A 62,985-nucleotide genomic window follows, 5' to 3' on the forward strand; every position below is an offset into this window, starting at 1 on the left:
AACTTTCATTGTGTGGTGAGATCCTGAAATTAGAAGATACAATATTTAAGATTATTAATGATCTAGGGCACATTATAAAGAGATGCAAATTGTCAACAATTTATATATCAATCCACCATATTCCAATTATCATTGTTATTGTTACATAAATAGTCATATTGAGAAACCAGCCTATGTACAATTATTTATAGATATATTGATTTTAGCAGGAGTACCCTGAGACCTGAAATGTATTTATTTATTAATAAAAGGTTGAGAAACTTTACATTAAACTATGTTTTTGAAAATGTAGTTAGCCTTTTATATCTTGTAGTTTCATGAATGTACTCAACTTTTTTGGAAACAGTCTAAATCTAGAATCAATTCCTATGCACAACTATTCAACTTTTTTACAACTGAAAACTACTGTGGGTCATTTACAGTAAATGCAATTTGTCACATATACAAGGGCATTTCAAAATTCACAGCAGACAATGTGACTGCTATGGAACTGATTAGCAAAATGGCCTAGAAATATCTGGTTACATCGTGATTTATGCAATGTGATTTTCAGATAGCATTTTTGTAAATGTATTGGATAAAATAAATGTTTAGAGAGTATGACTGTTGATTAAAGTGATTGGTATTGGGTATCAGTAAATGAATGAAATTAAGATGGAGATTAAAGAGATGGTGTGATCTTTTCAATTATTTGCTATAGGGTGGTGTCTAAATGTCACTAATGACCAGGTCATTGTTTACATTTTTCTTATATTTTACATTCTACAGTTCTACAAGTTCATGTTCTGCCATTTAAGTCAATATATGTTTACATACCATGACTGCCTCCTAGAAAACTTTGATTTGAAGTGCTGAAAATTAAAACACAGTAACAATTAATGAAGAAATATATGGTATTCTGACAATTCTGTATGGCTTGGTTTAACTAATATATTGATAAACAAAATAGGATAATAACATTTGATGGACCGTTTGGTCTTAAGTTATTATATTGTTCTGTTGTGATTGCTGATTGAATATTATAGCAAATAAATTCAGATAGCAACATTATTTTTTCATTTTTTAAGTTTTAATGTGAAAAGGTGTTGCTTTAACTTGACCTGCATATTGTTTTTGTTTTTTTTATAATTAACTATTTTCAATAGAAAATCAAAGTTTAAGGATAAACCTTAAGGCAATAAGCAGTACATAGTATATCAGTTGGAAGGACCTCGTAGAGAAAGGTAAGGACATCATAGTTGCATAGACCTTTATATATATCTTTTACTGGTAAATAGCAATGGGTCCAGCTAAAGAACCAAATTAACTTTTCAGCTCTAATTGAAAGTAGAGCATATCATGAGTCAATATAATGTTATCTCAAGAGGCAAAACACAACTGTAACACTTTATACTGCCAAACAATCCCAAAATGGTATGGATATTCAAACAAGTCGTGAAATTAAATGAAAAACAAGGTATAATATTCACTAGAGTTATAGAATCAAGCAGAACACAGTAAAAGGCAGAAAGGGAAAAAACAAGAAAGAGAAAGAGATACACAGCCCTCATCCAGCATAACTAGGACCTAGCAGTTGTCCAACTAATTATAAAAGCTAAAAAAAAGTGCAGAGTCATGAAGATGCCACACTTCCCAGATAGCATTATGTCCACAAGGCCTACATATTTTAAAGAATATTAGTTCAGTTACTTGCCCTGTGTGAAATACTTACTGGATATCATGACCCTCCAATAGGCGCTTATAGGTGGCGATCTCCATCTCCAGGTGAGTCTTTTGGTCCATCAGAATCTTATATTCCTGCTTCTGACGTTCAAGATCAGATCGGATTTGGGTCAGCTGGGACTCAACATTGTTGATCAAACATTGTAATTGGGCCAGTTGAGCCCCAAATGTGGCTTCTGTCTCTGCCAAAGTGTTTTCCAGAGCAGATTTCTGGGAAAGGATAAAGAAAGATTGTATATAAAAATAGCAAAATATGACAGTACATAGAGTTAGTATTTTCAGAATGAACTGAAGATGCACACAGACAAACTGTGAGCAACTGACCCTTGATACAAACCTTATTGATTGACTGGTAATAAAACTTACCAAGCTGAGCTGGCTTTGCAGTTCAATTTCCAAAGTTTGGATGGTACGTCTCAAGTCAATGACTTCAGTTTGTACAGACTGGAGTTGTTCAGAACCAGAAGCAACTTCACGATTCAGTTCTTCAGTCTATATGAATAGAACATTTGTTAGAGTCATGTACTCTTTAATATATGGAGGCTGATTTCCATATATTTTTACATATAAAGCCAAAGAAGGTTTATTTCTCATCTTCTGTGAAGAAACATAGTACTCATTTTAATATAGCAAGGCTTAAGTTTATTTGTACTTTTCTATTAGTTTTATTATCTTTTTAGTTATGCCACTGAATTTTTCCTTTGTGTCCCTAGACAACAGCCTTAAAGCCTAGTTGTGCTGTACACCAATAAACATTGAAATTCCTGATCAGGAAGCATGAGCATGGCCACTTGGCCAGAGTAGTTGTGATTGTGCAAGGGATGTGGTAGACCACAGAAGATCTCATTATTAGAGCAGTAGTCCTGATCTTCAGTGTAATGGGAAGACTGGGATGGCACGGTACATCTGAGCATTAAAGCCAATCATGTTCTTATCAATATTAATTGTTTTTTGAATATAACCATGAAATAATAGTGCTTAATTATCAAAATTGAATAGATAACTATCACGCTATTTTTCTAACAGGTTTAATAAACTTTTTCAGTCTACAAATAGACTTACCCTTTGACGGAAAATGTTCTCCACCTCTCTCAGATTTCGCTCCATCAGATTCTCATACTGCTCTCTGATCTCAGACAATGCTCTATTCATATCAGCAGATGGTGCAGCATCCACTTCCACATTGACCCTGGCACCCAACTGAGCTTGCAAAGAGTTGACTTCCTGTAAGTAAAAATGTGAGAAACAAGTAGTATGATGGGTGCATTTCTGGAGATCTTCAAAATGTGTGCTTTAGGATCTGTTTTGACTTGGTATTTAGGATTATGTCAATGTGCAAATGCAATGGGCTTTTAGGTACATTTGAGAATAGTTTGAGACATTTCTGAGAACATTTAAGGTAATTGACAACTAAAAAAGATTAAAAGATTAAAAAAGGTGTCAAAGTTGCCAATTTTCCACATGAGGCCCAGGATGGCTGCCTACGACTAAAGCAAAAGTGATTTCAAAGTTATTTTTCTTCATATTAATGTCTGGTTTAGCTTGAAAAATGGGTAGCAAGCATTCTACCTCCCCATGATTCCTCTTCATTAGCTGCAGTTCCTCCTGAAGGTTTTCTACTTGTGCCTGTAGCTGACATATTTCCCTGTTCAACTCTTCCAGTAGTATACGAAGTCCATTCACATCAGCCTCAACACTGCTTGCCAGTTGGCGTTCCATTTCATACCTGGTGACAAAAGGAAAACAAAAGCAATTAATGCTGATAATGATAATAAGAATGAAGGACATTAAATATAGAAAAGCTTACTTGTTTCTGAAGTCATCTGCTGCCAGACGAGCATTGTCTATCTGTAATACAATCCTGGCATTTTCCACAGATGTTGAGGAAATCTAAAAATATTGTAGGTAATTATTTATTACAAAGGGTAAATTCATACAATGTAATAAACTGAACTTTGCACTGTATCAGTTAAGCTGGTTTATCTAGTATGTAAATTAAGCTGCATATCTAGTATTGCTTGCACTGTAACACGACTTAAGGGTTCATTTACACTAGCCATTTGCTAAAACATTCCCATTTAGCATGCAACTGGTATCTGTTGTGTGACAAGGGTGTTTACCAGTGCCTTGCATTTTACAGCGCAAGGCACTGTTTACCTTCTTTTTTTTCTTTACTTTATTGAAAGTGTAAACTCCATTTAGGTCTTTGCAGTGTCCTCCAGTGCTATCCAGTGTGCTGGTTTACCTCTCCATTACTGACCAAACACTAAAACACAAGCACTGTCTAGACTAACCTTCTAATTAATGCTGTACTGTGCAAAATCCAATAATCATGTTGAGGGAAACTAATTTTGAATATTTTTTAGCATCTTTTAAGGCTAAAATGGCTTCTATTTTAAAGCATATCTGAACCTAAAAACGAAATATAATATATTACGGTTTACCAACCCTTAGACATATGGTTAGTTCTCTTTTTTCAATCTAACAGCTTGTTGATCTTGCAAATTCAATAAATACCTTTTAAAAAGCTGAAGAGTGCAAAATCAGCTTCCTTCTGCACAGAAACCAGTTAGCTTCCAACCTCAGCTTGTTCAATTAAGCTTTGACAATATAACCTGGAAGCTGATTGTTCTCTATGCAGAAGTGAGCCTGTTTTTTCACTCTCCAGCTTTGGTAAATAACCCCCATGCTGTCCTAAAATCATGTTTTTTTTTTCAGTACATGTCTACATCAAAGTGCCAGATAGCATCAACAAAATGCACTGAGACCTATTTCTGGTGCTGTATAACATGTGTCATCTGGTATCACTTTAGATATATGTCATATTATATGCCTAATATGTCAAATCTATTTTTATAATTTAAATATGTAGGTGTCAGTGTGAGTTAAAAAAATATATAAATACTTAATTACTACAATATTTGTGTAGATTTAGTGTTCATCAAAAACAAAATATGTATCAAAATCATTTCTTAATTATTATACCACTTATGTAGACCAATTCCTTTATTTACCTGGCCTTGAAGCTCTTGAATGATTCTGAAAAAGCAGCTGTAGTCAGGTAAAGAGCTGGGCTGATTCCTCTCATACCACTCCCGGATATTCCTCTCAAGCTGGGCATTCTGTTGCTCTAGGGAGTGTACTTTGTCTAGGTAGGAAGCCAAGCGATCGTTCAAATGCTGCATGGTTTCCTTCTCATTGACATTGAACAAACCATGATGGCTAATAATGCTTTTATGGCTGCTGCTGTGAGCACCTCCATGAACGTGCTTGGATATGGAGATTCCTTTGCCTCCTGATCCTCCATGTACACTGGGGGCTCTATAGTGATCATTAAGGTGGACTTTATGGGAACTTCCATGGTGGATGACATGGGATCCTCTATGATGAGAACTAAGAGAACCTGTAGAATGGAATCTGTTGGAGCCTCCATGATGAGAAGTATGGGAACCTCCATGATGTAAATTATGGGCTCCTCCATGATGAGAAGCATGAGATCCCCCATGGTGGTGAGAAGAGTGGGATCCTCCATGATGAGAAGCATGAGACCCCCCATGGTGGTGAGAAGAGTGTGATCCTCCATGATGGCTAATTGAAGATCCTCCATGATGAACACCATATGTGTGGCTTGGGATGTTAGACAGATGACCACCAACATGGCAGCTTCCATGGTGTGATCCAGCAGAAGAGTGACCACCGTAACTCATGATGATGGATGTGAGTGGCACAGATGACTTAAAAGTGTGCTTTTCTAAGTGGATGTCCTTCACAATATGTTCTCCATTCATTCTGCTCCTTTATATATGGAAAACTGGGAGTGTGATGAAACATTAATTGCTAATGTTAATGTTTATAAGTATGTGACTGCTCATCTATCCACTATTTTATATGCTTGACATGAGGATTTAACATTAAACATTTGGTAATCTGCTTGGAAAACATTAGACAATTGTAAAACAACTTCAAAATAATGAATTTATTGCTGTCCAGCTCATTAGAAACGTTTGCTCACTCCACCCTAAAGAAATAACAATAAAGGAAAAACTGACTGACTTGGCTGAACACACCTCAAATAAAACACTCAAAAATGCAATATTGTAATCATAAATTAATGAAATGTTTAATCACAGTATGCAGATGGTTTAAAGCTGGACACAAAGCATCAGATTTATTTTTAATTTGATCAAGCAGGACTGAAAAATCGAAATTAAGAAGGTGGTAGCAACTAAATTTGCAGAAGCCAATACTCAAACATGGTAGGAGTTTGAAAAGGCAATTTTTCAAAAACTTGTGACTCAGGGGAAGTTATGGCAAATTGTTCAGCAATTAAGTAGAAGAAAGTGGATCCACTTTCAGGCTGTGTTGAGCAAGAATGAGGAGTTTCTGACCATTGGTAAACAACCGAGCAGTGAAAGAAGCATGGTTAGGATTTTTCTAAATGTGTTTAGTATTCGTGTGCTGCCTTTGCTTGTGTGCTGAATATCAAAGTTAATAAGCAGAATAGATCAGCACTTACAGTTTTCAATTAATGGCAGAAAAGCAAAAGTTTACCATTTAATGCCCCTGTCCCAATGGTCATAATAATCTAACTTTAAAGGAGAAGAGGACTAAGGCTCTTTTGGCCCTACTCCTGTGAGTCATTGGCGTTTGTTTCATTCTGCACTCATCTTTGGTGATGGATCTTTTGTTGCTGGGGGGTACTCTTGAGGGAGGGGTCTATTGATGGTGGTTGCTGGCTGATCTATTGTTGCTGGTGCAGGGTCTATTGTTGCTGGGGTGGGACTATTGTTTCTCAGGGGTCTATTGTTGTTGGCTGCAGGGATCTATTGGGATTACTATTTTTCTAGTTATTATTAACCACTTAAGGACCAGCCTCGTTTTGAGATTTTGGTGTTTACATGTTTAAAACAAGAGTGCTTTTTGTGGAAAAAATTAACTTTTTTGAGTAAAAAAATAAGACAGCAGTAAAATTACCCCAATTTTTTTAAACTGTGAAAGATAATGTTATGCCGAATAAATTGTTACCCAACATGTTATGCTTCAAAATTGCGCCCCCTCGTGGAATGGCGACACACGTTTACCCTTAAAAATCTCCATAGGCAACATTTAAAAAATTCTACAGGTTGCATGTTTTGTGTTACAGAGAGGAAGTCTAGGGCTAGAATTATTGCTCTCACTCTACTGATATCTCACATGTGTATTTTGAACACCGTTTTCATATGCGGGCGCTACTCACGTATGCGTTCGCTTCTGCAGGCGAGTTCGGCGGGACGGGGTGTGTTTACATTTTTTTTATTATTATTATTTATTTTACCTTTACAAAGTTTAAAAAAAATTGCACTTTTATTCCTATTACAAGGAATGTTTACATCCCTTGTAATAGAAAAAAAAACATGGCAGGGCCTCTTAAATATGAGTCAAAAAGTCCTCAGATTTAATATTGCGACTAAAATGCAATAAAAAAAATTGTATTTAAAAAAAAATATTTTAAAAAATTGGCCCTTTAAGAGCTATGGGTGGAAATTAAATTTTGACATTGCTTCCGCCCAGCAATTGCATGGAGACGGGTGGGGGCCATCTTACCCTCACTCGTCTCCATACTGAGCCATCGACAGGACTCGATAGCCTCTGCTGCTGCCGACAGCTCCAGTAAGCGGCGGAAGGCACTGGATCGTGGCGGGAGGGGGGCCCCTCTTCCTCCATGATAAAAGTGATCTTGCGGCGTATCCGCCACAGAGACCACTTTTATCTCGTAGCGGACCACCTGCTGAAGAAGGGGATACCGGGGTTATGGCAGCTAGCTGCTGCCATAAAAATGATATCCTCCTAACCTCCTTCATACCCTAATACTACAACGGGCGGTCCGTAAGTGGTTAATACATTCCATATAAATCACTTAACACCACAAAATTATACTTGGGTCTGTATTCTCTAAAAGGGGTGGTACTGCGAGGTGGGTAGGGGCAAAGACAAAGGAGTGTCTTTGAAGGAAGACGTACCTTTATCTATCCTCTGAAAAAAAAATCTGTGACTATACATGTCCAACTGACACCAGACACTGTGGCAGGCCCACAACATGTTGCCAGTAGGGATGGGCTTTATCTTTGGGTCGAACATGAGTTCGACTTGAACATTGGTTGTTCACCTGTTCGCCAAATAACGAACAATTTTGGGTGTTCGCGGCAAATTCGAAAGCCTATAAGCCTTTAAAAGTCTATGGGAGAATTCAAAAATGCTAATTTTAAAGGCTTATATGTATGGTATTGTCATAAAAAGTGTTTGGGGTCCTGGGTCCTGCCCCAGAGACATGTATCAATGCAAAAAAAGTTTTAAAAACTGTATTTTTTTCGGGAGCAGTGATTTTAATAATGCTTAAAGTGAAACAATAAAAGTGTAATATTCCTTTAAATTTGGTACCTGGAGGGTGTCTATAGTATAGTAAATGGGGTGAGGTCCCCCCAAAAATCCATACCAGACCCTTATCCGAGCACACAATCTGGCAGGCTGCAGGAAAAGATGGGGGGCAAGAGAGCGCCTCCTGAACTGTACCAGGCCACATACCCTCAACATAGGGAGGGTGCTTTGGGGTAGCTCCCCCAAAGCACCTTGTCCCCTTGTTAATGGGGGGAAGGGCCTCATCCCCACAACCCTTGCCCGGTGGTAGTGGGGGTCTGTGGGCAGGGGGCTTATCAGAATCTGGAAGCCCCCTTTAACAAGGGGCCCCACAGATCCCTCCCCCCTGAGTGAATTGATACCATTTCACAAAAAAAGTGTCAAAAATGTTAAAAAAGACAATAGCCGGTTTTTGACAATTCCTTTATTAATGTCTTCTTCTTTCCCTGCTTCTTCTTCTATCTTCTTCTGTTCTTCCTTCGGTTTTCGTCTTCTTCCTTCATTTTGTTCTTCCTCCGCTTCTTCCTCTATCTTCCTCTGCTTCTCCCTCCAGTCTTCTCGTTCGGCATCTTCCTCCGGGTTCTTCTTCCCCGCTTTGTCCTCCGGACAAGCCGCCTCAATGGTAGTCTTCTGCTGCGTGATGCTTCTGTTCAGGTGATAGCTCTTATATAACGGAGGGCGGGGCCACCCAGTGACCCCGCCCCCCTCTGACGAATGGAGACTTCCCTGTGGCTTTCCCCTGGTATCAGAGGGGGGAAGAGTCGTCCATTTACATAAACGGGTGACCCCACCCCCCCTGACACCACAGTAATTTTAGAACTTTCATTTTGCTCTCAGACTATTCTAAACACGGGAAACATGCGCCACTTTACAGGCTTACTATAAACACCGCCCAGGTACGAAATTTAAAGGAATCTTACACTTTTATTGTTTCACATTAAGCATTATTAAAATCACTGCTCCCGAAAAAACAACTGTTTTTAAAAATTTGATTGATACATGTCCCCTGGGGCGGGACCCAGGTCCCCAAACACTTTTTATGAAAGAAAAATTTAAATTAGCACTTTTGATTATTTATGTTCGTGTCCCATAGACTTTAATAGTGTTTGCGTGTTCAAACAAATTTTTTGCCTGTTCACATGTTCTGGATGCAAACCAAACTGGGGGGTGTTTGGCTCATCCCTAGTTGCCAGTATTGCATCTCCCAACTGACTTAGAAATGTGTTTGGCTTAACCTAGGAAACACTGGAGTCCAAGGCAAGCAAAGTGGAAACTGACTTACTACTTGCCCAGCCTGTTCTCCCTGTGATCCCCACAAGACTCAGAAACATAAAAATGTATAAACAAGTAACTGCATTATTTAAACGGAGTCCTGCTCCTCCATCAAAAAAATTAAAAGTCAGCAGCTACACATACTGTAGCTGCTGACTTTAATATAAGACACATACCTGTCCTGGAAACCAGCAATGTCGGCACCCCAGCCGATGTTTCTCTTGGGTACTGCCACTGCCATTCGGGGTAAGGCAAACCAGCAGTGAAGCCTTTCGATTTCACAGCTGGGTCCCCACTGTGCATTCGTGAAGCGTGCTACACTTTCTGAATGGCCTGGCGGCGGGGGAAGGAGGAGGGGGGCTGAACTTTTGTCCCCACTCCACTCTCTGAAGTGGGGATGGCTACCTGATCATTCAGAACGTGGTGACATAGAACACGTATGATGGGACTATAAAGAGGGCAGTAGCCAATAGCTTTTGTCTCGTAATTTATTCTGAGCATGCGTGGCACTTTGTCCGTCGGAATTGTCTACACACAATCGGAATTTAAACAATCAGATTTTGCTGTCGGAAAATTTTAGATCCTGCTCTCAAACTTCTGACGGAAAAAGTCTGATGGAGCCCACACATGATCGGATTTTCTGACAACAAGATCCGATCGCACATTTTCCGTCAGAAAGTCCAGTGTACAGGGCATTACTGCTAATTACTAATAATAATAATTTCATCTAAACCTATATGTTAGTTGGGTGGACCATTTCAAAACTATAGAAAATAAAAATAAAAATGTAAAGATGGGCTCAGGTGCGTTCGGGGATCCTAGTCCCAACCCACCTGCCTGATCCCACCAGAACACTGAATACCACTAATCACAGGCAGTGTCTCCATTCCTGGTCCGCAACTGCACAGAACAGGAAATGTCTCACTGCCTGTGATTAGCGGTGTGCAGTGTCGGCTTCCTGGCAAGGTTGGCAAGTGGGTTGGGACTAGGATCCCAATCACGCCTGAGCCCATCTCTATTGTATAGTATTGTAATTAACCTCTGTCTCCTTTTGCTTCACAGCCAACGATCATGCAAAATGTTCAAGGGTTCAACATATCACAGGCAGAGGATACAGAAATGATCACCATGGGTCTTTGGACTGATGAAATAAGTCAATAAAGGTGCATCATGTTAATGAACTAAAGTTTTTGAAATTGACCACTTTATCAACTAGGACTTACAGTATCTCACAAAAGTGAGTACATCCCTCACATTTTTGTAAATATTTTATTATATCTTTTCATGTGACAACACTGAAGAAATGACACTTTGCTGTAAAGAAGTGAGTGTACAGCTTGTATAACAGTGTAAATTCGATGTCCCCTCAAAATAATTCAACACACAGCTATTAATGTCTAAACCGCTGGCAACAAAAGTGAGTACACCTCTAAATGAAAATGTCCAAATTGGGCCCAAAGTGTCTATATTTTGTGTGGCCACCATTATTTTCCAGCACTGCCTTAACCCTCTTGGGCATGGAGTTTACCAGAGCTTCACAGGTTGCCACTGGAGTGCTCTTCCACTTCTCCATGACGCCATCATGGGGCTGGTCATGGGTGTCCGCAGAACTATTTTCAGGGGGGGGGGGGGAATTATTTTAAGGTCTGGTCGTGTGATCTTACCTGTGTCAGTCAACAGTGGCTGCAGGGGAGAAAGTGCTTAGCGATGGCTGATAAAGCCTGATGAGGTGATGTCACCCATAGGTTCCCAAGTCACAGTTGTTATTGGTGCTCCCTCCTCTCCCCTGCATATGCTGTTGGATCACACAGGTGAAATAACATGACCAGATTGGAACAGTCTGAAAATAGATTAGTCCACCTAGGTGTTAGGGGGTAAGGTGACGGGGGCAGTTTTTAAGGCTAGCACAAGCTGGAATTCTACTTTCAATCTACCCTCCCTATTGGTGGCTTGTGGCAGTGTTAAAGTAGAGCTCCACCCAAAAGGGGAAGCTTCACTTGTTTTCACCATGCCACTGCCACATTTGGCACTTTTTGGGTGTGTTCTGATTTTTTCCGCAAGGGGTTCAATAAGTAAATTAAAGATGGAAGGAGAGAGGGGGCACCCCTGCCTCGTGCCATTCGTAATTTTAAAAATCTGAGATAATGTACTTGACGTGTAAACCTGCGCGGATGGAGAAGAGTAGAGGGCAAGAATAGCAGATAGTATGGGCCCAGTGAACCCAAACTTTTTAAGAACCTGAACCATATACCCCCAGTGTATCCTGTCGAACGCCTTCTCCGCATCCAAAGAAAGGAGCAGAGAAGGCGTCCGACAGGACTTCGCGTGATGGAGCAGGTCGACAACCCTTCGGGTTGCATCCGAGGGCTGTCTCCCAGTCGTGAATCCAGACTGGTCAGGGTTGATCAGGGAAGGCAGGGTGTCTAAAAGTCTTAAGGCTAGTATTTTTGCGTACAGTTTGACATAAGTATTTAGGAGAGATATAGGGTGGAAATTCGACGGGGCATCAGGAGTTTTACCAGGCTTGGGAATAGTAACTACATAGGCTCTAAGCATTTCTGGGGGGAAAGAGGCGTTTAAAATTGCTTTAGAAAAGACGTCTTGTAATGCCGGGGATAACACCGTTTTAAATACTTTGTAGTAATCATTTGGAAGGCCGTCAGGACCGGGAGATTTGCCTAGGGGTAAGGTATGTATGGCTTTTTGTATTTCTTTCACAGATATAGGGGCGTTGAGGGAGGTTAACTGTGAGTGAGACAAGGTTGGGAGATTAAGAGACTGCAAGAAAGACTGGATATCATCTTCTAAGGGTTGGACTGTGTCAGGGTCCTTATCTATGTTATAAAGAGAGGAGTAGTAGTCGGCGAAAGCGTCTGCTATGCCCCTAGGATCTGAGATTTTAGCACCATCAGAAGCTCGCCTAATAAAGGGGATTCTGTTACGGGTTTTGTGGTCTTTTAATTTGTTAGCGAGAAGTTTCCCAGCCCTATTACCATGAGCATAGTGGTTAACTTGCAAAGCCTTAATATATTTATCATGAGAGTCCAAAAGCAAACCCCTCAGCTCGTAACGAAGGGCTGTCAACTTGTCTGCCAAGGGAACCCCAGCCTCAATGGTTTTAATTTCTTGAAGCAGAGAATCTAATTTGCTCGATCTCTGTTTCTTAAGCCTGGAGCTGAGTTGTAGCAAAATACCCCTCATATACGCCTTGTGGGCGCACCATAGGGTCATAGGGTCGGAGACAGAGTTTTTGTTGATATCAAAAAATTCTTGTAGTGTTTTTGTTAAAGAGGTCACATAACCGGGTATCCGAAGCAGACTCGAGTCAGCCCTCCATACAAAATCTCCCGAAGGGACATCCCTCTCCGCCACCACCACCGATACTGGCGCATGATCTGACCAAGTTATGTCATGGATAGCGGAGGAGGATGTTGCCCGCAATATACCTCTATCCCCAACAATCATATCTATACGGGAATAAGTGTTATGCCTGGCTGAATGAAATGAAAAATCCTTTTCACCAGGATGCCTACATCTCCAGATGTCATACAGTTCTGCGGAATGCAAAGTGGATTGGAGTGTGGATAAAAGCCTCTTGGACTTAGACGTAGTGTCAATATTGTAGTCCATAGTGATGTTGAAATTGTCACCAATAAGTAAAGCACCCTGTTTAACTTCATCAATTTTTTTCAGTAGCCTTTTCAGAAATCTCAGCTGATGAGAGTTCGGAGCGTAGAGGCTAACTACCGTATATAGTTTGTTGTTGATTTCTCCAATAACAATGACATATCGACCTCCAGGGTCGGTAGTAAAAGACTTAAGAGTGAAGGTTACAGAAGCACTGATGAGAATAGCAACTCCTTTATGTTTACTTGACACTGAGGCTTGGAAAATATACATTTGGCACTTTTTGGAGGAGAGAGTATATCTGGTTTTGCCGTGGCGATCTGAGCCACATGTAAAACCATGCAAAATATGCTGCAAGCGACCACAGCAAGTGAAGGTATAAATAAACATATAATTAGGCAATCAATTACAAAAAAAAATGACACCCGCATGGTGCAGCATTGGCTTAAGCCAGTGGAGACTTTATAATCTATATGGACACAATAGCATCTTTATTTTGTTGTGCCCATATAGCTACTTTTGTGCCCATATAGAAGCTGGTGTGCCTCTATATGGGTGCAACAGCATCTATATAGGCACAATAGCAGTTATATGGGCACAATAGCATAAAGATGATATTCTGTCCATACTGTATAACTCCTATTGTGGGCATACAAATGCTACTGTCTCCTATTGTGCCCAGTGACACTGACCTTGTAGCGCTGTAATAAGAAGAGTCGGCAAAACTGTAGTCCTTGAATTGTCATTTATTGGTACATCAGAGTGTACTTACGTGTTTCAGCAATAGCCTTAGTCGTAGCTGCCAGTGCCCGGACAAGGTTATCTACATACAGAATGCCCAAAATGATTTATACTGAATGAGAGAGATTTTTAGACATTTGTAACTGACTTTAAAGAATATGTAACTGATCACATACTTGGTCAGAAATTAATTCTTGCAGACACTCACCTCCTTTGCAATCAAAACATGTAGCCTTAAAAATGTCCATTAGAGATTGGTAATGGGCCTGGGAAGTAGTATAATTGTCTTGGTCTGGGGTCTTATCAGAGTTGCTGGATACTGATAATTAAACAGTAATCTGCAAGCACTGGTGATTACAGACAGACCATGACACAGAACAAGCTGACACTAACCCAGCTTGTTCTAAAAATATAATTTAGCACTTTTCTCTGGACAGTGGCTGTTGAGTGAACGTTATCTTCCTGTTCCACCCACCCTCACTGCTGCTCTGACTTTGATCACTCTGACTCGGACAGCAGCCAAACCTGGGAGGATCGTCCTTCTCCTGTCTGGTATGGCTGGAGCTACAGAGAAGTACAGCCTCAGTTCAGTGTGCGGCTGTATCAGAGTTCAGAGCATGGGGTAGTGTGACAGCTGGGCAAGTTGCTGAAGAGCTTCTCCTGAGTGTTATGAGCATAGTGTAGCTAGCAATCTGGCGCCCCCTCTCCCCCCTGCTGCGCCTGCAAGAGATGCTCATGGACACTAGTGTCTGTGTGCAGACACCTTGCCGATTCCGGGGGGGCGGCACTTGACCCCCCTTGCCCCTACCTGTGGACGCCCATGGAGCTGGTGGATGTTAGAGAACTTGCGCTCCTCTTCCTTCTGTTTGAGGATGCCCCACAGATGCCAATAGGGTTTAGGTCTGGAGACATGCTTGGCCAGTCCATCACCTTTACCTTCAGCTTCTTTAGCAAGGCAGCGGTCATCTTGGAGGTGTGTTTGTGGTCATTATCATATTGAATACTGCCCTGCAGCCCAGTCTCCGAAGGGCGGGGATCATGCTCCGTTTCAGTATGTCAAAGTACATGTTGGCATTCATGGTTCCCTCAATGAACTGTAGCTCCCCAGTGCCGGCAGCACCCATGCAGCCCAAGACCATGACACTCTCACCTCCATGCTTCACTGTAGACAAGACACACTTGTACTCCTCACCTGGTTGCCGCCACACACGATTGACACCATCTGAACAAAATAAGTTTATCTTGGTCTCATCAGACCACAGGACATGGTTCCAATAATCCATGTACTTAGTCTGCTTGTCTTCAGCAGACTGTTTGCAGCCTTTCTTGTGCATCATCTTTAGTAGAGGGTTCCTTCTGGGATGATAGTGTAGCACTGACTCCTGAAGGAGCAGCTGAATTCATTAGGCTTATTGTTACCTTCTTCACCTTGTATGCGTCTAGGGGTTTTCTGAGGTAGATGGCCCAAGAATTATAGAGACCGATGACAGATCCGCTTGAAGGGATTTTTATTTGCAAAAAGGTAGTTAACAAACAGTCTCTCAGCATAGGATCAGAGGGTTTAGGTGAAAGGCCCATGTACTCAATGTCAAAGTCAGTTTGAAAAGAGAAATCTCTTACTTTGAATAAATCCAGAGAATGGCCATTCACAGCTGGATCCTCACCCTAGTTGGATAGTCCTTCTCTCACCAGGCCTAGCAGCCAACTGGGTGCTCGAGTTAGGAATAAGTCTCTGCCACAGACTTCGTGAAGGAAACTTGAAAAACTTGTAGAACACTCGTGTGATACCAGTATCTTGCAGCCGGTCCGGCGATACCACACGAGATTGGATTCGCTTAGGTCCTTCAGCTTTTCCAGGCTCTTATTGAGGAGCCAACCCTTGCGTGGCCTTCTCCCAAAGAGTCCTCCCCTGGATAACTTCACGGTTGCTGGACCTCTCCATTAACCGAGATGGCCCCAGGCCACCTCCGAATCCTTCTTTCAGTTTCCCTCGCCTCGGGCTAGCTAGCCCCGAGACGTAAAGTTGGGTGGATCCGCACCCCAGACCATGGAAGTCCTGGGGGCTGGTCAGGAGGACCAGGACCATGCAGTCAGAACATACTTCTGGACCGGAACCCCGAAACACGTGACATCCGCACCTTAAGTACCCTCTACCAGAAGGCACAGCAAGAGTGACACTCCCACTGGGCTGGTTCCGAGAGAAAGTAACCTTAATGCACCCAACTAGACTGTGTTTCCATGCCTGCCTCAAGTAACAGTGCCACCTATGGCTAGGCAGAACACCCTGCAGTCCAGTCAGACTGGTGCTGAGGTCAAAATTTTGAGTAATCAAACCCAAACCAAACTGCGGTTTAAGGGTAACATTAAATTTCAAAAACATATAGCGCGTGCTCTTCAGGAGCCTGTGCTACAATAGCTATGCAGACCAATTTGAGGCAGTGTGCGGTGTATAGTCTGAACACTGGCAGACTGACCCCCCATCCCTTCAACCTCTGCAGAAATGCTGGTAGCACTCATATGTCTATTTCCCAAAGACAACCTCTGGATATGACGCTGAGCATGTGCACTCAACTTTGGTTGACCATGGCGAGGCTTGTTCTGAGCGGAACCTGTCCTGTTATACCTCTGTATGGTCTTGGCTTCCATGCTACAGCTCAGTTTCAGGGTCTTGGCAATCTTCTTATAGCCTAGGCCATCTTTATGTAGAGCAACAATTATTTTTTTCAGATCCTCAGAGAGTTCTTTGCCAAATCCAAATCCAAATTTGAAGATTGTGACCTTACAGTTCCACTGTAAAAAAATGAAATAGTATTAAGGAAGCTGGTATTTACGTACATGTATTATGACAGAGTATGTATCTCAATCTCTTCGTTAAAGTGGTTGTAAACCCTTACAAACCACTTTGACCTACAGGTAAGCCTAGATTAAGGCTTACCTGTAGGTCCAAGAAATATCTCCTAAACCTATACAGTTTAGGAGATATTTGGCCGAAGACAGGCACCGCTGTCTACGGCGCATGCGCCGTAGACAGCGGCGCGCAGGCGCACTGAGCGCGGCATTTCCAACAACGGAGCTGCCGCGCGCGTCGGCTCCCGTGCGCATGCACGGGAGTGACGTCATCGCGGCTCCGCCGAATGACAGCGGCGGAGCTGCGAGACCCCACCGAAAAGATGGACGCGCCGTACTACAGGGGACAGCGGTGACATCGCTGGCTCCTGTGTCAGGTAAGTGACACATAACGGGCTACTATGCGATGCATAGTAGTCCATTATGCTTTGCCTTTGCAGGGAATGAAAGAGGAAGTAAACCCTGATGGGTTTACTTCCTCTTTAAGCCCCTCTGGCAAAAGAGTATTTAAAGGGTATATCCAGAAGGTCTCCTGCTGGCACAGCCATTTAAAACACTCCACAGCAGGAAGATCTCTGGAGATGGCCTCAATCACCCAGACTTGTAGACTCCCAGTGGATTTTTTGTGATCCTTCAGAAAGTGTCTGGGGACATTATGTTTCTTGAATCCTGCTCAATGAATCGTCTATGTTTACCAAATCATTGGCGTAAGTGACGGATGGTACTTCCTACATACAGGAGACCACAAGTACATGTCAGGCAATATATGACATACTCACTGGAACAATTATGGAATTCTTTGATGTTATATGTCTTTCCTTTTGTGGTGAAAGTTTTTTGCCCATGATGAACAAATTTGCACATAAGGCATAGTTTTTTCCATCATTGAAACATGCCTGTCAGTGGAATGAGTGGGATATGGGTGTTCTGTCTCTAGGGCAGATAGATAAACCTTCTTATCCCAATAACTTCAGATACCATATTTCTTTGATCTCAGTTTTATTAGAACAAGCCAGGTGAAACTACAAAATAACATAAATAGACCTCAATAAGTGCAATATTTCATACATTACAGCTAGGGATGAGCCGAACACCCCCCGGTTCGGTTCGCACCAGAACTTGCGAACGACCCCCGCGTTCGGTACGAACGTTAGAACCCCATTGAAGTCTATGGGACTCGAACGTTCGAATTGGAAAGTGCTCATTTTAACGGCTAATATGCAAGATAGTGTCCTAAAAAGGGTTTGGCGACCTGCCTCCTGCCTCAGGGGACATGGGTCACTGCAAAAAAAAGTTTTAAAAACTACCGTTTTGGTGGGAGTACTGATTTTAATGACGATTAAAGTGAAAAAAAAAAAGTGAAATATTCCTTTAAATATGGTGCCTGGTGGGTGTCTGTAGTATGCCTGTGAAGTGCCACGTGTTTCCCGTGTTTAGAACAGTCCCTGCACAAAATGACATTAAGCGGAAATAACACCATTTAAAACTGCTTGCGGTTTTAATGTTATATCTGGTTCCTGCAATATGGTTGAAAATCATTCAGAAAAATGGCATGGGTAGCCCTCCCTGCCCATTACCAGCCTATTTGGGTCTTGTACGCATATTAAGGGGAACCCTGTACCCATATTAAAAAAAGGAAATGCGTGTGGCCCCCAGGCCCTATATACTCAGAACAGCAGTATACAGGCGGTGCAAACAAGACTGGGACTGTGTAGGTTTGTTGTGTTAAGTTGAATCTGTTTGTAATTTTCAACTGGTACATTTTTAAAGTGTAGCTCCAGTCAAAAAAAATATTTTTAAGCTTTTTGGAAAACATAGGGAAGGGTTATCACCCCTGTATAATTTGTTTTGTCGTCCATCTTTTTTCATCTCACTTGCTGTTGTCTCCTTCCGTTTGCAAGTAGGAGATGTTTGTAAGTTGGATGTTTGAAAGTAGGGGCCTGCCCTATATGCTCTGCAGAAATGGCGGAACAAGGTGTTGGTTTTGCAACAACATTGTAAGCCCTCAAAGTGACTCTTGGTGGGCGCTGGAGCGCCCTGCTGTGAACGATTATATCAAGAATTGTAATTACATGCCATTGTTGAACAGTGGTAGAAAAATTGACCTTTGGTGGTTGTGGTGCTGGTGCCACAACACTATAAGTCCTCACAGTTACTCTGGGTGGGCACAGGAAGGGGCCCTCCTGTGAAATATTATATCAAGAATTGTAATTACATGTCCCTGTTAAACAGGGGCAGAAAAATTGGGCCTTAGGCACTGGTGCCATCACACTGCAACCTCTGCCATACACTATAGTTTTATTGCAGGAATTAGCCCTGCTGCAAAGCATTGCATCAAAAATTGTACTTAAACGCCCCTGTTAAACAGGGGCAGAAAAATTGGGCCTTAGGCACTGGTGCCATCACACTGCAACCTCTGCCATACACTCTAGTTTTTTTGCAGGAATTAGCCCTGCTGCAAAGCATTGCATCAAAAATTGTACTTAAACGCCCCTGTTAAACAGGGGCAGAAAAATTGGGCCTTAGGCACTGGTGCCATCACACTGCAACCTCTGCCATACACTCTAGTTTTTTTGCAGGAATTAGCCCTGCTGCAAAGCATTGCATCAAAAATTGTACTTAAACGCCCCTGTTAAACAGGGGCAGAAAAATTGGGCCTTAGGCACTGGTGCCATCACACTGCAACCTCTGCCATACACTCTAGTTTTTTTGCAGGAATTAGCCCTGCTGCAAAGCATTGCATCAAAAATTGTACTTAAACGCCCCTGTTAAACAGGGGCAGAAAAATTGGGCCTTAGGCACTGGTGCCATCACACTGCAACCTCTGCCATACACTCTAGTTTTTTTGCAGGAATTAGCCCTGCTGCAAAGCATTGCATCAAAAATTGTACTTAAACGCCCCTGTTAAACAGGGGCAGAAAAATTGGGCTGCTGGCATCACCCAGAACCAAAAATGTTCTTCCAACATATCAGCGGAGGAGGAAGAGGATAGACAATCAACATAACAGGACAGTCACTCAGCATCAGCATAGGCAGTCTTGAAGGGATGTGGTATTTCAAAAAAAATTATTCGGTTACATCAGCTTCAGGTGCTTGGTAGCTGTGGGTGATCCAAGACTGATTCATCTTGATGAAGGTCAGTCGATCAACTGATTCGGTGGACAGGCGCACCCTGTGATCGGTAACAAAGCCACCAGCAGCACTGAAGGTGCGTTCCGAAAGAACGCTGGATGCAGGACAGGCCAGTAGCTCAATTGCATACTGTGCAAGCTCTGGCCAGTGATCCATCCTCAAGACCCAGTAAGCCAGAGGATTTTCAGTGGGAAAGGTGTCCAAGTCTGACCTTGCCCCTAGGTATTCCTGCACCATGTAAATTAGACGCTGGCGATGGGTGCTGGAACCAATCATACCTTGGGGCTGCGGACTAAAAAATTGTCTGAAAGCATCAGTCAGACGGCCACCTTCTCCACCGCTCCTTCTGACTGATGCCTCAGCAACACGTTGTCCAGGACCAGGAGTTTGTGACCTCCCAGTCACTGGGAACGCGTTGCACAGAGCTTTCTGCAAGGCCTCCCGGAGATGTCTCATCCTCTGCTCCCTCTGCGATGGCAAGATAAGGTCGGCAACCTTACCCTTGTACCGTGGATCAAGGAGAGTGGCCAGCCAGTAATGGTCCCTCTCCTTGATCCGAAGAATACGAGGATCCTTCCGCAGGCTTTGCAGGATCAGGGAGGCCATGCAGCGTAGGTTAGCTGAGGCATTCGGTCCGGAGTCCTCTGGGTCACTAAGGACAACATGATCCGCAGCTACCTCCTCCCAGCCACGTACAAGCCCACGTGTTTCTTGGGACTGTAAATCATCCCTATAAGACTGCTGCTGCTGATGCTGAGTGCCAGCCTCCACCTCCATGCTGACACAATCATCCTCCTCCTCCTCTTCCTCCTCCTCACCCTCTTCCTGTGTGATGGGTGGCACAGCAGGAACACTGTCTGGATAAAGGGGGCCTTGAGAGGCAAGGAAGTCCTCCTCTTCCTGCCTCTGTTCTGCCTCAAGTGCCCTGTCCATTATTCCACGCAGCGTATGCTCCAAGAGGTGGACAAGAGGTATAGTGTCACTGATGCATGCACTGTCACTGCTCACCATCCTTGTGGCCTCCTCAAACGGTGACAGGACAGTGCATGCATCCCTGATCATGCCCCACTGGCGTGGTGAGAAAAAACCAAGCTCTCCTGACCCTGTCCTGGTGCCGTAGTCACACAGGTACTCATTGATGGCCCTCTGCTGCGTGTGCAGCCGCTGCAGCATGGCCAATGTTGAGTTCCATCTGGTGGGCATGTCACATATAAGGCGGTTCTTGGGCAGGTTCAACTCCTTTTGGAGCTCAGCCAGCCGAGCACAGGCATTAAATGATCGGCGGAAATGCACACAGACTCTCCTGGCCTGTTTCAGGACATCCTGTAAGCCGGGGTACCTGCCCAAGAACCGCTGCACCACCAGGTTAAGGACGTGAGCTACACAGGGCACATGGGTCAGTTGTCCCTGTCGGAGGGCGGAGAGGAGGTTGGTGCCATTGTCGCAAACCACCATTCCTGGCTTAAGCTGGCGTGGCGTCAACCACCTCTCGGCCTGCCCCTGCAGAGCTGACAAAACATCCGCCCCAGTGTGGCTCCTGTCCCCCAAACAAACCAGCGCAAGCACGGCATGGCATCGTTTTGCCTGCGTACTTGCGTAGCCCCTGCAACGCCTACGGAGCACCGCTGGTTCTGAGGACAGAGCACTGGAAGAGGCCATGGAGGAAGAAGAAGAGGAGGGGGTGGAGGAGAGAGGTGTGTCACAACCAATAGTAGCATTTTGGAGGCGTGGTGGCGGAACAACCTCCAATACTACTGCACCTTGTCCTGCATCCTTCCCAGCAGCCAGAAGAGTGACCCAATGGGCCGTGAAAGACAGGTAACGTCCCTGTCCATGCCTGCTGGACCATGAGTCAGCGGTAATATGCACCTTACCGCTGACCGCCCTGTCCAGCGAGGCAAGGACATTGCCTTCCACATGCCGGTAGAGAGCCGGAATTGCCTTCCGTGAGAAAAAGTGGCGTTTGGGGACCTACCACTGAGGAACCGCACATTGTACAAACTCACGGAAGGGGGCCGAGTCTACCAACTGAAAAGGCAGCAGTTGAAGTGCTAGCAATTTAGCCAAGCTAGCATTCAACCGCTGGGCATGTGGATGGCTGGGAGTAAATTTCTTCCGCCGGTCCAGCAGCTGGGGCAGGGACATTTGTCTGCTATAATCGGACGTGGATGTACCACTAGCAGAGTTCCCGGAAGCACTTGGCTGTGACACACCTAATTCTACACCTTCATTCCTCTCAGAGCAGGTTTCAGAGAGGACTGAAGGTCTAGTGGGGTTGGAGATGCCAGCTGATGAGGAGCAAGGAGAGGTCCGCTTTGTTCTTTGGTGTGGGTCTTTGAGGTATGCTTGCCAACGAGCTGCATGGCAGGTCAACATATGTCTGGTCAAGCATGTGGTGCCCAAGCGGCTGATGTTTTGGCCACGTGAGATACGCTTGAGACATATGTTGCAAATAGCAGCGGTGCGATCTGATGCACTCGTCTCAAAAAAGGCCCACACCAAAGAACTTTTAGAATAACGCGCAGAGGAAGCGCTCTGCGCAGAGGAAGCGCTCTGCGCAGGCGGAGCTCTGCGGTGTGATTCAGTCGGTGTGCTGCCCCTAAGCTGGCCCCCGGAGGGCATCCTGCCTCGTTGGACATGTGCCTCCTCCTCCTCCTCCTCCTCCTCCTCCTCCCTCCTTCCAGGCACCCACGTGGAGTCAGTGCCCTCATCATCCCCTCCCTCTTCATCGCTGTAGCAAACCTGGCAGTATGCTGCAGCTTGTGGAACATGACTGCCAGATTGCTGTCCTTCTTGAGCATCCCCTCTCTCTGTGCTCACGCTACTGCCTTCCTCTAGCTGAGTGTCATCATCAGAGCCCACCAAACACTGGGCATCCTCCTGGAGCATGTACCCAACACTGTGCTCAAAGAGTTCAGGAGACTCCTCAGGAGGACGTGGTGGGTCTAGGGAAGGAGTCACTGATGATGACATTGAGAGGAGGGACGACGATGTGTTGGCAGCTGCTTTTCTACTACCCTGAGACTGGGTGAGAGAGGATGAGGAGGATGAAGAGGGCTTGGTCATCCACTCTACCAAGTCGTTGGCATGTTGCGGTTCAACATGTCCAGCTGCAGAAAAGAAGGACAAGCATGTCCCATGGCCACGTGCTGATGACAATGCACCGCGTCCACGACCAGCACTGTTGTCTCTAGACACAGAGCCTGCTTGCCCTCTTTTATCGGCTCGCGCCTGTCTGCCTCTCCTTGCTGGCCTTCCAGACATGGTAATGGCCTGAAGGGAGTTGGGTAAAACAGTAGTTGGGTAGTTTATATTGTGCTGGAGGCACACAACACCCACTAACTCCTGCAGATGCCTTTTTTATAGAACAGCAGAGTTAAAGGGGTATATACAGATGTATACTGTGCTGTGCTGGAAGCACACACAACTTCCAATAACTCCAGCAGATGCCAATCGGGCCCAAATAGAGAACAGCTATGTAGGTGGATAATAGCGGTATGTACTGGGTACAGAGCAGGCACACAGCACGCACTATCTCCTGAGTGACACTACTGACTGCAAGCTCTATTGTTAAAGATGGACCACTAGCTATATAGGTGAGGTGAATATCACGGTGTATACTGCGGTCAGGGCACGCAGACAATAACCAGAAAACAGCAGAGTTAAAGGGGTATATACAGATGTATACTGTGCTGTTCTGGAAGCACACACAACTTCCAATAACTCCAGCAGATGTCAATCGGGCCCAAATAGAGAACAGCTATGTAGGTGGATAATAGCGGTATGTACTGGGTACAGAGCAGGCACACAGCACGCACTATCTCCTGAGTGACACTACTGACTGCAAGCTCTATTGTTAAAGATGGACCACTAGCTATATAGGTGAGGTGAATATCACGGTGTATACTGCGGTCAGGGCACGCAGACAATAACCAGAAAACAGCAGAGTTAAAGGGGTATATACAGATGTATACTGTGCTGTGCTGGAAGCACACACAACTTCCAATAACTCCAGCAGATGTCAATCGGGCCCAAATAGAGAACAGCTATGTAGGTGGATAATAGCGGTATGTACTGGGTACAGAGCAGGCACACAGCACGCACTATCTCCTGAGTGACACTACTGACTGCAAGCTTTATTGTTAAAGATGGACCACTAGCTATATAGGTGAGGTGAATATCACGGTGTATACTGCGGTCAGGGCACGCAGACAATAACCAGAAAACAGCAGAGTTAAAGGGGTATATACAGATGTATACTGTGCTGTGCTGGAAGCACACACAACTTCCAATAACTCCAGCAGATGTCAATCGGGCCCAAATAGAGAACAGCTATGTAGGTGGATAATAGCGGTATGTACTGGGTACAGAGCAGGCACACAGCACGCACTATCTCCTGAGTGACACTACTGACTGCAAGCTCTATTGTTAAAGATGGACCACTAGCTATATAGGTGAGGTGAATATCACGGTGTATACTGCGGTCAGGGCACGCAGACAATAACCAGAAAACAGCAGAGTTAAAGGGGTATATACAGATGTATACTGTGCTGTGCTGGAAGCACACACAACTTCCAATAACTCCAGCAGATGTCAATCGGGCCCAAATAGAGAACAGCTATGTAGGTGGATAATAGCGGTATGTACTGGGTACAGAGCAGGCACACAGCACGCACTATCTCCTGAGTGACACTACTGACTGCAAGCTTTATTGTTAAAGATGGACCACTAGCTATATAGGTGAGGTGAATATCACGGTGTATACTGCGGTCAGGGCACGCAGACAATAACCAGAAAACAGCAGAGTTAAAGGGGTATATACAGATGTATACTGTGCTGTGCTGGAAGCACACACAACTTCCAATAACTCCAGCAGATGTCAATCGGGCCCAAATAGAGAACAGCTATGTAGGTGGATAATAGCGGTATGTACTGGGTACAGAGCAGGCACACAGCACGCACTATCTCCTGAGTGACACTGCTGACTGCAAGCTCTATTGTTAAAGATGGACCACTAGCTATATAGGTGAGGTGAATATCATGGTGTATACTGCGGTCAGGGCACGCAGACAATAACAAGAAAACAGCAGAGTTAAAGGGGTATATACAGATGTATACTGTGCTGTGCTGGAGGCACACACAACTTCCAATAACTCCAGCAAATGACAATCGGGCTCAAATAGAGAACAGCTTTGTAGGTGTATATAGTGGTATGTACTGGGTACAGAGCACGCAGACAGCACGCACTAACACTACTGACTGCAAGCTCTATTATTAAAGCTAGATCACTAGCTATATAGGTGAGGTGAATATAGTGGTGTATACTGCGGTCAGGGCACAGACAGTAACCACTACACAAGAGCAAAATAGTAAATCAGCCAAAAACGATTGGTGTGTAACTGTGTTGAAGGTACACAGAACACCCACTGCTTCAGATGCTAACAAACACTACACGAGGCCGCCTGAAAGGCAGCTTTATATAGTGTGGGGCGTGCACTACACAGTCTGAGCTATGATTGGCCACAGGCAGGATGCCTGTGGCCAACCATTGCTCTCCTCGCTACTGGCGCTGCGATTGGCCAAGCATGCGGGGTCACAGTGCATGCTTGGCCAATCGTGAGACAGCAATGCATTGCGCCATCACAGTGCATTGTGGGCCACACGAATTTTGCCGCGAACGGCCCAAACGTTCGGAATTCGGCGAACGCACGAACGACCGATGTTCGAGTCGAACATGCGTTCGACTCGAACACGAAGCTCATCCCTAATTACAGCATACATTGCAGAAACAATGATATATAATACAAGATGTGATATTACAAACTTACTTATTAAGTTTTCTAAGGGGTGATGGCGATAGATTGAGAACTACCTGTGTTGCTTGCTGAGTATCTTCTCAAAGAATGGTGGCTGCTTCACTTCTTGTGAAGATTCTACCCAGAATTCCCTCAATACTAACAACTTCCTTAACTACAGATACAATGAGTGAAATAAACAGAATAACTGCAGCAATACCAAAAAGGAACACTAGCTTGAGCCTGCACACCACTTATGTTTGTCTTATGTAAATTACACACTTTGCATGCAAATTTAACAACACATGTTCAAATAATCAGCATAAACATCTGATAAACAGAACAATGGGTAGTGGGGGGAGTAGACTGGAACTTACAAATTCTCCTGGGTGCTAATTGGCCTTTGATGTTTTTAGCCCTATGACCAAGGTCACTGATAGGGCAGTATAACCAGCCCTGCTGTACCTGGCCCATTCAGCAGGGGGGGCCCGAGTGGCTGTGTAGTTAGTTTCTAGCTAAAAAAAACAAACGAATTAGCTAAATAACTTTATTAACCTGCACCTACTTGATTAGCAAGGTGCATAGTACTTTCCTGCATAAAGAGTAATCCTGACCCTGGTCCACAGACAAATAGTCCCCCTGCACACACACTGACACATCACACAGGCTTAGGCTAAGGTGCAGTCCCCAGACTCCCCATTGTGTAACATGCTGTTGGGTGCTGACTTTCTTAATATATGGCTGTACTGTGTGTTACAGACTATAACACTGTACAGCCATAACAACGTCAGCACCACACAGCATCACTGACAGAGCCTTACAGCACCTGTTGTGCACTGATCATCATAATGATGATGACCATGAGCAAACAATGATATGCTACTTTACATGTGTGATGGGGGGAAGGGACAGTAAAAACACACAGACAACCTTCATGTTTACCACCCCAAAACCACTTCCCTTTAAGAATTTTTCACCCAAGCTTTGCAATCCGGTCCGCCTGTCAGTTTTTCATGCAGACCTGATTGAAAGCTCCATTTAGGTCTGCAGAAGTCCAGATATAAATTGACTTGTGTCCATTCAGGTAAAAAAAAAAAAATGTAAAAGAACATCCTTTTCTATTTTTCCAGACCTAAATGTGACAGATCAGCGGTAACCTGATGTAAATGGACACAAGTCTGTCGATGCGGACACAAACTGAATGGGCACAGATGTCAAAACACTGATATCTCTCCCATTCAGATCCAGTTATGATTGGTGGGGTGCTGTAAAGCTTCCTGGTGGTAAAGCTAAGGCAAATTCAGACTACGGTCCGAATATGTCTGAGCTCATCCCAGCTACAGTAATTAGTTGTTGTCAAAGTTCTAAAATAAGATATCTCTGCTGCTTTATAATAGTGTAAAAAGTTTAAAATAATAATGATTATTAAATGTTCACCTTTTGGAACATGTTACATGTTTCAGCTCCTGCCACCATTCCTCCAGATTTCATGACAATGTGGGGTCAGGGGCAGAGCCAGTGGTGGTGTTGTGGGTGGGGCCAAGGGAGGCCCCGTCAGGCAGGCTGTATGGGGCTCCATGATTTCTAACAGTGGCCCAGCCTACAATAGGACACTTTGGGTTTCTGCATAAGGGACAAGCCCAGAAGGGGGTCTTTCAATAAGATTGGCCAGTGTTTAATAAGAATGTTTTCCATTTTTCTGTGGCAATCATGAAATTGTGGCGTGAACCTTATAAGTTGGGGTTCATCTGATGTGGTGGACTTAGGCAAAGGTTTAATTGTGTACTGTTGGTAGGCATCTTCCACAAGGATTGATGGATATCCTTTATCCAAGAATTGATCGGTAAGGAGTCGGCCTTGGGTCTGGTAGTCCTCACCTAAGGTACAATTGTGGTGAATCCTATGAAACGGACTCCGGGGGATATTGGTTATCCACTTGGGATGGTGACAGCTTTGATAATGCATAAATTAATTTCCTGCAGTAGGTTTTGTATAAATAGTGGCCTCTATGCGTGAGTCACTGTGGTTCAGTTCCAGGTCCAAAAAAGCCAGTCTGTCAGGATCGACCACATGGGTGAAAGATACTCCCAGATTGTTATTGTTGTAATGTGATACAAACTGTGTCAAGCTGTCTATGGTGCCATCCCATATGATCAATATAGCACCCATAAAAAATTATGTTGGTTGAGAAGGGATTATTTTGTGAAATTTACTACAATTACCAATACCCCATAGTGAGGTAAAAATATATATATATTGATTTTTTAATTACATTTTTGGCCTTTTTTTTAGCTCAGTATGTGCTCTGCTTTGCATCAGCTGTGAACCTTTGTAAGCCCAACTATTTATAATCTACTATTTTTCCGAAATTCCTTCATCCCATTGCCTTTGGTCCTCTGACCATTGTAGTTCTACGGCCGTGGACGTCATGCCCAGGAGAGTGTATTTAATGATGCTCTCCTCCAGAGAACAACAGGTCAGTAGAAGGAGCTGTGAGCTCTGTGTGCGTAGCCTTTCATTACACAGAGACAGTCTTGACCCCTTGCTCCCACCACCTGCTGGTGACATAATTTCTACTTCTGGGTTAAAGCTGGTCAGCATAGATCTGACTGCTTCCTGGTTTTCCTGAATTCAGCACAACATCACACCAGAACCTTTCCCAGCTATCCGGATTGTGAAAGGAGCCTGTGAGACACAGTACGACTCCCACTTATATCTTGTAAGTGTTTTTAAACTTGTACAATAAATTATACTGTTTTAATACTACACTTAGAGAAGCGCCCCCCCCTTGTTTCTTTTGTACCTTTAACTCCACTGTGGAGTAGGGATGAGCTGAACACCCCCCCCCCCCCCACCCGGTTCGGTTCTCAGCAGAACATGCGAACAGGCAAAAAATTTGTTCGAACACGCAAACACCGTTAAACGCTTCCCAACTGCCTCACTCAGATATACTGGCAGAAGGGCACATAAACGTACCTGTACGTTGCCCTTTATCTCCCCACAAATCGCTATCACTCAATTCTGCGAGTGATTCTAATTTATTATTGCTGTTTTCTAGCTGGTCTAAAACCTCTTTTGATGTAAAGGGACAGTTTTGGTTGCTATGGACAATCTCCAGTTTCCAGGCAGAAAGAACAGTTTTTATAATATAAAACTACACGCAGGGCACTGGACAAACCACTAGGGACAAAGAGGATGTGAAATAATTACATACAGTAATGTAATCTGTAAGATTACATTATATTGTATGTATAGTGTGTGTGTTTTACTTTTTGAATTTGGCGCCGTTCTCCGTCCCCGTGCGCTCGCAGGGAACGGAGCCCAGCGATGTGATACAGCGAGTGGAGGATGAGTCACTTGCAGTGCGAGGAGAAAACGCTGGATCCAGGGGACAAGGTAAGTAAGCTCATCCTGGATCCAGCGATGCGATCCCTGGCTCAGGTTTACCTCTAATGGTACTGAATTTTCACCCCGAGCCAGACTCCGGAATACCGCCAGGGGAGTTAAGAGGCGGCTTGCGGGCACGCGCCCGCGGGAGCCCTGAGACCATAATCGCTAATGTAAACAAGCATCTTCCCGTTCTGCCTAATGACAATGTTACTGATCAGCACTCCCTGTAATCGGGAGAGCTGATCAGTGACGTGTCACACACAGCCCCACCCCACAGTTAGAATCCCTCCCTAATGCACACTTAACCCCTACAGTGCCATCTAGTGGTTAACCCCTTCACTTCCAGTGACATGTTTACAGTAAATGATGCAATTTTTTTGCATTGATCGCTGTATTAATGCCAATGGTCCCAAAAATGTGTCAAAATTGTCCAATGTGTCCGCCATAATGTCGCAGTCATGATAAAAAGCTGATAAATATCCCCAATATTTTTTTCAAAAAAGCAATTTTTTCTCAGTTTAGGCCGATATGTATTTTTCAAAATATTTTTGGTAATAAAAATTGCAATAAGCATATATTTATTGGTTTACGCAAAAGTTATAGCTTCTACAAAATAAGAGAAAGGATATATGGCATTTTAAAAAATTTTTTTTACTAGTAATGGCAGCGATCTGCAATTTTTATAGAGACTGCAACATTATGGCGGACACAGGAGACACTTTTGACACATTTTTAGGTCGATTGGCAATTATAAAGCGATCAGTGCTATAAAAATGCACTGATTACTGTATAAATGTCACTGGCAGGAAAGGGGTTAACACTAGGGGGCAATCAAGGTGTTAACTCCCTAGTGTGTGTTGTAACTGTAGGGGGAGGGGACTGGCTATAGGAGATGACAGATCATAGTTCCTAGCTATTAGAAACTCACGATCTGCATCTCTTCTCACAGAACAGGGATTTGTGTGTTTACACACAAACGTCCCTGTTCTGCCACTCGTGCCCGCAATCTCACGTGGCCTGGTGGTTATCGCGTCACAAGCATCGGGACACCCCCGCAGTGCAGTGGGGGCATGCCTCTGGCGGCACACACGCACTTGCTATTCCACTTAAAGGAGCCGACGTACAGCTATGATGGTTCACAGGATCGTGCTGACCTGCTGCTCTATAATGGCGGTGGTTGGTCGGCAAGTGGTTAAACATATTAAAACAAAATTCTATTTTCTCACCAATGCATTGGACCCAAGAATGCCCCCTTGTATCCCCACCTGAACTGTAAAACGTGTCTTATCTATGGAGGTCACGTCCCTGATGTCTGAAGGACATTGAAAGATGCAGAGAAATCTGGTGTATCACAGAGAAGGACATACAAGCCCCCAGACGTAGAGTTCTATCTGAAAAGGGATATATTGTAAGCTCAAGCTAGAAAATCAATAAAAAATAACCAAGGGAGAATAAACATATTCTAACCTCAGAATACAGATTTCCGAACTAGTCAGTCGGTGGTGGATGATATCTTAGCAAATGGCGCTCCCAGATGGTTAACAAATTTGATGGCAGACTTTCCCAGAAAGAACTTCCAAGCAGTCACATCCTAATCAATGACCAACAAACGGAAGAAGAAAACATTCAGACCAATTTGTCCGCGGGCTGGTTGGTAAGTAAGCTTGGAATTTTTCCTTGGGCCTGTTTATATCTATTTGCCCTCTAATGCTGCTTACTGTTATGGCCAGTCAAAGGTAGAGGCAGTGGACCCCTTTTTAAAATAATGGAAACATCACTCTGCTGGCACCAGCCAAATGAGTGCACACACGCTCCCTAGACTGTAAGCAAGCAGTGAATTGTTTCAACGACAGCAGAATCAGAAAAGTCTATGCATCCCTAAATGGCATTGCTATACCCTATAGAAATGATTTCCATAATTTTAGATGATAGGTGCTCAAGCACCCCCAAGCCACCCAGTATATGGTATAAGTAAACTCGACAAGACCAGTCTGAGAAACAACATGTATTTTTAATGTTTAGTTACACTAACCTCGCACATTTTCATATAAGTTCATGACTCAAAATTCATTATCACTTTCATGTGTAAATGTTCAAGTGAATGTTAGGATGATGTATGAATTGCTGCTCCTCGTTGGCCTGATTGCAGTCATTAGGGTGGTGCAAAATTTTCAGGTATTTCATCACAATTATGATAAAAAGACTGTCAGATGATCAGAGCTGTAGATGGACATAAGCTTCTCTGATGTTTTCATAATAACCACACAGAACATTATTAAGTCTTTTTAAACTGCAACAGTCTACAAACAAAAAGTGCACAATCACAGAAAAATTGTTTTGTATGTGCAACTCCCATGGTGGCCTATAAAAGAAGACACATACATATGAACCTTTGTCTTCAGCGCAAGATACATTGCAACAACCCAGTATACCTGAACTAACCACAACCATCCACCTTGACCACCATGAGCCACAACCAGCACAAGCAGGGTATGCCTACACCTTTAAAGGCAGGTGTTCATGTAAGGAGCCACTCTCCCAAACTCTCAGTTTATCATGGAATTGGCCAATTTTCACATCATGGAGAATATCATAAAGTCCACCACACAACCCATAATACCCATGGGGGGGCAAGTAAACCAATAATCTTTACAAAACACTCTTCCATCACTCATGGATGTGGCTACGGAAGTGTACATAGTGCTCATAATAATGACAACCACTTTAATAGCATTGGGAGCCATGGTGGTTGGAAGAATGATGTTTTTTTCAATGTCAATGAGAAGGAAACCATGCAGCTCCTTAATGACCGACTAGCAACCTACCTAGAGAAGGTCCGCTCCCTTGAACAAGAAAATGCCCAAATGGAGAAGAAAATCTGTGAATGGTATGACAAAAATTCCCATATATCAATACCAGACTTCCAACACTACTACAAGACTATTGAAGAACTTCAAAGCAGGGTGAGTCAATGAGAAAAAAATATAGTATACTTAAAATACATTCGGAGATAGGAAGTCTATCTGTGTTTAGGTTAAATTGTGTTTTTTTATGCCAACAGAAAAGGGAGAGAAAGGAAGGCATTATTTGGCTTACCAATATAATGCCATTACAAAATATTGTAAAGATAAATTGTAGCTTGTTCATCAATAGCATCAGACATTTCACCTTGATACGGCAAATTAATGTGTCTTACTTTTATTGCCTACAAAATATTCCATACTTTTTTTTTTTGTTTTTTTTGTTTCATATCTGAATAATTGAATAGATCTCCACAGCATCAATGGACAATGCCAGGGTAGTCCTACAGATAGATAATGCAAGATTGGCTACTGATGACTTCAAGAACAAGTAAGTCAGCAGGTCTTTTTGATATACACAGTATATTTTTAGTTTGGTAATTTTAGAACTTTTAATTGGTAATAATGGACATTTTTTACAATGAGGACAGAGACAAAAATATTTTTAGTAAAATGGGGGAAAAGTAGAATTTGTGCAAAATTTTTTTTTTCATCTCTGTCCCAGTAACAATTTCTCCCTTTGGTCCACGGTGTTAGGAAAAATCTTTCCAATTGGGTCAGAGTCTGAAAAAAACCCTTCTTTTAATCATCCTCCTTATCCACAAATGGAGAATGTGTTTCTTTTTCCATTAATTTATTTTGTTGTAGACAGCTTTCAATAGCTGGTACAGAAACAAGAGCATTCATGCATCAGTACTGTATTTTGAACCATCTGTTTTGCCTTATAACCACAGTGAATTGTTTAGATTCCGGATCAGATTAGTAGCTCAGTAGTTCTTACAGACAAGCTGAAGCCCATCAATGTAAATTGTTTGAGGATAACTGGTCTGGATTTGGAGAACCCTAAGTAAAGAAAAAACAGTGTGGGCCCCTCCCCCCCCCCCCAAATCTATACCAGACCCTTATCCTAGAGAAGGGTTCTGGTGTAGATTTCTAAGCAGGAAACCACACAAAAAAATTTGGGTTCCCTGAAAATCCATACCAGACCCTTAGCCAGGCATGAAACCCAGCTGGTCAGGAAGAGGAGGAGCAGTGAACGTTAACCCCCTCAATCATACTAGGCCATATACCCACAACATGGGTAGGATACTCCTCATAGTACCTCTTGTTTTTCATTCACAAAGAAAGGTCAAACGTAAATAAATACTTTTCACGCTGTGAAAAAGTCCTTTATAAAAAAAAATGTGTTGTAAATTCATCATCAGTCATGTCATCCAGCAAAGAAGAGCCATTGTTAATTATGATGAATGATGCCCTGTTGACCTGTGCATGACAATCCTGCTTCTGCCCAATTCTTGCTGCAAGTGACAGGTCCCTTTCAGTCTTCTGAATGTAAACAAGCCAGAGGGTGATGCTGCATGAAGTCAAAGGTCAAATTTGGTCACTGATGTCACCTGTCACCCCTCAGCTGTCTTGTTTATTATGGGAGGTGGGTCAGGAAAATGGTGTCATTTAGTGCCTGCAGTAATACCGCTACTAAATGAATAAAAGATGCCCATGAACACATGGGACATTTGTTATGGGAAGATATTGTACAGGATGGTTGATAAACATAGTGCCCCACAATGATGTTTTGAAAATAGATCTAATTATAAGATGTAATGTAATTGAATCATTCTGCATATTAAATATTATATGTGTTTAATTTTTATTCACTTCTAATTATTTAATCCTATCTCTAAGATATGAGCTGGAAGGCAGGCTAAGAAATTTTGTGGAGACTGACTTGAAAGGATTGCGTAAAGTAATAGAAGGGCTTAATATAGACCGAACTGACCTCGAGGTTCAATTGGAGTGCCTGCAAGATGAATTGTTGCAAATGAAAAAGCATCATGAAGAGGTAATTTCAACTTCATACAGTTACAAATAAAAATAAAATATAAAAGTGCTGCATATTAAAGGTGTTGTAAACCCTTGTTAAAAAAAAAACAAAAAAAAAAAACATATCATACTTACCTCCACTGTGCAGTTAGTTTTTCACAGAGTGGCCCTGATCATCATCTTCTGTATTGATAGACACAAAGTTCAAGGCCATTCTCCAGATCAACCAGTTCAGACTTTGTCACTTTTGGCTGGAGGGTGGTTTGCAGACCATTCCTGAGTAACATGCTCCCCCCCCCCCCCCCCCTCACTGGACCATTGGCAAATACGTTATAAGATATATGTAATTAGGTAAAGTTTCCAGGGCCTGAACACACATAAAAAGAACAGTTATCTTTCAAAGTAGAACTGTCTAATGGAAAACAAAAATTGGTGACCTCTCCTTCTGAGAATGTTTTGAGTCACTGATCTGGAGTAAGTATGCAGAGAAGGGCTTTTTACTTTTTTTGACTTCCTTAAACAACTAGTGCTGGTTCAGTGACCCAGAAAGTAATGAAGTTGATCTACATAGCAGCCAGGGCAATAACATTTTCAAAATAGGGTCAGTAATGGCACTCTCCTATATTAACAGGTTTAATCTATTGTTCCTGATGCTTGCTGTTTGTTATTATGAATATACATTCTTACATTTTGCTTTAACCTTAAAGGATGTGACCTGTCTGCGAAATCAGCTGGGTGCCAGGATCAGTGTTCATGTAGATGCTGCACCATCCGTTGACCTCACCAGGGTCCTATCTGAAGTCAGAGAGCAATATGAAAATCTGATGGAGAGGAACCTGAGGGAAGTTGAGAGCATTTTTATTGCCAGGGTAAATCCTTTTATTCGGTAAACTTTGTGACAGTTAATTAAGCTTTATTCATTACTATATAACTTAATTTATCTTTTATACTTTTAGAGTGAGGAACTGAACAGGGAGGTGGCTTCTGGATCAGAACAGTTGCAGTCAGTTCAGACCGAACTTATTGACTTGAAGCGTTGTTTGCAAACCCTTGAGATTGAGCTTCAAAGTCAGCTGAGCATGGTATGTGATGTAATGTGTAACTTAGCATACTTGTGTAGTTAAAACAAAGCAAAGTTCTCTTTGCAAATCAGTGTAAAGTATTTATGGTGGGGATTGCCAGTGTTTTGTGGAGTTCCAACCAACCACTGCAGTTAGAAAATTTTTTCCCATACAGTACCAGTTAAATGGTAAAATCTCAATTGTGTGCTCATAGTCCCTAGTATATGTGTTGCTCTGTGAAAAATCAGCTTTGGGTTAGAGCAGGGGTCTCAAACTGGTGGCCCTCCAGCTGTTGAAAAACTACAAGTCCCATGAAGCATTGTAAGGCTGACAGTTACAAGCATGACTCCCACAGGCAGAGGCATGATGGGACTTGTAGTTTCGCAAAACAGCTGGAGGGCCACCAGTTTGAGACCCTTGGGTTAGAGACTAACACTGTGCTGTTGGATAAATGAGATGGGTGTATCTAATAGGCTTTAAATATAATGGAGCCTTTGCATCTTCCACATCTTCTGCAGCAATCTTTACCAATAATCAATGTGCCTTTTTTATTTAATTATAATTATAATGGTTTTGAGTCCTGATGTGAGATACAGTTCCTCCCAAGATTGACACTAGAGATAAAGACCTCGAACAACATCAGTGCCTCTTTATTCCTCCATCCACTTTTAGAGGTTGAATGCAAGCCTAGTACCTCCTGTTTCAGTGATTTGCAGAGTAAATGTTATCCTAGTGTCCTTTGACTACATGATTGCCATTAGTGATGGAGTTAAAATAGCTTTATCAAGATGAGAAGGGCTCTAGATCAAATGCAGATAACTAGCATGAGTGTTTCCCTGGCACTAGTTTGATTTGTCCTGATTTTAAGTCTATTCCCTACACATGTTACCATTGAATACTTGTGTTTATTTTCTCTAGAAATCGGCTCTTGAGTGTACCTTGGCAGAGACAGAAGCAACTTTTGGCTCCCAACTTTATCACCTCCAAAACCTGATTGACAATGTGGAAGATCAACTCTCACAGATTCGATCAGAACTAGAGAGACAAATTTACGAGTACAAGATTCTCATGGATCAAACAACCCATCTGGAGATGGAGATCACCACATATAAGCGACTTTTGGAAGCACAAGATATTCAGTAGGTGAAAGGGGGATAGTCTGTGTAGGCCAATGAGAAGGAAAGGGCATTAGTTGAGGTGAGAGATGTTAAAGCAGTTAATTAGTAGTTTAGAGGTATCATTGGTAAGAAGGGACATATTTTGGAAATTTTATAGAAGAGAAAGTTATAAGCTCAGTCTTGTAAAGGTTGCTCTTTAGAAAGTGAAGTGACATCTGTACTGCAGTGTGAATTAGTAAATGATTGATGCATGAGAAGTTTATAGTGGTGAGCTGAGTAGAGAGATAAATCTGGGTGTCATCAGCATAGCGATGGTATTGGAGGCTGTGCACAGTTACCAACAGACCGAGTAAGGATGCCTATATAAAGAATAGAAGGGATCAGAGAACAGAGCCTAGGGGGACCCTATGGGAAGAAGGAGAGGAGATGAGGGAATTGAGTAGCATCTATATCCCATTGAAATAGAAAATATGTGATTTTTGCAAGTGCCATTGCACAAAAAAACAATGTTTTTGTTTCAGTAGGTGCCAGGAAATGAGTTTGAGTTCACTGAATTAGATGCATCACAGGATCATCAACAGAGCATTTATTCTGCTTTTTGTTTATTTTATTTTATTTATATTGTGAAAATTGCAACTAGAAGATTCATAATCCTTCTTTGGTGGCAGCGCCTAGAGGCGATTCAGTTCGCATTGTGCGCTATACAAGTATTTCATTCATTCATTCATTCAGTGTCGAGGCACATTGTTTACTATTCTTTTTACCATTCGTGTAAACTTGTTTCTATTTTCTCTTTTCTGGAGCTTGAATCTAGCTGTTTTACTCTGCTCCTTATGACTAAATAATGATGGTTTAACCACACCCATTAAGCCATGCCTACTTTTCATCACATTTTACTGCAAGCAAAGCAACATAACACCCTTGTTGAATTTTCAGTAGAGCAAAAGTTGGTAACCCTAGGGCCAGCTGACAATGGCTGCCATTTCTGCTCCTTGCTGTTGCCTGACCGCTGTATGTTCAGATTTGCAAGTACAGTCCTACCACCTTGAGGCAGCTTTGTATCTTCACTGCTCCTGGTGCCCTCCACTTCCACTTTTGCCCCACTCCAACTAATGACTATCAGAAGGGAGCACATTGGCATCTTCCCTAAAGGAACAAAAGGACCAGATACAGGGATGTTAGACTGTTGAAGTCAGAAAGTCTGGTAGGCAAATTTCAATGTCATAATTCCAAAGAGATAATAGAATAAAGTATTTTAGAAACCAGTGCATGGGATGATATTTTAAGTAGGCTTTCAAGAAATTGAAGAATTCCAGCCAGTTCTGCTTTCCCAGAAATGAGCATGTTGAATATGCATTAATCCAGCACTAAACTGTAATTCATTTCTAAATTATATTCAGGATATACAGTATCCAGAATATATCTAGGATCTGCATGTAAAGCTTTTTAAGTCATGACTCCAATACTATTGCAATGTACAATGTATTGTCATTCTTCATACATGCTAGAGTGTTAATGTATATCCCATATCTCTACAGTGTTCCAGAACATCATCAGCACCATGAGAAGTTCCGTAGAGAAAGTAAGTGTGGAAGTTAAAGACGGCAACAATTATCTGAACCAAGTCCAAGTTTTGCTGTTTTAAGCTTTATAATAAACTCACAATTCAACTTGGGATTGATGCCAAATTTGGGATAGATGACACATGTAAAGTGTTCAACTATATTTGTTTTACAGTAGTGCCTCCTTTAGGAATATATGGACAACAGCTGCAGATGCTGAATGAAACATTTTGGTTTATTGTGGTCCTCGTTACTAAATATAATAGACAATTTAAGTGCAGGTCTAGGCAAGACCTTCTTGCCCATTTTCCCATGCAGGGGGGGTTACCCCTCTGTATGTTTTGTGACTATTGTCTCCAATAAAGTAAGGGGAAATCCACATTTTAGAGTAGTCCCCAGAACAACAGATGAACGGAAATCATCCATTGGGGATGCTTATTTTGAGGAAAACTGAGAGGGGAATGCTCTTTACTATGAGATATTGCATCTCTGGAACAGGAAGTGAAGGTAAATTCCCCCTGTAGTACACAAACAACAAATAATCTGGCAGGGAGTTTAATCCTTCTCTACTTTATCCAACATTTTTTTAAATTAAAATCAATGATAATATTTTCAAATCACGTCCATATTTCTGCTCATCGACCATAGCCTGGGACAGCAGGTGTTCACCTACCTAAACCACTCCCACGTCATGCTGCTGCCTGTTAGCATTACATTCCTGTATATTTTACTTAGTTCTAGAATGCCACTCTGCCTGCCATTGTAAAACATCTCCCCATTTCTCAGCATTATGAAATATGATATGCCCCACCAACCATCACTATTTACCATCACCAACTACCACTTTTTCTGAATAGTTTGGACTGTTACAGAAATTTCAATAAATAATGGATCTACTGGCATGATCGACAGGTGATACCATTATGTTACATTTGCTCATAGTTCCATAGCATTCTATGACATCACTTTGGGTGGCACAGTGGTGTAGTGGTTAGCACTCTCACCTAGCAGTAAAAAATGATCACTGGTTCAAATCCCAACCACGACACTACCTGCCTGGAGTTTGCATGTTCTCCCTGTGCCTGTGTGGGTTTCCTCCCATACTCCAAAGACATGCTGGTAGGCTAATTGGCTTCTGTCCAAAATTGGCCCTAGTATATGAATGTGAGTTGGGGACCTTGGATTGTGGGCTCCTTGAAGGTAGGGACTGATGGCACTCACTCAGGTTGCATTGGTGTCTTTATTCAACCTTACTAACTATGTAACTATCACTATGGGGTGCAAATTTAAGGAATGGGCTACCTCCAGACCTATCTGCCCTCAATTTGTATATTGCTGTATTAATTTCATGAATTAGCTTTAGGGACCGCACTTCACTTAGTGACCTTGATGAGGCAGTTTAGCGTCCATCTATGTTTGTTTTTAATGCAAATTGTTAAAGTGGAACAATACTCACTTCCACTCCAGCTCTGTGGTGTTCTAGAGCTCCATACTGGATGTTGACATCTTTGGACCGTCTTCTTCTGGGTACCAATCTTTGGCCATTGTCTGGGATGAGATGAGGTCAACTCAGATGCACTGGAGTTTATTCATCTCAGCAGATGCTGAATATATAAACTGACCTGTGCCTGTAGACAGGTAGACGAGAAGCTTTAATGCAGATAAGACAGTGGGGTTTATTAACTAAAGTCAAATAAACTGCACACTTTGCAAGTGCAGTCTGCAAGGGAATGTTCTACAAAGCTTAGTAAATGAGGAGAAGCTCTGCTGACTTCCATCATCCAATCACGTGTAAGCAAAAATGCTTTATTTATTTATTTATTTTAATTTGATTGGGTATTTTTTGCAAAGAGAAGCTTCACCCTATTTACTAAGTTCTAGTGCAAATTCCTTTGCAGCGTGCAACAAGTCTGTTTGCCTTTAGTAAATTAAACCCAGTATGTCTTTTCAGCGTTAAAAAATCTGTCTGTTCACAATTCTTCTTTTTTTAATTATAGTTCAACTATAGTTTTTTTGTTTACCTGAATTTTTTTGCAGGGACACACTGGAGGTCTTAAGCCACCATTGTGCTGTACTGGACTTTCTTTTGTCCCTGTGCGCTTATGGATGAACAGCCTACCCTTTTATATGCTCAAAAATCCTCTAATAGATTTGCTTTAGGGACCACACTATGCAAAAATGAGTCAGAGTGGCTTCCACATACACTATATTGTCAAAAGTATTGGGACACCTGCCTTTACACGCACACAAACTTTAATGACATCCCGAGCTTAGTCCGTAGGGTTCAATATTGAGTTGGCCCACCCTTTGCAGCTATAACAGCTTCAACTCTTCTGGGAAAGCTGTCCACAAGGTTTAGGACTGTGTCTATGGGAATATTTGACCATTCTTCCAGAAACGCATTTGTGAGGTCAGGCACTGATGTTGGATGAGAAGGCCTTGCTTGCAGTCCGCTCTAATTCATCCTAAAGGTGTTCTGTCGGGTTGAAGTCAGGACTCTTTGCAGGCCAGCCAAGTTTATCTACCCCAACTCGCTCATCCATGTCTTTATGGACCTTGCTTTGTGCATTGATGCGCAGTCATGTTGGAATAGGAAAGGGCCATCCCCAAACTGTTCCCACAAAGTTGGGAGCATGAAATTGTCCAATATATTCTGGTATGCTGACGCCTTAAGAGTTCCCTTCACTGGAACTAAGGAGCCAAGTCCAACCCCTGAAAAACAACCCCACACCATAATCCCCCCTCCATTAAATTATTTGTACCAGTGCAAAAAGCTTCATAAAGACATGGATGAGTGAGTTGGGGTAGATAAACTTGGCTGGCCTGCACAGAGTCCTGACTTCAACCAGATAGAACACCTTTGGGATGAATTAGAGCGAAAACTGCAAGCCAGGCCTTCTCAAGCACCTCAGTGCCTGACCTCACAAATGTGCTTCTAGAAGAATTGTCAAACATTCCCATAGACACACTCCTAAACCTTGTGGGGAGCCATCCCAGAAGAGTTGACGCTGTTATAGATGCAAAGGATGGGCCAACTCAATACTGAACCCTATGGACTAAGACTGGGATGTTAATAAAGTTCATGTGCGTGTAAAGGCAGGCGCCCCAATACTTTTGGGAATATAGTCTATATTTACATATGTTGTGCAACTAAAAGAAATGATTTAATGCAAATTGTTAAATAGCGTACATTTGTCTTTTTGCTGGCTAGCTGGTAGATGTGTTGGGAATTTTCTGTGTTTTTTATATAACTTTTTTCTAATTCTTACAGTATCTCACAGCAATTCAAAACACCACATCAGCACTCAGGAACCTGACCATGGAGAGCATCAAACCAAGGAACCTATTCACCCACCAACCAAGTGATTCATCATAAAGAACAACACATCATCTATTTTCCTGTCTCCAAGCTGGACCTTCATTTAGACATTTAGGGCTTTTGTTTATTTTTTTTGTGGGCTATCTATTATCACATGGGATGGGTAGGTCTTATTGTTTTGGTGAAACGGTCTAAACAGAACACATCACATAAGCATATAATATCCCAAAGCCTTTTGGTAATCCTTGGCGAAATTGTAAGTCCACCTTAACATGGAGGTAGATTTGGTATGTTTGCATATGAGTCGGAATTTTCTGTGTTTCCTAGAGAGAGCTCTTTCACACAAGATTCTACCTCTGTTGGCAGGATGTTTCACTATATTTTGGCCACACTGTGATAATATCCATGTCTCCTCTCTTTGACTGCATTGGGTATGGACCTGGCAACATCACCGGCTAAACTTTTAGCAATAATAGCAAGAACAAAACACATGAAAGCCAACCAAAAATGAATTGGGTAAATCTATTCTTCATACTGCTACCATATGCAATCTACTGAAATTGCATTTGATGTAATTTTCTATAAGGTAGTTAAGGATTATCTCATAACCTCCAACATTTTCACATGTATAAATGGGACACATTCAGGCTCAACTAACAACCTAAACCACACCAGTCATACACATGCTTGTTTAGGGGGGGCCACTTCTATTTCTCAAGGCCAGGAACTTTTCGAGTTCCAGAAACTGTGCATCTAAATGTTGATAGGTAGAAAAAATGAATACCACCCATACAGTATACTAAGTGAAAGCCCATCGCTGGACTCCATGTGCCCCCCAAATCACTCTCCTCTTGTGGAAAAGGAGTTTATGTGATGACATTAGCCCCGCTATCGGCCCAATACAGTATGACTAAAGGGTGTTGAGTTGATTCCCTTCCCAGGGAGTGGGCCCACCACATCTTGCACTCACAGTCCTTATTCGTCTTGGGTATCATTCAACCCAGAAGACTGGGACCATTTTGTTCCAAACCAGGGGTACTATGAGTAGCAGCTCCAAATTGAGATCAGATACTGGGGAACTATTACAAAAATAAACATTTTTGCCTGGCGTTGGGCTTTACATAAAAGAGATGACTTCTTTGTTTTATATTCTATATAAAAACACTATCTGTGGTGGGTGTAACCAAAGATTAGAAAAGATCTATGAAAATAGATTGGCTTGCTCAATAAGATTTCCTGCAGCTTGTATCAATCAAATACGCAAACATTTCCAATAGTCAGATCAGTATGCTGCTATGGATGACTGGTCAGAAATAAAAATGTAATCTCAATCCAAAATCTAAGTATATCTAACCTAGCACTAACTGAACCTTATATTTCCTAATAAGAGGTTCAATAATCATGACTTTTTCTTTTACAAAAAGCTTTATTTGTTTTTAGAGCCAATGGGATGACAATTACAAAACAATTGTGACTTTTTCACCATAGACTAAAGATGTGTTTTATTGTTTGCAACAAAGAAACTTGATTCATAGCATGCGCTTGGTACGGTATATGTTCTTTATTTTATCTAATGTTCTATGTATGTTTTACTGTGGTGCATCTTTCTACAGATGAAATAATAAAATGGCTCCTTTGCAACTTGCTGTACTGTGTATTTAAAAAAATATTGTATTACTATATAAGGATAATGTAAATATTTGTATTAATTATATCTGAACAAATAGATAGATAGATAGATAGATAGATAGATAGATAGATAGAAAGAAAACTAGATCTGTTTATTTCATTTATTTTCTTTCAATCATTTTTAATAATTAACAAAAAGCATACATCTGCACATCGGTTCCTGTACATTGTTCAAGATATAAAAACTTAGTTAAATGCTAAATGTGAAGAGGGCTTAGCAAATCATTACATAAGATACCTCATGTAGAATTAGGTAAAAATAATTGGAGTCACTATCTGAGTATCTGAGTGCAGTTACATAAATGTTAGCAAAACATAACTTGAAAATAGGTTGGCCAATGTATTAACCTCTACGCGCCCGCCCTATAGCCGAAAGACGGCTACAGAGTGGACGCCATCTGCCGGGAGGCCGTCCCTGGACGTCCTACTGTTTACTTCCGCAATGTGCGCTCCCGGGAGCGCGCATCGGGGAAGTTCTGTGCTGGCCGTGTCCCTCGGACACAGCCAGTCACAGATCGCTGTAAATGGCCAATCACAGCGGCCGTTTACAGCGCGATCGGCCTATCCAATGAGAGATGATCTCATATGTAAACATATGAGATAATCTCTCAGCGCCGCTCTCCCTTTTCACACAGACAGCGTATGAGAAGGGAGAGATGAACAGCTGCAGCGGACGTAAGTGAAAAAAATAAGTGCCATCCTCCCCCAGTGCCATCCTCCCCCAGTGCCATCCTCCCCAGTGCCATCCTCGCCCAGTGCCATCCTCCCCAGTGCCATCCTCCCCAGTGCTACCTGCCCCCAGTGCCACCTGTTAGTGATATCTGTCCCCAGTGCCCCCTGTTAGTGCTATTTGTTCCCAGTGCCACCTGTTGTCAGTGCCATTTGTCCCCAGTGCCATCTGTCATCAGTGCCACGTACCAGTGCCATCTGTCATCAGTACCACGTGTCATCAGTGCCACATAGTCCCATCTGTCATCAGTGCCACATATTAGTGCCATCTGTCATCAGTGCCACGTATCAGTGCCATTTGTCATCAGTGCCACCTGTCAGTGTCACGTGCCATCTGTTGTCAGTGTCACGTGTCATCAATGCCACTTATCAGTGCCATCTGTCATCAGTGTCACACGTCATCGGTGCCACGTATTAGTGCCATCTGTCATCGGTGTCACGTATTAGTGCCACGTATTAGTGCCATCTGTCATCAGTGCCACGTATTAGTGCAATCTGTCATCAGTGCCACGTATTAGTGCCATGTGTGATCAGTGCTACGTATAAATGCCATCTGTCATCAGTGCCACATATAAGTGCCACCTGTCATCAGTGCCACATATTAGTGCCATCTGTCATCAGTGCCACGTATCAGTGCCATTTGTCATCAGTGCCACCTGTCAGTGCCACGTGCCATCTGTTGTCAGTGTCACGTGTCATCAATGCCACTTATCAGTGCCATCTGTCATCAGTGTCACGCGTCATCGGTGCCACGTATTAGTGCCATCTGTCATCGGTGCCACATATATCGCCACATATCAGTGCCATCTGTCATCAGTGCCACGTATTAGTGCCACGTGTGATCAGTGCTATGTATAAGTGCCATCTGTCATCAGTGCCACGTATAAGTGCCATCTGTCATCAGTGCCACATATTAGTGCCATCTGTCATCAGTGCCACGTATAAGTGTCATCATTGCCACGTATCAGTGCCATCTGTCATCAGTGTCACATGTCATTGTCCTGGTGCTCCAGGGCCTTCAAAAGTGTAATAGGTAGTCAACAAGTTAGGTGTAATTTATGCTCCTAGAACACGTGATGGCGCTCCCTGCATGTTGGGCCTCTCTATGTGGCCAGGCTGTGAAAAAGTCCCACACATGTGGTATTGTAATACTCAGGAGGAGTAGCAAAAACATTTTGGGGGTGTCATTTGTGGTATACACATGCCAATAACCTATTACAATGACAATTTTGTGGAAAAAAAAATAAAAAATCTTAATTTTGCAAAGAATTGTGGGAAAAAAATGACAACATCAAAAAGCTCACCATGCAACTTACTAAATACCTTGGAATGTCTACTTTCCAAAAAGGGGTCATTTGGGGGGTATTTGTACTTTCCTGACTTGTTCGGGTCACAAGAATTGAGATAGACCACCAGTACATCAGATGTGATCAATTTTGTATGATTCGCACCACAGCTTGTAGACTCTCTAACTTTCACAAAGACCAAATCATTTCCACTAATTTGGGTTATTTTTACCAAATATATGTAGCAGTATAAATTTTGGCCAAAATTTATGAAGAAAAATTTATAATTTGCATAATTTTGTCACAGAAACAAAGAAATATGCTTTTTTTTTCAAAATTTTCAGTCTTTTTTTATTTATAGCGCAAAAAATAAAAACCCCAGAGGTGATCAAATACCACCAAAAGAAAGCTCTATCTGTGTGAAAAAAAGGACAAAAAATTCATTTGGGTACAGTGTTGCATGACTGAGTAATTGTCATTCAAAGTGTGAGAGCACTGAAAGCTGAAAATTGGTCTGGGCAGGAAGGGTGTTTAAAGCGGGATTCCACCCTAAAGTGGAACCTCCGCTGATCGGATCCCTCCCCCCCTCCGGTGTCACAATTGACACCTTTCAGGGGGGAGGGGGGTGGAGATACCTGTCAAAGACAGGTATTTTCACCCACTTACGGGCATAGACTCCCGTGGGAGTCTACGCCATTTCCTGCCCTGCCGCGCTGTCTGCTGGGACACACACGGGTCCCAGTGACAGCGCGGAGATTTCCTATTGTGCGGCGCAGCTCGCGCATGCGCAGTAGGGAACCGGGAAGCCGATTCGCTTCACTTCCTGATTCCCTCACCTAGAATGGTGACTGCAGCAGCCGAGAGCCGAGCGATCGATCGGCCTCGGCTGCCGGCATTGCTGGAACCCGGGACAGGTGAGTGTCCATTTATTAAAAGTCAGCAGCTGTAGTATTTATAGCTGCTGGCTTTTAATATTTTTTTTTTTTTGGTGGAATCCCTCTTTAAGTGCCCAGTAAGCAAGTGGTTAACAACTGTGTCACAATCTTGGGGCCCATCTGTCACTGGCTATGGGGTAATATAAAAATCAAGTCAATCTCCTATTTTGCTTTCAGAAATGCAGTGAACATGAATTCCAAAAGAGAGCGGTAAAGTAAAAAAAGTGGTGCAATAGGATAGAGGAAAGAGGAAAAAAATCTTCCTGGCTAAATACCCATCCCTACTGTCTCCCGATTATTAGGCATAAGTAAAGGGCTGCAGATAGTATATCCATGGATTCCAAACCCTCTCAAATGTAGAATGCTTTGGAGTGATTACATTTTTAGAATGGCACAGCAAAAGGTCTTTTAAACACAACTTGGAGGACTACCCACATCATAATAAATTTGCTAGGAAGTTCCATCAAATATAGTTTTGATCATGATATGATAGAGTGAGTTAGGCTATTGTGTACCAAAGATGGGGTACTGTGAGGATCAGCTGGGATCAGATACTGAGGGGAACCTTTATAAAAACAAAAACAACGTTTTCCTGGAGTTGGGCTTTAAATAAAACAGCTGACTTCTGTGTTTCCCACTCTATTTAATACACTATATTTAATAACATAAAGATGCTGTACCAGCTTACACACACCAAACTGCGCCATGGTTTACATATTGCCATACTGGGTCTGGTCGGTGCACCTTCCCGATGTAGTATATAGAACTAAGCACAACTGCCATCTAAACTGGCATGGTTTCTGAAAAATATCTCGTTGTTTAATTTTTTTTTTTTTTATGGGGTCTCCATAATGGTAGCAGTCAGATGCATGTGGAAGCATTAAGAAACCTAAGATCAATGTGCAGCCACTCCTTAGCTTTAGCACTTCTGAGAAGTTCCACCTGTGCTATGATGAAACAGAAGCTTTCTTTGGTGTTTTGTGAATTAACCTTCACTAAAGAATCTTTCTTTGATGTTATGTAAATGAAAGTGGTTGTAAACCCACAAAAAAAAAACCGCAAGACCAGTTGTCCAGGGTTTATTAGATATTGCATATTATATATTCTACTAGACTGGAATTCTTACTTACATTAGGGCATATATACAATATTCCAGAAAATATTCTTGCAACATCCTGTTTCTAATAAGGGAAAGACCTAGATGCATACCATAACTGTTCATCTGTCTTTCATGTATGCATAATGCTGCTTTTCAATCTTCCATAGGTGTGGTGCATATTACAGTGCTGTACAACATTATAATAAATGTGTCACAGCTTCTAGCATGCTGTGATCATTTTCTGGTAATCACACAAATGTCTGTTATATAACTCCCATCAACCACTAAATGAAACGGAATAGAATGTATGTGAATTCCTCATAAAATCTCATAGCTTTTTCTACGCCCCCTTCCCTTTGTATAAAATAAGGCACATGAATGCTAGCAATTCTACTAAACTTCCCTGGGAAGCTATAGTTGAGTGTGATACTTAGAGGATCATCAATATGAGCCACTGTATCAAGTCCACTCATTCTTCAACTGGACCTATGAAGGTAGCCTGTCACAACATTTCTAGCCATACCTCAACTTTACACCACAAGGTCCATCATGGGGATTCTCATAAAATAGGCCATCATGAAACAACTCATTCTTCCCTTCATGGGGGATTCCATAAAGGACATCATGTAAACTCCCACTTGTCCCATCGTGGAGGTCACTACAGAACTCCAAGTGTTCACGGAGGCTCTGGAGGAAAAGGCATCTCTATTTCCAAACACACTTCTATTGGTCATGGATTTGGCTTTGGAAATGCTCACAATCACAGCAGCCATCATAGCTTTGGCGGTCACAGTGGTTGGAAGGCAGAGGGCCTTTTTGCTGTAAATGAAAAAGAAACAATGCAATGTCTAAACGACCGTTTGGCTTCCTACTTGGAGAAGGTTCGGTCTCTGGAACAGGAAAATTCTCAGCTAGAGAAGAATATTCGAGAGTGGTATGACAGAAACCAGCCCAGCACTTTCCCTGATTTCAGTTGCTTCTTTAGGACCATTCAGGAGCTTCAAGGCCAGGTAAGTCGGAACCTATTCACATCTCTGTACTTCAAGGGCTGGAATTTGTTTTTGATGCTGTTTCATAGGTATAATGTATTCACATGAAACCACACCAAAATTGCAGCATGCAGGATTTATTTTTTTAATAGTTCCCACACTAACAGGTGTGAACTATGGGGAAACCAAAGTACTAACATTTACATCAGAAACTATTTTAGGATACAGGCATACCCCACTTTTAAGTACACAATGGGGTTTATTTACTATCGCAGGAAAGCGCAAAATCAGGCTCACTGCTGCATAGAAACAAACAAGCTTCTAACCCCAGCTTGTTCAATTAAGCTTTGGTAATAAAACCTGGAAGCTCGTTGGTCTCTATGCTGAAGTGAGCCTGATTTTGCACTTTCCAGCTTTAGTAAATAAACCCCATTGTGTACAAAGTGGGGTATGCCTGTATATCTTTTTTTAAGCAAGTTCATAATAAACTCAATTAAAAAACATTACAGTGTTAAAAAAAATTGCATTGGTGTATAGGGGCAGCCAAACCACTTATCCAGCCTATGCATCTGCACAGTGGCTATCTGGTTGGACTTAAGGGCAATATTATGGGTCGACCGAGTGCTGGTACTCACGCACACTGTCATGTAGACATGGACAGGGGGGCAGCAGAAGACATTCTTAATGATTCTCCAACTTTTCTACAAGTTTAGAAAATTGTAAAGTTTAAGTGGTATTGGGTAGTGATCATCTCTATTTCCGTTTGAGCAGAATAATACAGAATGCTTCTTGATTTTCGCTTGACACCAATTAGATTATAAATGAAGAGGACCTTCTTTGCATGACCTCAGTTAAATATTAAGTTGCATACTCTTCTTAGCTATCTATATTATCTATGTATCTATGTATCTATCTATCTATCTATCTATGTAAGAACATACTTTGTTGTTTACTTTTTCCACTACTGTAGATACGGTAAGGAATTCATCTGCTTCAATGCATTACAGAAAACAACTAAATTGGCCTCTCAAGCACTAAAAAGCAAATCCATATCATGTTAATAATAATTTGAATCAAGAAGAGCAAAGTTAAGCTAATTTTAACACCATTTACTGTTGCATCCAAGGAAGCTGCACTCTCAGTTTAAAACACATTGAAAAATGTTGCTTTATACTAGATAGATAGACAGACAGTCAGACAGACAGACTTTGAAAGCATGCATTCTTTATATCACTAACTAAATGTTTCCTTTCTATTTAGATATCTTCTGCCACTATAGAAAATGCAAGGATGGTGCTGCAAATCGACAATGCCCGACTGGCTTCAGATGACTTCAAGAACAAGTATGACTTCTAACTTTTTAAATAAACAGTAGTTTAGAAGCAATATTTTGAAGAAATATTTGTCCTCTTGGTTTTTGAGTATTAGTAAAATCTTACAGCATCATGCATAACTATTTTTACAGAGAGTACTTCCAAAATAAATTTCTTACATTTTTTTCCTGCAAGGTATGAAATGGAGACGAGGTTGAAGAACAGTGTTGAATCTGATGTGAATGGTCTTCGCCGGGTATTGGAAGAGCTTAACCGGGAGAGATGTGAACTGGAGAGTCAAGTCCAGAACCTGCAGGAAGAACTTCTGCAGATGAAGAGGAGCCATGAGGAGGTAAGTGCTTTTTGGAGTCTGGTGTGAAGAAAACTATTATTAGTAGTTTATTATTAGTATAATTGTAGTCAATGTATTTAGACTTGCTTTTTTAGAGAACCTTGCACTTAGGGCCATTCAGATCAGTGTCTACCTCAGTGGGAGGGGGATTACAGTATTAAAGAGCTTTAAAAGCCAACTTTTGTTAATGTTTTTGATAGACCTGTGAAGAGTTAGTACCATTCAGGTTTTTTTTGCTGTCTGTCTTCTTAGTGAAAATGAAAGGTTGATCACAGGAAAAAAAGACTTTATGTAATATGAATTCAGCTGAACCGTGCTGCTGTCTAATGGCAAAGGATCAGATGCTGAAATGCTGAAAATGAAAGACAAAAAGGGTTTCCAGCGCTCAGGAGGAACTGAAATTAATGGGTAATGGCTGCAATGAACCACATGTATACTCAAAAAAGTTGCTGGCAATGTATTCCAAAGATTAAAACAGTGCAAATCTGAATGACAACATTACCACAAGGCTGTAAGGCTGGCTCAGGCACTGATGAATCACTAGGACCAACTGGGACAACCAACCAAGGGACACCGACCATGGAACGCCACAAGGACACGCCAGCTGCAGTGTGTAGTATTTAGAGCCGGATCCGCCGGCATGAGAAGATGGAGTCACTGACACTGGTGATATGGCTAGGACCAAGCAGCTGACTGTGTCCAGAGCAGAAACTCAAGCCAGAACTGGGGTATCAGAGAAGAAACCAGCCGCGGCTAATGTGGAACAGGGCGTCTCTGTTGTCGTGACTACTGGTTTTGCACACTTATGTGCTTTAGCCACTCTTTCGGCCACTTACCACAGAGTTTCTCCTCTGGAAACAGTCAGCTGCTTGGCTCTATCTACATCGTCAGTGTCAGTGACACCATCTTCCCATGTCGGCAGTTCCGGCTCTACCTACTACAGCTGGTGTGTCCTTGCTGCTTTCCATAGTCGGTGTCCCTTGATTGGTTGCCCCGGTTGATCCTGGTGATCCATCAGTGCCTGAGCCAGCTTTACAGCCTTGTGGTAACGTTGTCATTCAGACTTTTACTTTAAACTTTGGAATAAATTGACAGCAACTTTTTTAAGTGTACATGTGGTTCATTGCAACAATTACCCACCAATGTCAACTCAGTTCCTGAGAGCTGTCAACCCTTTTTGTCTTCTTTTTGAGTAAACTTCCCTTCTACACTAGGACTGAGGAAGGGCTCCAAAGACATTGTTCTAGCTTTAAATTATATTCAAACTTTTATATGAAAGTAATTTGAAAATCTCAATAATGTCAACCGAGCACACATGTGTTAACAGTCAAGATACCTTTGATGTGGATTTTAGGTGATAATGACTACTGCAACATCATGCTTCTATAAGAACACCCCTTTTGTTTTTAAAAAAAACATTTTTAATTTAAATGTTTCAGTAAACATACATCATGTTTGTCAATGTTTAAATCTTAGATGATCTTCTTTTGTTGTGATATTGTCATAATTGTTATTTTTTTATACAGGAGGTCAACTCTCTCAATGCTCAGCTGGGTGCAAGGGTCAATGTGGAAGTGGATGCTGCTCCATCTGTAGACCTGAACAGAGCTTTGTTTGAGATCCGAGAGCAATATGAGAACCTAATGGATAGGAACATGAGAGATGTCGAGAACATGTTCCTTCAAAGGGTAACTGAATTTTAGAAAATAGATTTAAGGCACTTTCAGACTAAGGCGTGGGGGCGTCGGTGGTAAAGTGGCACTAGTTTTAGCTGCACTTTACCGTTTTAGAGGCGCTTTTCAGCCGCTAGCAAAGCACCTCAAAGATGCTGCTTGCAGGACTTCTTTTTAATGTCCCGCAAGCGCACTACTCCAGTGTGTAAGCCCTGGGGCCTTCACATTAGAGTGACAGGACGCTTTGCAGATGCTATTTTTAGTGCTATAGCGCCTGCAAAGCGCCTCAATGGGAAAGTAGCCTTAAGGGAACATGCATGTTGCCCTACTATACACAGTAACATAACAGTCAATATACAGTATCCAGATGTCAACGTATGGAAGAAGTCCATCTAAACCATCTATTTTATCCCTCTGAGAATAGAACACAGGTATTTTACATGCAAGTTGTAAGGCTTTGAGCAAGGATTTGTAAGCCAAATATGTTAGGTTTCTGCTGTATACTGCACCACTTAATAAACTCTGCAGATTATGTATGGATGCCAGCATTGACTTTTTCGAGTATCAAGTGGATGGCGCTGACAGGAGCCCAGCTGATAGTCTAACACTCACTGCATGATGGTAACAGCTAGTGTTAAATATTACAAAAGTTGGGGAGAACATCACAGCAGGGGGATGTAAACACAAAGATGTCAGATAAAATCTCAATACCCAGTGTACCCATTATGCAATCTGTTTGTGTCTGAAAAGCTGAAAGGTGTTGGTCATGATATATATATATATTTATCTATTTATTTATTTTTAAACGTTAAATTGAAAATATAAAATTACGCTCAAACATTCACAGCATTTAGGTTTCAGTTCATCATTTATTTTAATATTTTTTCTATTGTTAGAGCGAAGAGTTGAGCCGTCAGATGGCATCTGGATCTGAACAACTGCAGTCAGTCCAAACTGAAGTCATTGAACTTAGACGGAATGTTCAGACCCTGGAGATTGAGCTACAAAGCCAGCTAAGCATGGTACACTATACTCACAATAGAAAACATTAACCGTTATGCATCCAGTTGGTCTTTGGATGGGGCGGCTGGGTAACATGGCACAACTCCAAGCCACACGATTTCTCATTAGTGATTGTGGTCACTTATTTTTTCCCTTCCCCCTGCTATTTAAGTTTGGGTAGAATTTTAGTTTAATCAAACAAAATAATTTGAGGGTGGGGATTGTATGTTGTGAGGAGTCACATGACTCAGTCAGCATGAAAGCATGAAACCATCTTCCTTATCTCTTGTCTGGTAAACAAGAGATATTAGCTGAAAAATGTGTTCTCTAGATAAAGCAAAAAGGACTCTGCTACATGTAGCACATTTTTTGTTAATTATGTGGAGCCTATATGAAAGGTAATCATTTCAACTGAATGAATGAATGAATGAAATACTTGTATAGCGCACAATGCGAACTGAATCGCTTCTAGGCGCTGTGGCGAGCTATGATCATCTAAGCATAACCATAAGCATCACAAAGTACTACTACAGTCTGTAAAGTCACTTATAAGTAAATACTACTTGAATAATACTGTCTTCACTTATTTTAGAAATCTGCATTGGAGGGAACTCTTGCTGAGACAGAAGCCACTTATGGTGGACAGCTTGCTCAGCTACAATGCATAATCAATAATGTAGAATCTGAGCTGGCCCAGATGCGTGGAGACCTAGAACGTCAGAACCATGAGTACAAAACACTAATGGACCAGAAGACTCACTTGGAAATGGAAATTGCAACATACAAGCGACTGCTAGAAGGTCATGACTCCCAGTAAGTCACAAAAGGCATTTTCATATTTGCACATTAGATATTTAAGAGTGCATTTCACTTTTTGCTAGGTTCCTTTTTATAATCAAGCACAATCATACACATTTTTCAACTACGTATTCTGTGTGACCCATATCTGTTTCTTTCAGTGTTTCTGGACACCACTTCTCAGGAACCAAGGAAGGTAACTGAATAAAACCAAATGAGCTTTACATTTTACCCATTGAATAATCCAAGCCTGACACTTATTTTGACAGTTAAAAGAAAAAAAGATCCAGCATCTGAAGGGTTTGAAATTTTAGATAAAATCTAAACTCCAAGCAGATAACAAATACACAGATTAATTCAGCCCAGTATCCATTATTAGGCAGTCTTTATTAGCCTTTTTAACATGATAAAATTAAATTAACTTCCGGGCTTAGGGAATCCATGATAATAATTACTATATCTACAGCTCATGGTACATTAGTGTGATTGTCATTGGGAAAATGTCCTTACATTTCTGATCAATGGGAAGAATCTGCCTCTTAGAGCACACTAAAAAGATCATTGCAGCCAATGATTACACATCTGAGATGCAGAAATAGCTCATTGCTCAAGGAACCCCTAGCAACTGCTGGAGGAACTCTAGGGTTTCACAGAACCTTGGTTGAGGAAGGCAGCATTAGACCTAATATAAGCACATTGTGTACCCCTGTACAGCAGCATTCAGAATTGGGAGAAACAGCACAATGATCCAATCAGTTGTGCTGCAGTGTTCATGTCCTAACAAGGAACGTGCTGAAAGGAGAAGACAGCAGACTAGCAGAAAGATGAGCTCAACAGTCTGTTGCTAACTTACTGCCAATAGTCTGAGGAGAGACAATACTTCACAGTGTGACTTAACTACAGAAGATACAAAAATGTGTCTTCTGCCCTGACAAAAAAGACTGTGAGGTGTGGCAGAGCTGTGTAAACCTCATAACTGGATTGATATTTTTGAGCAGTTGAACAGCTTTCATATACGTTCATTTTTAGCCTTTGTGTTGGCCATGGATGCTGTTGGTGGTTGTTCCAAAATATTAGAGCAGAAACCATATTTTTTTTGTGTATATAGAGAGACAGAGAAAGAGAGAGAGAGAGAGAGAGAGAGAGAGAGAGAGAGAGAGAGAGAGAGAGAGAGAGAGAGAGAGAGAGAGAGAGAGAGAAACAAACAAGTAGGTTTGCTGCACTTAAAATATTTATTGTAGAAAAAACCTCAATTCATAATCTATTCAGTGTCAAATGCATGAGGTCTTGGGTTCATTTCCCATTGTTTGATTTATTTTCCATTGTTGGGTTAATTTTCCACTGTTGGATTTTTTTTTCAATTGCTGGGTTCATTTTTCACTGTTGGGTTTATTTCCATTGTTGGGTTTATTTTCTTTTGTTGCATTTTTAATAATATGTATTTATTTTGTATTTGTTGCAGTATCCCACCATGCTGTGAAAATCCACCACATTCCAGAACACACTCATCATACCAAGTGTTAGGAACTCTTGGATATAAAGAGTTCCAGTGTTTATATCCCAGGCTATTACTATATCTTGAGTAATTAAATAATCATATCTTACTTGGTGTTGTATGTTAATTCTCTATATCAATGTATGGGCCTTTAACTTCAATAAAATCTATTTCTTTCTCAAGCAAACCAAATGTTGGTTATTTTAATTATTTCCATTTGTCGTTCTAATAATAATTCTAATTATTCTTCTGATAACATTTTATGTAGTAATTGTATATTTAAATTAGTTGGATGACATGCTGTATTTTTAAAAATAAATGCATTATTATATATATTTAAAGAACATGGATTAATAGATGAATGGAAGGCATTGTCTGGTTGACAGTGGCTTTAGATCATAAATTCACACATAAAGTTGACTACACGGTAGATATTAACACTAGAATTATACACAACCTAACCACCAAATGTTTTTATTTTGGCATAAGGCAATTTTCGGGTTAAAGCACATATGGAACAAGTTAATGGAAATGTGCTGTTGAGTAAAGGGAAAGTATACAGTATCTTCAAAGAATAGCTTTCCGATAAGTATACTTTTTTTACAACATCCACATTTTACAAGATTGCTCTTCTATATTTCCGTCATTATAATAAACATAGATATACATAGATTAGCCAACTCATTGGGGTTGATTTACTAAAGGTAACTAGGCTGCACACTTTGTAAGGGAATTTTCCCTTAGCTTAGAGAATGAGCTGAAGCACTGATGACTTCCATCACCCAAGCATGCAAAGTGCATGTTCCCTGAAAGGGTTTGGGAACCCGGGTCCTGCCCCAGGGGACATGTATCAGTGCAAAAAAAGTTTTAAAAACTGACATTTTTTGGGGAGCACCGATTTTAATTACACTTAAAGTGAAAAAAAGAAAAGTGAAATATTCCTTTAAATATTGTGCCTGGGAGGTGTTTAATGTAATGTCTGGTCCCGGCAATATGGATGAAAATCAGTCAGCAAAATGGCATGGGTACACACCCCCCGCCCATTACCAGCCCCTTTGGGTCGTGTACGGATATTAAGTGGAACCCCATACCCAAATTAAAAAAAGGAAAGGCGTGGGGCCCTCAGGCCCTATATACTCAGAACAGCAGTATACAGGCGGTGCAAACAAGACAGGGACTGTGTAGGTTTGTTGTTAAGTAGAATCTGTTTGTAATTTTGAACTGATACATTTTTTACAAGTGTGGCTCCAGTCAAAAAATCTATTTTTAAGCTTTTTGGAAAACATAGGGAAGGCTTATCACCCCTGTAACATTTTTTTTTGCTGTCTGTGCACCTCTTCAGAAGATTTCACCTCTTTTTCTGTCCCAATGACAAATGTTTTTTGAAAATGTGGGTTTTTTAGTAAAACAAGGATTTGGGTAAAGCATCAGTGGAGAGGAGATTTCCCATATCAACTCTTACAGGAGAGAATTTCCCTTCCTAGGGGTAGATTTCATCTCACTTCCCGTTGTCCCCTTCCATTTGCAAGTAGGAGACGTTTGTAAGTTGGATGTTTAAAAGTAGGGGCCTGCCCTATATGCTCTGCAGAAATTTGGGCCTAAGGTGTTGGTGTTGCCACAATACTGTAAGCCCTCAAAGTGAATCTTGGTGGGCACTGGAACACCCTGCTGTGAACTATTATATCAAGAATTGTAATTAAATGCCATTGTTGAACAGTGGTAGAAAAATTGGGCCTTTGGTGGTGGTGGTGCTGATGCCATAAGACTGTAAGTCCTCACAGTTACTCTTGGTGGGCACTGGAACACCCTGCTGTGAACTATTATACCAAGAATTGTAATTACATGCCATTGTTGAACAGTGGTAGAAAAATTGGGCCTTTGGTGGTGGTGGTTGTGGTGCTGGTGCCATAAGACTGTAAGTCCTCACAGTTACTCTTGGTGGGCGCAGGAACGGGCGCTGCTGTGAAATATTATATCAAAAATTGTAATTACATGCACCTGTTGAACAGGAGGCATAAAAATTGGGCCTTAGGCACTGGTGCCACAACACTGCAACACCTCACAGAAACTCTAGTTGGAGAGCAGGAATGAGCTCTGCTGCAAAGTATTGGGACAAAAATTGTAATTACACGCCCCTGTTAAACAGGGGCTGAAAAAGTGGGCCTTAGGCACTGGTGTTGGTGCCACGACACTACAACCCCTCACAGATACTCTAGCTGGAGCGCAGGAATGAGGCCTGCTGCAAAGTATTGCATCAAAAATTGTAATTACAGGCCCCTGTAAAACAGGGGGTGAAAAATTGGGCCTTAGCCACAGGTGGCGGTGTCCAAAACCAATAATGTTCTTCTAAGCTATCAGCAGGATCATTGAGGAGGAAGAGGATAGTCACTCAGCATAACAGGATAGTCACTCAGCATCAGCATAGGCAGTCTTGAAGGGATCTGACATTTCAAAAAAAATTATTCGGTTACAGCTTCAGGTGCTTGGTAGCTGGTGGTGATCCAAGACTGATTCATTTTTATGAAGGTCAGTCGATCAACCGAGTCGGTGGACAGGAACTCCCTGTGATTGGTTACAAAGCCTCCAGCAGCACTGAATGTGCGTTCTGAAAGAACGCTGGATGCAGGACAGGCCAGTAGCTCAATTGCATACTGTGCAAGCTCTGGCCAGTGATCCATCCTCAAGACCCAGTAACCCAGAGGATTTTTGGTGGGAAAGGTGTCCAAGTCTGATTTTGTCCCTAGGTATTTCTGAACCATGTAAATCAGACGCTGGCAATGCAACCTGCAACCTTACCCTTGTAACGTGGATCAAGGAGAGTTGCCAGCCAGTAATGATCCCTCTCTTTGATCTGATGAATACGAGGATCCTTCCGCAGGCGTTGCAGGATCAGGGAGGCCATGCAGCATAGGTTAGCTGAGCATTCGATCCGGAGTCCTCTGAGTCACTAAGGATGACATGATCTGCAGCCACCTCCTCCCAGCTACGTATAAGTCCACGGGTTTCTTGGGACTGTAAATCATACCTAAAATACTGCTGCTGATGCTGAGTGCCAGGCTCCACCTCTATGCTGACACAATCCTCCTCCTCCTCCTCCTCCTCCTCCTCTTCCTGTGTGATCAGCGGACCAGCAGGAACACTGTCTGGATAAAGGGGGCCTTAAGAGGCAAGGAAGTCCTCCTCTTCCTGCCTCTGTTCTGCCTCAAGTGCCCTGTCCATTATTCCATGCAGCATGTGCTCCAACAGGTGGACAAGAGGGACAGTGTCACTGATTCATGCACGGTCACTGCTCACCATCCTCATGGCCTCCTTAAATGGTGACAGGACAGTGCATGCATCGCTAATCATGGCCCATTGGCGTGGGAAAAAAAAACAAGCTCCCCTGACCCTGTCCTGGTGATGTAGTCGCACAGGTACTCATTGATGGCACCGTTGGTTCCGAGGATAAAGCACAGGAAGAGGCCATGGAGGAAGAAGAAGAAGAGGGGGGTGGAGAGAGTGATGTGTCAGAATCACCAGTAGTAGTAGCATTTTGGAGGCATGGTGGCTGAAAAACCTCCAACACTACTGCACCTTGTCCTGCATCCTTCTCAGCTGCCAGAAGATTCACCCAATGCACTGTGAAAGATAGGTAAGACCCCGTCCATGCCTGCTAGACCATGAGTCAGCGGTAATATGCACCTTACCGCTGACCGCCCTGTCCAGCAAAGCCAGGACATTGCCTTCCACATGCCGGTAGAGAACCGGAATCGCCTTCCACATGCCACTGAGGAACCGCACATTACACAAACTCACGGAAGGGAGCAGAGTCTACTAACTGACAAGGCAGCAGTTGAAGTGCTAGCAATTTAGCCAAGCTAGCATTCAACCGCTGGGCATGTGGATGTCTGGGAGTGAACTTCTTTCGACAGTGCAGCAGCTGGGGCAGGGACTCCTCAGGAGGATATGGTGGGGCTAGGGAAGGAATGACTGATGCCATTGAGATAAGGGAAGAGGCCGCGTTGGCAACTGCTTTGCCAGTACCCTGAGCCTGGGTAAGAGAGGATGAGGAGGATGAGGAGGGCTTGGTCATCCACTCTACCAAGTCTTCGGCATGTTGCGGCTCAACACGTCCAGCTGCTGAAATTAAGGACAAGTGTATCCCATGGCTACGTGCTGATGAGGATGCACTGTGTCCACGACCAGCACTGTTGCCTCTAGACACAGAGCCTGCGTGCCCTCTTTTATTGGCTCGTGACTGTCTGCCTCTCCTTGTTGGCCTTCCAGACATACTAATGGCCTGCAGGGAGATGTGGCTGCACTGAGCTGGGACGTATATATTGATTATACTGCAGCTAGTAGAATCAACTGCCTGTAGTATTATTACTATGAGAACACCAGCAATTGTTTTAGCTTTAGGCGTACACTGAGCAGATGGCACAATACACCAACTGTAATTGCTACAGCTGCCTGCCTGTGGTATAGGGTCAGCAGAACACCAGTAATTGGGGTAGCTTTAAGTGCACAGTGTGCAGATGACACAGTACAACGATTGTAATTGCTACAGCTGCCTGTGTTATAGGAACAGCAGAACACCAGCAATTGGGGTAGCTTTAGGTGTACACTGTGCAGATGGCTTTTCCTCAGCGGCACCGCAAACTAAGCAAGCAAACAAGTGTTGAAATTGACACGTGATCTTTTCTCAAACAGATCTAGCAAACTAAACTTTAAAAACACATGGACAAGTGTTATACAGTATATCAACTTGGTACTTAAAGGAGTTGTAAAGACAGAAAGTTTTTGTAAAAAAACATTCTGTGTGTAGCAGCCACCCCAGCACCCCCCAATTACCTACCAGACCTCCTTCTCTCTCCAGCAATGTGCACGATCTACTCAGCTATCCAGTACACTCCTCCTGATTGGCTGAAACAGAGCAGCTGCACTATTGGCTCCACGCAGCTGTCAATCAAAGTCAGTCAGCCAATCAGGGGAACGAGGGGGCAGGGCCAGGTCAGGCTCCATGTCTGAATGGATAGACGGAGCTCTGATTCGACTTGGGTGACAACCTATAGGAAGCTTCTGGCTGAGGGGCCCCCATAGGAGGGAGGGACTAGGAGCAGGATCCGTGAAGAGGAGCATCTGGGCTGCTTTGAGAAGGTAAGTATAACATAAAAAATTAAAAAGTATAACATGTTTATTATTAAAAAAAGGGACAGCTCCCCTCTCTTCACACAGCACACAGGAACAAAGCTGAGGCTGTCAATCACAAGCTGTGTGCTGAAAATCCTTCCCCTGTCACCTTTTTTGTCTTGGTGTCAGGAGAACTTGTCAGAAGTGATTCATGCTGATAACAGAGGAATAAAGCAGAAGAGGGAAATTAAACTTAGTGCTCTCAATTGAGACAAATATACATTATAGAGGGATATGCTTTGTTCATATTTCATTTCTGAGGTTTACAACCACTTCAATTCACATTATTTGCATTTATACTGCATAAAACATCACTAATAACAATTGGAGACATTTGAAACAAAGTAAATTTATTATATTACCTTATAATAGATACATCAGTTTATAGATACATTGTATATATTTGGTTTTTAGTCAACAATACATAATACGTAAAATATAAGTCAAATATACAAGATTTATAAATAATAAAGTCTATATCCCCTCACCTTTGAGTACAGCCTAATTAAGTCCTTTAAACGGTAAGGATAAGTTCATACAAATCTTCCTCACCCTTTTCCCCTCATCTTTCTGAGTAGATGTAACCCAATCTGCCCCCTCAAAGCCCTCAACTTACTTAGATCTCACCACCAGGGCATGTGATGTTTATTTCTCTCGCCAGCTTCCTGGCCCAATGCCCACGCTTTACGCAGTTTGGCCCCATGGACTTCTATGGGGCTGGAAGATGGATTGACTCCTAGTCATCTACCAATCTATAAGACCAAACTGCACACGTGTGGACATCCGGTAAAGAAGCCTGTGCTGCAACAGCGTTATCTAGGTTAGTGGAGACTTTTGAGGGGCTAGGATGTGTTACATCTGCTTAGGGGGTAAAGGGAAAGGATAAGGAAATGTTGTCTTAACAAAGTAATGGTTTGTTGAAAATGTTTGACCTATAGAGGGCTAATATAATATTGGTTAAAGTAATAGGCAGAAGTTATAATAATTATCTATCATTTTAAATTAAAAAAAAGGTTTGGGCTTCCATAGCCATCTTCTGGTTGACAATGACTTTTAGTATTTTAAGTGGAGTAGAAATTGTCATAAAATGATCTGACCTCTGCAGTAATGTCATTACCCCTTTCTAGTCTGCTTGAGCAATGGGTTTTCCACTCGCTTTGACCACCTCATAGTTCAAGCAAACAGAAAAACAATGAGCCATAATTTCTAGCTTTCGTTTGCTCACAATAGAATATTCTCTATGCAATTATCAAAATAACTGACTTTTACCATGGCGTAGATCAGGGCTCTCCAAACTACAGCCTGCAGGACACACCTAGCTACAAGATTTTACCTAGCCCTCAGCAACTACTCCCGTATGTTCTGGGGGGCTCTGATGTGAAAGGGGGGCTCAGATATAAAAGAGGGATCTCATGTGAAGGGCTGCTGTGATGTGAGGGGGCTCTAATGTGTGTGGTGCTCTAATGTGAGGTAGCTCTAATGTGTAAGGGGTGTTCTAATTTGTATGGGGGCTCTGATGTGATGAAGGGTCTTATATGGGGGGCTCTGATATGAAAGTGGGGCTCTGATGTGTAAAGAGAGCTCTGATATGAAAGGGGGGCTCTAAGGTGAAAAGGGGGCTCTGATTTGAGTTGGTTTTTGATGCCTAAGAGGGGTTCTGATTTGAACAGCGATCTGTGATGTGAAAAGTAAAACTCTGAAGTGAAAGGGGGGCTCTGTTGTGGGAAGAGGTGGCTAGGAAATGAAAGGGGGCTCTAAAATGAAAGGGAGGCTCTGATATAATGGAGGGCTCTGAAGTGAAGGGGTGATGTGATGTGAGGAGGCTCTAATCTTTGTGGGGAGGGCTCTAATGTGAGGTAGCTCTAATGTGTAATGGGTGATGTGTATGGGGGCTCTGATGTTATGGAGAGTCTGATATGGGGGGGTTCTCATGTGAAAAGGGGCTCTAATGTGTAAGGGGGGCTTTGATATGAAAGGTAGGCTCTGATGTAAAAAGGGGGCTCTGATGTGAGTGGGTTTTTGATGTGCGAGGGGGGCTTTGATTTGAGTTGTATTTGATGTCTAAGAAGGGCACTGCTTTGAAATGGGGTATCTGATGAGAAAAAGAGGGGCTCTGAAGTGAAAGGGGGACTCTGTTGTGTGAAGAGGTGGCTCAGAATTGAAAATGGATTCTAGAATGAAAGGGGTGCTTTGATATAAAGGAGGGCTCTGATGTAAAGTGGTGATGTGATGTGAATAGGCTCTAATGTTTGTGTGTGTGTGTGTGTGTGTGTGGGGGGGGGGGGGGGGGGGGAGTTCTAATGTGAGGTAGCTTTAATGTGAGTGTAGTTTTTAAGGGGGCTCTGATGTGATGGAGGGTCTGATATGGGGGGTTATGATGTGAAAGGGGAATCTGATTTTTCAGGGGGGCTTTGATGTGTAAGGGGGGCTCTGATGTCAGGGGGGCTTTGATATGAAAGGTAGGCTCTGATGTGAAAAGGGGGCTCTGATGAGAGTAGGGTTTTGATGTGTATGGGTGGGCTCTAATTTGAGTTGTTTTTTGATGTCTTAGAGGGGCACTGATTTGAAAAGGGATCTCTGATGTAAAAAGAGGAACTCTGAAGGGGGGGGAGGGGGGGGGGGTTCTCTGTTATGTGAAGAGGTTGTGTGAAGAGGTGGTTCGGAATTGAAAAGGGGCTCTTAAATGAAATGGATGTGAAATGGAGGGCTCTGATGTAGAAGGGGGCTACATATGTGGTGGGGAGATTCTGTTGTGAAGATATTTCTTGGAGTGTGTTTATTCATTCATTTATAAAACTGTTTTTTTTAAGTCCAAGCTAATTTGTAAAGTATACAATGTGGCCTTCAAACTGACAAGTTTGGAGACCCCTGATATAGCTGTAAATAAGAAATCCTGGTACAAAATTGCACACCTTCCTTCATAGTTTTAAAACATTCTGTGTCCTTTGGAAACAGCTTCAAGGTAAATCTATTAGTGCTAAAGAAGCAGAAGTTTAATGATGACATGGAAGTAAAAAGATAAAAAGGCAACTCAAAACACGTCTCATAAATTAGTTTATGTGAAAGCTCAAAAGCTAACACATCAGAGTAAATTCTTCTTTTAAAAAAGTGCGTTTTTTCAGATATGTTAAGTGATATTTGAAAAATTTTGTAAATATATCATTCAAAGGTAACATATGCAATATCCACAAATTATGAGACAATATTTTAAAATGATTCTGGTATACCGGGCAGTGAATATCATGAACAACAAATGTTCTGTCCAATATACACATAGAATCAAAATACCAATTTTTATTTTGCTGGTTATTTTTTTTCTAACACGGCAGCTAAGTGAGCAAAAAAATAAAATACATAGCCAAAGGATGAAATGTCAAATATTCTCATTTCTATTTAGGTTTACATACTTTGTACATAAACTGATCCATGTTTTTCGTATACAAAGTCCAAAGAGGGTGTCAGACCAATGAGCCTCATTATTATTATTATTATTATTATATTATTATTAACTATTTGTATAGTACCAACAGTGATATCCAACCAATTTCAAGAGTTCAAAGATATCCCTCTTCTTCAGGGCTACAACACAAATACAGAATTAATGCACAAATAGTCGTAAAAACATAAAATGTGTCA

General features: G+C 42.2%; 3 protein-coding genes across 3 annotated transcripts in view; 2 read left to right on the forward strand and 1 right to left on the reverse strand.

Moving 5' to 3' along the window:
• Window positions 1-5,510, reverse strand: part of LOC143935797 (keratin, type I cytoskeletal 19-like) — a 6,938-nt gene extending 1,428 nt beyond the window's left edge. The window contains exons 1-8 of the mRNA XM_077459907.1: window positions 4,737-5,510; window positions 3,530-3,612; window positions 3,292-3,448; window positions 2,785-2,946; window positions 2,089-2,214; window positions 1,712-1,932; window positions 817-851; window positions 1-23 (exon numbers count right to left, since the gene is read on the reverse strand). The exon at window positions 1-23 is cut by the window's left edge and continues 1,428 nt beyond it. Of these exons, the coding sequence (XP_077316033.1) occupies window positions 1-23; window positions 817-851; window positions 1,712-1,932; window positions 2,089-2,214; window positions 2,785-2,946; window positions 3,292-3,448; window positions 3,530-3,612; window positions 4,737-5,510 (1,581 nt within the window). The remainder of the gene's footprint in view (window positions 24-816; window positions 852-1,711; window positions 1,933-2,088; window positions 2,215-2,784; window positions 2,947-3,291; window positions 3,449-3,529; window positions 3,613-4,736) is intronic.
• A 25,816-nt stretch (window positions 5,511-31,326) lies between these two features.
• Window positions 31,327-42,461, forward strand: LOC143935798 (keratin, type I cytoskeletal 19-like). Its single transcript, XM_077459908.1, has 8 exons — window positions 31,327-31,882; window positions 32,188-32,270; window positions 33,623-33,779; window positions 34,468-34,629; window positions 34,717-34,842; window positions 35,740-35,960; window positions 37,478-37,521; window positions 40,773-42,461. Exons 1-8 carry the CDS (start codon window positions 31,385-31,387, stop codon window positions 40,865-40,867), a joined length of 1,386 nt encoding a protein of 461 aa, XP_077316034.1. The 5' UTR covers window positions 31,327-31,384; the 3' UTR covers window positions 40,868-42,461.
• Window positions 42,462-46,940: 4,479 nt separating this feature from the next.
• LOC143935800 (keratin, type I cytoskeletal 19-like) lies at window positions 46,941-54,372 on the forward strand. Its single transcript, XM_077459909.1, has 8 exons — window positions 46,941-47,568; window positions 48,808-48,890; window positions 49,056-49,212; window positions 50,739-50,900; window positions 51,782-51,907; window positions 52,480-52,700; window positions 52,847-52,881; window positions 54,148-54,372. Exons 1-8 carry the CDS (start codon window positions 47,005-47,007, stop codon window positions 54,207-54,209), a joined length of 1,410 nt encoding a protein of 469 aa, XP_077316035.1. The 5' UTR covers window positions 46,941-47,004; the 3' UTR covers window positions 54,210-54,372.
• Window positions 54,373-62,985: the final 8,613 nt, after the last annotated feature.

This window comes from Lithobates pipiens, unplaced genomic scaffold (genome assembly GCF_037356315.1).
Source record: "Lithobates pipiens isolate NorthernLeopardFrog02 unplaced genomic scaffold, aLitPip1_a1.2 Scaffold_28, whole genome shotgun sequence".
NCBI lineage: Eukaryota > Metazoa > Chordata > Amphibia > Anura > Ranidae > Lithobates > Lithobates pipiens.

Bases quoted from the DNA above. Each gene is read 5' to 3' on its own strand.
- LOC143935798 (XM_077459908.1), top strand. From the start codon at position 31,385: ATGAGCCACAACCAGCACAAGCAGGGTATGCCTACACCTTTAAAGGCA. The intron at 34,843-35,739 runs GTATGTGATGTA...TATTTTCTCTAG, and splicing joins TTCAAAGTCAGCTGAGCATG to AAATCGGCTCTTGAGTGTAC. The intron at 37,522-40,772 runs GTAAGTGTGGAA...TAATTCTTACAG, and splicing joins TGAGAAGTTCCGTAGAGAAA to TATCTCACAGCAATTCAAAA.
- LOC143935800 (XM_077459909.1), top strand. From the start codon at position 47,005: ATGAGCCACTGTATCAAGTCCACTCATTCTTCAACTGGACCTATGAAG. The intron at 48,891-49,055 runs GTATGACTTCTA...TTTTCCTGCAAG, and splicing joins TCAGATGACTTCAAGAACAA to GTATGAAATGGAGACGAGGT. The intron at 52,882-54,147 runs GTAACTGAATAA...TATTTGTTGCAG, and splicing joins CTTCTCAGGAACCAAGGAAG to TATCCCACCATGCTGTGAAA.